Raw genomic sequence first — 72,089 nt, 5'->3', positions numbered from 1 at the left:
GTATATACGTAGGAATATTATCCTTTAATTCAATTTTCTGAGGGTAAAAGTTATTTGTAGTAATTGGATCATCCTCTACGCAAAATATATCGTTATATTCAGTTACGATTTTCTTCAAATTATAAATTTCCGTAGTGGGGATTTTATCTACTTTAATTTTTTGTAATAGTTTTTGCAATCTATCATTATTAATTTCTCCTACTTTGTTATTCACTTGTTTCACTTCATAATTTGCTAATGGTTCTGTAATGGGTTTAAATTCTGCATTTGTTATGTAAATATTTCTCTGCCTTGTATTGATGAATTTAATTAACTGATTATCCTTTGAAATAATAGTGCTGCCACAGAATACTCCTGGTTGAATTTCTTGTGCGAAGACTATAGTATCCTCTGTAATGTTTGGAAGATATACTTTACGTACCACTTCACTTCTGATTGGCAAAATAAATCCTTTTCCATCATCTTCTTCAATGTTATGCTGAATTTCTTCTCCCTGACACATGAATGTAAGCATTTCCAAATGATAATTAATTGAACATCTGTATAGTTTGTAAAAGTCTCGGCCTAATATACCATCTGCTCCTATGTTGAATTCATCTGGAACTAATACAAACTCGTGTTCCAATTCTAGATTGTTGAAATATATAGTGCATGTTGTACTTCCTTTTGAATAAATTGGTGTGTTAGATATCCCTGTTAATGATATTGAGTCTGAACGTATTGGGCCATGATTTTTCTTTAACTTGCTTGCTTTAAATAAAGAAATTGATGCTCCTGTATCAACTAGTAATATTGATGTTTCATTATTTGCAATGCTCAATCTAATCTTTATATAATCAACTCCAGTTAGCTCTAATGAGTAAATTGATCTAGGGTTTGAGTTGACTCCTGTTGGTCTAAAAAATTGTTTTCCTCTACTTCCTGTATCTGAGCTGTAGTATGGTATATGTTTCGTTGTTGTTGCCCTGTTTCTCCATTTGTTATTGCCCTTAGGTTTTTGTTTGGTCTGTTCTGATTACCATTGAAGTTGGAGTTGTATCTTTCATTATTGTATCCCTGAATAAATCTGTTGTTATAGCGAATATTATTTCGCTGATTGTTGTTGTAGTTGCTATTGTTATTATTTCGATTATTGAAGCTATTATTATTTCTGTTATTATAGTAGTTTCTGTAGGGTTGGTTTGGATTTGGACCATAGTTGTTTTGATTATTCCTATTCTGATATCCTCGATTATTATTTCTATTGTTAATTGAACCTTGATAAGCCAATATGTGTGCTTTATCCTGCCTAGATTCACATTCGTTCACTATTTTAGTCGCTTCGTTTATTGTAGCGAATTTTCCTATAATAAGAGCTGTTTTTGCTTCTCTATTTGATACCTTTTCGATTAATGAGTCTATACCCTCTTTTACTGCCAATTCACTTGCCACATCTGTTGGTATTTTCTTTTGTAAATAAAGTACTTTCAATTTCTCTGTGAGCTCTTCTATTTCGTTACATAAGGACTTGGTATCCTTTGTTTTTAATGCCTTCATGTTAGCAATGATCTTGCTTGGCTCTATTTTCTCCTCACATCGCGATTTGATATCTTCCGCCACTTCTTCTACCGTGGTTAAATTTGGTTTTATTCCTGTTTCGGCCTTTCCTGATAATCTTGTGTATATGAATTCAACTAATGTTTCCTCCTGATCTGCCGGGAACATTTTTTTTGCAAAATGTATTGCTCTAAGAAAGGATTTAACTTGATCCGCTGAACCATTAAATAATGGTACTATTGCCGAAGCATCCTTAAGATTGAACGGGGCCATTTTTGATTTTTTATGCAGCTTTAGTAAGACAAATATGATCTGAGCTAAGAGTTTAAATGATAATCTACTGGTTGTTAACAGTGTTACATTGATATTTTTATCCTCTGAGCTATTTGTAGAAAAATCAGATGACTTGTTACATGAATCGTCGTTAGTTTTTGATGTGCTCATAGCAATGATATTTTGTATTAATGCATTAGAAATTTTGCTAAATTCTAATAGTTTGTTAAAAGTATATTTGTATCTATTTTTTTCGATGTCATTTTGAATTTCTTTAAATGTTTCTTCAGCTTTAATTCTTAGTTGTGTTCTTGTACAAGTTCTTTGATTAGGATCCTGTATTTTTTTAAATATATATTTCAAAATTTCGATTTTATCGCTTATAGTAATCATTACTTTTTCATATTGTTTTCAATTACTTCCTATTTCCTATTTCCTAGCTTTAAAAACCCATTTGACCATATTTTAAAGTTACAGTACCTTAATGGAATATGCAACGTGCATTTTGTTGCTGCTGATTCTACGCTGTATTTAATCCGGTGCTGGCAGTTTAATCGGTGCTTGGTGTGAATTTCCACGATGTCATCAGTTGTCGCTCGATGTCTTGTCGTCTCAACCCCGACTCGTTCATTCTCGTCTGCCAATCCAGATTGGGCAGTGGGCTCGCCTTGTCTTTTCGTCTTCCACGTTGGGAACGGTTGTTCCATTCAATCACGCTGATCACAACTTGTTTTGCACTGCACTTTATTATTCCATATCACTTGCTCCAAGAATCGTATAGATTGCTATACTGTACTGTGCTGAACTTGGGTTGTTGTTAAAAGTTAGCATTTTTTTTCTATAGTTTCCCATTTCAAGGTTACTCTACTAGGTAAACCGATCGCATAAGCGTTAATACGTTTTTACACATTTAGGTAGGTTCTCACAACACTGTGTACGGTTAATGTTTGTTCATCAATTAAACATTCATTTCGCACTTACACTGCACTAAATGTTTTTATTTTTCATTCTGCACTGTACGGGACCTGCTTGTAGCTGTTCTTTCATCGTTATTGCTTTTGTTTACATATGGGTTACTTGCACCAGCTGCGTTGATGAATGTTCCGTAAAAAAAATTGCACATTTGACACTTTTTTTCATTTTCCGCCGAATGCCGGTTATGGTCACAATACTTTTGGTTCGTCACACGACACTTAAGCTTTACGTTACCATTGTACGTATCACATTTTACTTGAAATAATTTTGCTTACACTTCTGCCTGTCGATTGCAGATTAAGGTCACGGTCGCCATGTAATGTTCGGATGATAGGTATGGTCGCCATGTAATGGGTTTGGATAATGTTACGGTCGCCATGTAATGCGATGATCGTACAACTGTACTTCGAGTACCGTCGCGGTAGGTCAGTTTTTACTGACATGAGCCGAGGTGGATTAAAACTTCGTTCGAGCGGACTTTTCGACACTTGATCGTCCAGGCGATCATAGAAACCTTTAGGAGGTTTCCCTTACTGGAAACGTTGGAGTTTAGAGGCCTTACCTTGGGCAGGGGGACATATCTAAACTCTTTAAATGAGAACTCGATAGATGTAGGATGGGCATAGTCCTATCCTGACAGTCCGAACGAATCTGACTTGCCACGGTTGGAATTGGTTTTATTTATACTCAAAAGAAGTTAAGGGTTTCTCACATTTGGTTCCGGGTTGTATGTTGAAAAGTTATTGTTTTCACTCAGCTAGTTACGTTTGTCTTTTGTTGACAAGAACGATGGTTCTTGTCACTAAGTTCCTGTTTTGGGTTATAATGCATAAACTGTTCCTGCTTATGTTGTACGTTTCGGTTGGTTCTGTTAAGTGTGTCACAATTGTTTATGTTGTACGTTTCGGTTGGTTCTGTTAAGTGTGTCACAATTGTTTATGTTGTACGTTTCGGTTGGTTCTGTTAAGTGTGTCACAATTGTTTTTATATGAACGGTGTGGCCTGAGCTCTTCCGGGTGTGTATGGTATGATCTGATTTACTGAGTGTGTTATAATGAATGTGTTACAATGGTGTGATTTGGCTTTCCAATGTGTCTATAGCTGATAGTGTGTATTATAATTAGTTCTGTATAGCAGATATGCTACACCGATAATCGTATAATTTCTACAGATATTCAACCGTTAAGTAATTTTAGGTTCGTCTTCTGTATGGTTCGTTGTTCATTTACAGTCCGAACTCACTGGTTAAACTTCGATTCCCTGCATACTATAGACTATGTGTTTTTTAGTTGGCACGTTTTTTCACCCAAAAAACTTCTGAAATTTTCCTAGGCAAGAGTGAATGAGAGCCATGAGATGTTAGTGATTTTTTCAAAATCTGATTTTTCCATACAAACGCATGCGTTTTAATTGAAGTGTCTGTCAACTATGGAGCGTTCAACTATAAAGCATGCTTACTAAAAATTGTTCAACTGTTTTGATTGTATTCCGCGAAATTAAATTGTGGGAATTTTACGTGTTCCGATAGTTTTGGGATTTTTCAAACATTTTCTTAAATGGAAACGGAACTTTCTTTCTTGTTTTGGCGGACTCATTTAGAATCCAGTTGGAATTTGCAATGTGTATGTATTATTATTTATTATCTTTATGATCCTTACAGGGTTTTCCAGGAGTTCTCATAGCAGTGGGACACTTAATTGACTCCTTCTTCCGTGAAATGAACTTAATGTAATGGGAATGGGACTCTACAGCACCCTTGTTGGACAAATGTAATAGGAATTTCCAATAGGAGCTGTCCAAAAAGGGTGCCTTAGAGTCCAATTTCCATCAAATGAAGTTCACTTCCCATAAGAAAAATTCAAGCAAGTGTCCCACAACTATGAGAACCCCTGGAAAACCTGTATTCTTATCCTTATGAATATCACTATAACAAAATAAACATAGTACGCACTAGTGATGGGTAATCCTTTAGTGGAGTCATGGATCAACTCCGACTCCGGTGCGCAAAATATGACTCCGACTCCCGATGATAACCGAATTTGACTTCGGATCAGTCCGGATCAGTCCGGAACAGTCCGGATCAGTCCGGATCAGTTCGGAACAGTCCGTATCAATCCAACCAACAACGTCATCTCCCCTCCCCTCAGAGCGTTGGAGAGACGGGCGGAAGTCCCATCTCGTGAGGAGCGCTACCGCAGGCGTCGGCGAACACCCATATGCAGTGACGATGGTCGAGTAATCCCACATTTGTTCGAGGCGCCTCGAGTAGGCATGAACGGCGCATAAGTGATTGCAGTGATCGAGGCGGACGTGGCCTCCCGTTGACTAATGTTAGAGCTCAGAGGAAGATTCTAAGGGAGGCCGAAGTATGGCAGAAAATACGTTCCCCGCATCCTGAGCGGCAATAACGGTAGCATAATAGAAATACGGGAAATAATGATGTGCTAGATGCATTGTCGGCTGGTCTCGTAATACACTCGACAACTCGCACGACTTAACAACATGCACGTCATGGGTTAAAGCCCCAAATGGACCGTGCCGCCATACGTAGGACTGACTATCCTGCTATGTGGGGAAATCAATTAGTCACTGAAAGCCAAGCCCACAAGTTGTACAGGCAGGCCTTGACCGACAACGGTTATTGAGCCAAAGAAGAAGAAGTTGGAAGGATTTAAGGAAATAGCTACATTGTATAAGTTGGAGGGAACATGAGAAGGAAATGATAGAACTTTTATTGGTACATAAATCAAGATAATTTTCTGAGCACCAGCAGGACAGAGAGTTGAGGATAGATTGAAGGTTGGAGCCTTGAAAATCCTTGGCTTGGTGTTGTCCATAGGTTGCAAATTATTAACTTCTTGGCAACTAGGCAACTAGCTTTTTGAAGTACAACAGTAACTTGGCTAAGGAGTCCTGGACTGGTGGAGCCGGTGGTACGGAGTCGCTAAGGCGAAGCTGGGTAAGGAGCCGGTCAGAGCCTGCTCCGAAATTGTGTTGTTTTGCCCATCACTATTGGCAACAGCAACCAAGTATTCCTCATCTATCAGCTTCTGGTACACAAGCGTTTTGCAGTTGCTCGCCGTGTACAGCTCTACCTCTAGTGTCTTACCTTTCTCCATGTCAGAGCGATGGATATTTCGCACGTAAAACGACGCTCGATAAAGTTGCTGCTCCAGCCGTCGGTAAACCTCTGAAATGGGTAGTTGTGCATTCGGCCGAACGCCCGCCAGTCGCACACATACGTTGTGCAGAGGTCCTTCTTAAGGAAGGCAACGTAGACGACACGCACAGTATCATGTACTTCGTCCACCTCTTCCACGATTCCCCGGTAGTACAATCCGTCACCACTATACCGAGCAAGGCATGGTGTTCCTGGCTTGTATATGTCTGCCCGCTGCTCGCCTGCTACCTCTCTTGCTCCTACATTGCCTCTAGTTGCACTCCCTGGCTTATCTGATCGATCTGCTCCGCAAATTTCTCCACGCTGGGACAGACGTAGAATGTCTGTTCGTCGCCAAATCGAGTGAAGTCGGCAATGAACCCTTCCACAGATGACGTGATAGTTAGAAGGTAAGGATGATGTCGTGATATAACTTCACCCTGAACCGTAACCGTCGACTTGTGCTCGGAGGACTCGTACTGCATCAAGATCTCCAGGTCTCTCTCTATCGCTGCACTGGGATAATTGATTCTCATCATGCGCAACAGACTGGTTGAGTGCGCCAGTCCGCTCGTTATCAACTTTAGGTTGAAGTTCGTGTAATCCGTTTCTTTTGGTTCCAGCGCATATAACATCGTCTGGCCCCAAAGCACAACGCAGCGCCCTCGCAAATCGCTGTCAATTGCTTGGGGGTTGATTCTTATATAATTGAAACTGAATGAAAACGAGATGTAAACAAACTAAATTTGAAGATGGTTATTCTTTTCAGAACGATTTTTTTTTAATATGGCGCGAGAAAAACTTTATTATAAGAATTGATTTAAAAGTAGAGCTATGTTCCACACATGCACCACAGCAATTTAACTGCGTTATAAATAATTACAGGGTCTTAAAATTAAGCGGTCACACATTTTATGTCAAACTTGCAGATTTCAGCTGAAAGTAACGCAATGAACCATCCGATTTTTGTTTTACACGGCGCATTACAGAATTTTACAAGTCACTTTCGAATGTAAACATAAAAGTTAACCGCCTACTAGATATTTTTCAACAGCTGTCAAATGGTGTATTTGCTTGCTAATGAAATTTCATTTTTACATATGATTTTCAACAAATCGCAAAGAACTGTCATACTAAATTCAGCTTGAGAAGTGTTGAAAATCATGCTGAAGAAATTAAAATTTATTATGATGGAAATGAAACGTTAGATAGATGTGAAATAACATATTGACAATAACAACAAAAATATTGGAGCATTTAATATTAATTATGAAATTATTGTACAAACCTTGTTGACATGCGGCATCAAAACCCCAAGAAAAAACGATGGCTTTATCCCGTTTAAGTGTTGAAAATCCTGTTGACGGAATTGAGAATATTGTGAGAAAATATTTGACTGTTGAATTTGATGTAAAAGAAGAGAAAGCTTTAGAAATTTAAGGAGATGTTTCTGTTTCTGTGGATGGGCTGATAGTATTGAATCTATGTTAAAGTCAAGAGAGCAATTATTCCTTAGAAGTGAGTAACCGTGGCATTCAATCAAAAGGTGGAAGATTGTTATGTCGGTACCGCAGAATTGCCATAGAGGAGGGCTGGATCATCCATGAGATGAGTGTGGGTCAGTCTAGTATGGCCCATTCTTACTCGAGTAAGGATCTTCTGGTCTTGATTCTTTTCTACAGATGGCCATGATGTCGTTGTTGTTTTCACTAGACGAAAGAAGTTGTTCTAGGTTTTAAACCATTCCTTTTCCAATGATACTCTTATTACGCCATTAATGAATTTGATTGTATCTCTCTTAAGCAGTGAGGTGTTGAAGGAAGATGTTTTTCTTCATTGCAAATTATAGCTTACTAAACACCTAAATTTTGAGATTTTATTTTGCAAAAATAAACAAAATAGGAAAAGTGATTTTTTCGACAAATAACACAGCAAAAAAAAAATAAATAAATAAATATTTTAAAATATTTTTAAAATATCTTAAGATTTCGAGCAGATGGTACTATTTGCAACCCTCGCAATGTTTGAAGGGAATGTTTGACAGGCTTAGCAGGCTCTGTTACTCGACGACTTCTCTATGATCTGGAATTGAAAGAAGATATGAAATTATTTAATACGGTAAATTTTCATACTTCCAGTTGGTTTTGAACTGCAGTTCATCGAATCAGTATAGCTCTGCTTAACACTTACTCTATTTCAGGGTACGTAAAACGTCCCATTATTAACCAATATTAAGAAAATCCTATTCCATTGAAAGGATGGAGTTTAATCCAAGTGTAGGAATTGACGATGATATTGTAGAAAATTTTGTAGATAATTATGTAGTTGAACAAACGATTGTTCCTGCTGCATGTATGGAAGAAAATGGAAGTGAAAATGTTATATTTTAGCTACTAAAACAAATAATTGTAAATTAAAGGCATATTCTGCAACAATTTAAAATTCAGCCAGAAATTTATTTCTTCAATGGAAGCAGCTCAGTACAAGTTCCAAGAAGAAATGAGACATACATTAACAAAGCAGGAATTGAAAATGTTAGAAGTGCAAGTGATTTTCGAAGCAATATCATCCGTGACATGCAGTGTAAAAGTATTCTTCCCTCTATTGAGTTTAAACCTGTTTCGACGAAAAAGGAACTCGATGAGCTGGAAGAAAGATTGAATGGCACAGAATATTTCAACAACATTACCCAGTGGCTGAATGAAATCAACACACGATGTGATAGAAAAAATAAAATGCACGAAGCTCGAGATATTGTGTTTGATCCCGTATTTGCAACGTGTAGTTGGCAATGTGGTCCACCAAACAACTTTAAAATACCATTAATGAAGTGTAGAAATATTTGTAATCTTTTTAAAAATATTGGAAGTACTGAATATAATCAGCCAAATACAGATGATGTGGAAGCACTTTTTAAGCTGAAACTGCGATATGCTTGGGGTTGCATAAGTTTAAAGGGAATAAAGAAAACTAGTTGTCAAAATCCTGTAAAATAAAAAATAGATTGTAAATATGTAAATACGGCTGTGATCGCCTATGTATTATTGATGGTTGATGGTATTGATAATCTAGTATTAAAAATGTGCTTTCTACTACTGTATAGAATTACACTGGGTGTTACAAGTAACCGTGCCGACGAACCGCGTGTCCTTTATTATGGCATGCGGAATGTAAACAAGCTAAAATGGCAGGAGATAGGTTTAGTCGTTTAGATAGGGTGACAAAGATCGATCTTCGAATTTCGAACATCTGCGTAACGCGATGGCGCAACGGCCATCGCGGGAAAAAAAGGATAAATACACTGTGCGCAGAACAAACGGTCTCTTAAAAAGTTAGCGAACGATAGACCGCGTTATTTTCCGTTTTTAAATAAAGTAAAGATTTGTACGTTAGTGAAACGGTCTTTATATCTTGTTCGCCGCCGTCGAGGAACCGACGGAGTTGTATTTGCAACACTGGGTGTGAAATGAGAGGAAAATTGTGATGTTTTGGGAATATGATGAAATAACGTGTAGGCGGTTGTACTTTCCATTTGCTAATGTGTATTGAATTGTCCGTTTGAGTTCATTTGTACATGCTATAATTCATTATGTAGTTCATCTAACCCTCGTCTATTTCCCTGTTTATATTCTAGCCTTCAAGTATTGTCTGGTCCTAATCCCGTTAGCATAATTCCGTTTAAATAATAAAAAAACACTAAAAAATATAAAAAATAGATTAAATGTTTATTATATAATCCACCAGTACGGGGTTATTTATATGCAACTGGATTTATCAATGTATTGCAATATGATTCATTGTATCTATTTTTAATGATATTACTTACACATTGATGCCATTTTTATGATAGTTTATGTGTGAAATCAGACCTCAATATAATTAGCTCGCTCTCGTTTAGTTACCGGAAGTAGAACGATCGTATGATCAGTAAGATATCAAATTTAGCATACTTCAATAAATATGCAGGGGTTAACATTATACTTTGTTTGTTTTAGAATATATATCCTTATTTTATCTCCGAACCTTCTAATCGAACCTGCTTAACTGGCTATTAATACAATGCAAATTACCTTAATTTAAAGTATGCAACATAGGAGTGAAATGATATTGATAAGAAATGGATCGTGGAATTTTCATAGCCACCATTTTGCATTTGATATCTTGTATGGAAACTCGGCAGATAGTAGATGAAAAATAAGACTCACATCCAATGAAATTCAAAATGATATTTGATGATCATGGTGTAGTAAATGCTTCACATTGTTTACGAAGCAAGTGTTCATAAATGTGAAACGAATCAGCTATCATTTCAGCCTTCTTATATTTAAAAATGCTACACTTTTTGGTTAAAACCCAAACATTCTCTGGATTGTTCCGTAATAATAATCCTTCTCTTATAAAAAATGAGCAGGTCATAACATTCATCTTTAGCCTGGAAAATACTAGATCTTGATTTTTCGTGGCTACCTCAATCTCTCGAAGCAATAGAATTTTACCTATTGCCTGATGTAAACTTCTATACCCGTTTCGAACATAATACAGGGTTTTCGAGGATTATATAGACATGTTAAGTGAGTTGTAGATTCGTTCAGGCATATAATAGACTCTTTCAGCGAGATATAGAATTGTTCGGAAGTAGGCGTTGACATGTTCGGTTATACTGTAGAGCTGTCACTTTCGTACCCCTTGGACTGCAGCTTGGATCATTCTCATCAGGAGGTAAACAAACGGTTTTCGTAAAAATATGTTTGTTTTAACTAATTTATGTATTAAACAGCTTGGGAAATGATTATTAGCTACTTTTAGGACTTTTAAGAATGAAAAATTGAACCCTGCCTCACAGTGTGTAAACAAAACAAATGACAGCACTACAGAATCGCTGAACATGTCCACGCCTACTTCCGAACAATTCTATATCTCGCTGAAAGAGTCTATTATGTGCCTGAACGAATCTACAACTCGCTGAACATGTCTATATAATCCTCGAAAACCCTTTAATGATGACGTAAATTTTAATTTTAGGAAAAACGAAAAACTACAACATAGTCACAGTTTGAAAAAAGGGTGGAGCTGATAGAAAGGAACAAAGCTATCATACATGATAAGCAAAAAGGAACCTCAACTTTTTGGAATGATATTGCCAAAGATCTGAATCTCTTAGGACCCCCGACTAAAGACGGTTCTGGGTGGAAAAAGGAAAGTAGTCAACAAGTCTTCAACATTTTGGAACTATTGAGCATGTTTATTATGTATTTATATGCATTTTAATCGTTCACGATACAGGTATGGGCAGATTTTAGATCGGGGATGAAGAAAAAACTATCGCACAATAGCCGCGAGTATAGAGCAACTGGAGGAGGACCATGCACGATGCATAGTTTTTCTGCACTTGAAAGTCACGTTATTGACATCTTGCAGTTAAAAGATAGCGTTGTTGGGCTAAACACTAAAGGGTTAGGAGCACCATCTAATTCATCAGGTTCAGCACCTATCTCTGTTCGGAAAACACCGTTGGCAGAAAGGCCATCACAATCAACAACCCAACCAATTTCACTCTCATCACCATTGCCTGCGTCACCATCTCGTGCAGCACCAACTCCACAGGTTATGGAGTTAACGTCATCACCATCTCTACAGCATCTAAACCAAACGAATGACAATGAAAGAACACCACAGAGATCATCTCAGTCAGGGCAAAATAACACAAATCAACGTACAACACGACGCAAAAGAACAATAGCTGAATTGCAATTGCTAGAACTTAAGCATTATGGTCGAATTAAACAGCAGCAAAATATTATTCGCCAACAACAGCTAGATTTTGATAAGGAAAGACTAGATTTAGAAAAACAAAAATTTGAATTCGAAAAATAAATAGAATTAAAAAATATGGAATTAAAACAAGCAAAACTTGATCTAAAAAGAGAAGAATTGAATCTCACAAGGGAGTTAGCGTAGAAAGACCGCGAGTAAAAATTAACCATAGCCAAAATGGAGCTAGAGCTAGGGTATAAACAAATTAGTAAAGAATAAATGCGACCTAACCCAATTTGTGATAACTTGTTTAGTCTCTACAATGCTCACACTTCTAACGCCGAGAAGATAGCCAGGCATGAAAAAGCAGCTCATTTACATATTAATCAGACGCTACTACAGCTTCGCCAGGCTACGATGCAATCTTTGAGCTTGGTCATCGAGTGTCATGCACATAACATTCACAGTTCATCGTGGCCTAGTGAGTTTGATTCATTTCATGACGGGGAGATATGTTGACATACATGTCATATAGCTTTATACCTAGTATAGCTTATACCGGGTCCACCATCGTCGTTTGACGCGGTTCATAGTGCTTCGTAAATTTTGGAGTGGCCTCAAAGGTATGCGCAAAAGTGTTAAAAAGTAACGATATAGTCACAGCCGGTATGATTCTGCTCGTAGGTTGATTCTGCTCGGTATGGATGTAGAAAAACATTGCTGATACGGGAATGGATCTTTCTGTAGGATAACAAACACTCTCCTCTGTCCGTCCCATCTAAGAAGTTTAAAAAGCCTCAGTATTAGTGTATTTAATTTCGCAAATAATGCATTATAGTTGAGGTTGATTGTATAACAAAGCAGCAAATTAATCTGATGCTATCTAATGCACACTGAGCATAATGTCATTGCTGATTCCACTCCAAATAATGCTCAACACATATGTTGTGCAATGCACTGCAAACATTTATGATTTTTCCACATTTTTCTGGTGCATAATTAAGGCAACCGTCTATACCATTAAGACATCTAAATCTCGATTTTAATATTCCTATAGTCATCTCTACGAGTATCCGGCCAGAGGAATGAGATGAGTTGAATAATGCTTCTTCAGAACCAGGATCAGGATCTCTATGTGGTCTACCAAGCCAAGGTTCTCCTGGGTACCTGGCGTCACCTGTGTTAAAATAGTAGTACTATAATTACGCAAGTCGGTATAGGTGTATTGATTTAAATTACCAAGTAATTTATCAATTCTTCCGGTTCTGTGTAGTTCTTCGAAATGTTTTCGAGCAGCACTCACTCCCCATACAAAAGCATCGTGATAGCTGCCTGGAAATTTGGCATTGATTGATCGTATGCGACATTTATGATCACAAATCTAGAATTAAACAAACCAGTACTTCATACCATAAAACCATTATTTTACACATGATTCCACATCGGAAGTTAAAACCAACATAACGTTGAGGCTATAAAATCGTTTTCGATTGATGTACAATAGAGGTCGGTGGTGTGGTTTTTTTTTTTTAATTTTTATGTGTGTACAATTGATGCACATAGTAATGTTGGCAATGCCTGTTTTGCGGTGGAAATATTCCTTGGAATTATTTCTTTCGTCCTCATTCATCGTCAATGAAATCCAATCACCGAGAAAATGCGTCGCTTCTTTCCATCGAGGATAACCATATGCATAAATTCAACGCCTCCGACGGCTCCGACGGCTCCGACGGCTCCGACGGCTCCGACGGCTCCGACGGCTGCAACGGCTCCAACGGCTCCGAAGGCTCCGGACGGCTCCGGACGGCGCCGACGGCTCCGACAGCTCCGGACGGCTCCGAATGCTCCAGCTGTCGACTAGTGGCTCCGGACGGCTCCGACGGCTCTGGGCGGAATCGACCGTTTGAATTATTCGGAATCGGAGCCGGAGTAGCATTGCTCGGAAGCGATTCCGAGCCGTGGGTGCGATTCCGGTGACCCATCATGTGTATATCGTGAAATTTGCGTATGTTTTTCCACGATAGCTAGATGTCCGAACAAAGTCTCTACGCATGACATAAAAAAAGGATTTAACTGCGAATGTATCGTCCAGGGCGCGCGCGAGAGACGCATCACTGTCCTGTGCAGTACTACTCAGGAGGCTCGAGATGCTAAAATTATATTTGCGAATGTTGTCACAATAATGATAAGAATGAATACATGTATGTTTTCTTAAAAATGTAATGTTTTATATTTTATGCTTATTTTTTTAATATTTTATGATTTGCAAATGATGATCAAAACAGCATGTATGTACATATTCGTAGAAAACTTTTATTTTATTACAAAATGTGCAAAGTACGTTGAAAATTACAACGTTATTATTAAGATTAAATACGTCAATTAATGTATAAATACATATGTAAATCCATCACTTAATCCAAAACTCGAACTGCCTGAGAGCGAGAGAACAGTACGATGTGTAGTTCGTGTATAGTTCGCCAATAAAAAAGTAAAACGTTTTATGTTCTATTATTTAATCTGTTTTTTTTACAAAGTTATTATCTATTAAGTTACACATTACATTCAGTTCGGATTGTTGATCTCGTTGTTGTATTGTGGACTCGAATGACCTTCTAATTGTTTTCCTCTAAAGCCGGGATTCCTCTCCCTACCTACCGGTACCAAGACGGCGGGCACTCATGCTCGTCAGCCGATGAGAGATTGCTCTCTCGGAAAGCGCACCAAAGCGGAACAGCGGAATAACGCATCCAATACAACTGTAGCAGGTGGAAATCTTAAGGACGAATTTCGGATAAAAAAAAAAATTACCACGCAGTGTCTGCAGACATTTTTTTTTCAAATCACGTCACGTTCGAACCATCAATCGCACTTTTATTATCTAATAGTAATGTCACGGTCGTGGGGGTGAGGCAGATTCTGTTTCCGAGTTGCGCGATTGGGCGCCCATCGGCGTCAGCAGATTGGTCGGTGGAGGGCGGATCATTCGACGGGCATGGCGTTGGGTGACCGATCGTGTCGTTGACGGTGCCGTGCTGTTAGCTCAACGCGAGCCCCGGGTGTTGAACCTTACGCTATGCTGTAACTGTGCTGATCGTGCAATCGGGCTGTGGGTTCAGCTGTGGCAGCTTTGTTCTTCGGACAGCATACCACCGATGATTCGTACGACGCGTGCTGACATTTGTCGCAACAATAGAAATAGGTCGCTGGGGCCTGGTAGAAGAAATAATATGGCACGTTAATGGTTAAAATTACTAATCATGTGCTATGAAGGACTCACCATATTTACGATGTTACGATTCCGATACCGCAGCAGAGGAAGAAAACGTTGAGCAGCTTAGATGAAGTATCTGTAAGCAATATAAAAGAAAATGTGTCATATATTGTGACTACAAGAGCAATTGTTTTTCTTATTATTAGTATTAACCACGTACCGTTTGCCACTCACTCCGCACGCGGCATACATCATATAAAACCGTCCTTGGTGAGAGTGTCGACAGGACATGGTTCCGAGATGGATTGGTGGTTCGATGTCGCACATAAAAGTTACTGAAAAAAATAGTTACAATAATTAGTTTGTTATAAAATGGAACGTAAGTATTATTGCAACCTACCTTTGTTTTGCTGCAAGCAAAACTATAAATGTATCCGTTGATCGACAGCAAAACGGTGATCTGAAACGACAAACAAAAACACAACACCCCCGCCCCAGTTGGTATACAATTGTTGCACATTTTGTGCAACAGTTGTAGTCCAGCCAGCACCACGTGGAGGTTGGGGTCGGAGTTCTGGAAATGTGTGAGCATGATTATTTTAATCGTGCTAAAAACACTTCTCAGCATTTGCTAGCCACCTTGAATGATAAAATGTGATTAAAATAGTCTTAAAAAATAAATGGATCTTGGTCCCTATGCTGGTCCTAAGCTGGGCCTACTCAGCTTTTAAGGCGAGCAGAATGCTTTCAAAAACATTCGTACTACACCGTTTGAACTCGTACTCTCTGATGTACGAGATCAACGTCTTCTTGTTTGTTCCCTTGCTTCTCAAAAATGGTTTAATTTTACCCCATAAATTTTCTATAGTCTGTGTATGAATTTCCCTATCTTCTGGATTTAAAAAGCGAACTGAATGATTCACCTTTTTATGCACGTATCCATAATCCTCGAGAGTGTCGTATGATCTCCAACAATCGGTCATTATTGTGGTGCCCCAATCAAAACTCGAGGACTAGGTCGTGCAAATTTTCCCTAGTTCTCCTACCGACTATCTCTAAGAAAATTTCCTTATTTTCCCTACAAATACCCCCTACCAACCATAGCTCCCCAGTCCTTGGCAATCGGCCTCGGTTGTACTTACGTCTTACGATGAGGAACTCATCGATCTCCACCGTTAGTCCTGGGCCTCCTATCAGCCGGCTATTCTCCTCAACATACGCACTACATTTTTCCCTATGAAGCTTAAACCATTCGTTAACCGTTTTGCGGCTAACACCTGACTCGGCCCTAGTACGCTTCACGTGCGAGTTTTGCGACCACTCGAAGATAATGCGGAGAAGTTGTGCAAGCGACAATCTTGAGTTTTGGAACACACTACCCTTTCGGATAGAGCATTCCGAACCTTCACAATTGTCGTTTGCACAAATCCATTTGTACGCATTCCTTCTTTGCGTACCTCGCAAAACCATCGAGTGGTGGCACTTCTCACATTCCTGTTCTGTCCTTAACAATCCTGCATCCTGCATCAGTCGCACTACCTGTTGCCTATCCTGCGTTAAAAACGCTAACTGCCCTATCGACTTAACCTGGCTAAGCTCGCTCATTTCTTTATCGAAATTTCTTTCTTTCCTCTCTGCTCTACACTTTTATAAAATTAAATTTCCGATAAATGCCGAATAAATCACCGCTATGGTTTTCAAATTTCCTAAACAATTAAAAAAAATCGCACAAAACACCAAAAACACAGTTTAACACCAATCCAAAAAACACCTTTGCTCGCGATGCTTTGGCTGTGATTTATTGGTGAAGCACAACCGATTGTTTACATTGTGGTTTAACGGTTTAACTATCAAAACATGCAAATGACCCTATTGCCCCAACTTTAACCCCCGGGTAATTAACTGATAAAGCACATACCACCCACACGAACAAATAATTTATTATTAGCGTTAAAGTTAAAGTTCCACGTTTAAAGTTTTAAATGCATTGGAAAAAAATTGTTCAATTCAAATTACCGTATAAAATAAAATTACGATCGTAATTTTATCAGTTTATCAGTTAATTTATCAGTCAAATTTTCATGAACCCATACATGCCCTAGAACCTATCATGAACCCATATCGGTCTTGAAACCTATCACGAACCCATACTGGTCCTGGAACCTATTATGAATCTATACCGATCTTCGAACCTATCATAAACCCGTATAGGACCTGGAACCTATCATGAACCCATACATGCCCTGTAACCTATCATGAACTCATACCTTCCCTAGAACTTATCATGAATCCATACAAGTCCTGGAACCTATTATGAACCCATACCTATCCTTGAACCTATCATGAACCCATACATGTCCTAGAATCTATCATGTACCCATACAGGACCTGGAACCTATGATTAATCTATATTGGTCCTGGAACCTATCATCAACCCATACTGATCCTTGATTCGATTATGAACTCATACCTGCCCTGGAACCTATCATGAAATCATACCGGTCTTGGAACCTATCATGAACCCATACATACCCTGGAACCTATCATGAATACATACCTACCCTAGAACCTATCATGAGCCCATGCCGGTTTTGGGACTTATCATGAACCCATACTGGTCCTGGTTTCGATTATGAACGTAGACCTGCCCTGGAACCTATCATGAAATCATACCGGTCCTGGAACCTATCATGAACCCATACAGGTCCTGGAACCTATCATGCACTTATACTGGACCTGACACTGATATTGAAGCCATACCGGATTTGGAACTGACACTAGTCCCATACCAGTCCTAGAACTATAGATAAATTTATTTTAGTCCTGGAACTGAAGGTAAACTTATAAAAGACCTGGAACTGATTCTGAACCCATACCGGTCCTGGAATTGATCATGAACCCATACCAATCCAGAAATAGCTCTCGATTACATTTATTTTCAGGAACAATACCTGGAACTGTTCCGGATTCGGAACGACATTTGGACCGGTGCGGGTATGTCTGTGATACAATACCAGTCTCCTCGCATCGTCACTACCACAGGTGGGTATCTCTGTTGGCACCGTTCATACTTTGCGCCATTGTTCAGCGTGTTGTGCCCATGCTTTCGACAGGTGAGATAAAACACGTGGATCACCTGTAGAATTTCAAATAAACCGTTACACACCTTATCCAATTGCTTTTCATCACGATCCGAAGGTAAGGCATGCGTGTGGAGAATACTGTTTGCATGGAGATTTCACATTTTAATCTTTATTATGTTAGATGGATGGAGCAGCAACATGCTTACAGGAGATTTAGCTTTTGTTTGAGAAAATATAATTTAAGAAAAAATATCATTTTTAACTCTTCAGTATGCTTTGTGTCTATTACCGTTGAGGTTTAAGAAAAAACTGAAAAATGTCCAAATATTTAATATGATTGTTATTTCCCTAATGTTGGGTTCGAATGTGATCGGGGATGAAAATATTAATTAAAATTAATAAAAATCATCAAACAACAGTTGCTTTTCAGGTGCCTCACAAGAGACACACCTTTGTAGTTGAACTCATCTTTATTGGTAATTCACATCGTTCGTCATGGCACATCGGGTGTCTCAAAAACGGGCTCAATTCGCATCTTACAATTATCTTACGATTCGTCCGCTTGGCGCTGCTTGCGCGCAATGGATTCGTCGTCGCTAGCCGCCTGCTGGTCGGCAGCGGCGCGGCGTACCGGGTGCGGCGAGAACAAACCGCTACGCGCGTCTTCCCACTCCACCGCCGCCATGTCGTCCAGCTGGGGCATCACCGTCTCGCGCCCCGTGCGCCCGGATCGCCGCAGCTGCCCGCCTGCCGCCGTCGATGTGCCGATCGTACTATGCCGACGATGCCGGATCGCGCCCAAACCACTACCCGTCTGCCACGCCGGTGTCGGCGGGGACCCCATTGTCGCGCTACGGCCCGCGGCACCCATCGGCGGGGCGCCATTGTCGCGCTGCGGCCCGTGGCACCCATCGGCGGGGGGTCGACGATCACCCAAATCGTGTCGGGCCGCGAGTTGGCCTCACTGTAGTAACGCTGGATCAAGCGCGACCTCACGTTGTCCTGCTGCATCACTACCGGGCGCCTAAAGGATGCTGATGCGTGCACCGGCCCTGCCCCGTTCTGCCCGTTCTGCCCTACCGTTCTGCGCGTCTGTGGGCGCGCCGGTGTGCGCGCCGGTTGCCCGCCGCCCATCGACAAATTCATCGGCTGCTGCTCCGGGGACGCCGGCAGCGACGGAATGGGTGAGGCCGAAACCGCCGGCCCGTCCTCCGTTTCCATCGTCGAGATTGACATAGCCGGCCGGTCCAGCTCGTAAAAGCTCGGCGACGCCAAATCAAACTTATCGTTCGACGAATCCGAGCCGGTGGCGTCTGTGTGAATTTGTGTGGTTAGAAAATGGGCGGGAAAGTGGACCGGGCACCACCCGGGCAGGGAAATCATTGCGAGAAAACTCATCCAAATTGTCCGCTTTTTTGCCTACCTTTGTTGCTATGATCCATTGTTCGACCTCCGAGATGTGCGACGCTATCAAAGAATTTTCTCCAAAATCGCGACTAACACACACACGCACCAACACCAACTAGCTCTTGACAAAGCACGTCCGGGCTTGGTAAAACGCGTCCGCTCGACTCGAGAGGTTGTACAGAAAAGGAAGCTCATCTCGTTCGTCGTCGCCAACGGCTCCCAGGTGCTGGTGGTGGTGTCGATGGTGTTGGTAGTAGTGATGGGCGTTTCGGAGCGCACCAACGGTTCCGGAGCCGTTGGTGCGGAGCCGGCTCCGGAGCTGTTGGTGCGGAGCCGGCTTCGCAGCCATTGGTGCGGTCCGGGAAAAAGTTGGAGCCGGCTCCGGAGCCGTTAGTCCGGAGCCGGCTCCGGAGCCGTTGGTGCGCTTGTTCCGCACTGTAACCCATTCGTTTTCATACGAAATAGATTGCATACTAGAACTTGTTTGCAATGATGGTTAGGAATTCTTATTTGGCGTCCATGTATTAGAACAATCTTCACCCATATTATTTAATCCCACTTGCTTTTCTACTTGTATCATATTTACCTTACCACTACGCACTTGGCAGAGTTTAGCGTTAAGCGTCTCAACTAAATCGCATTTCAGTATCTCAATTTAAGAGCAAATTCTTTCATGAGGGTTTCAAAGCCTGCATCTAGTATCGCTTTACATTAACCCAAATCATTCATCCCTACATTCTTTTTGTCACACGCGTCACAACAGAAAACGATGTTAGTCGATTCATTGATCATACGCGCAGCCATTCTACTAACTTTCGTACAATCTGCGTGAAAGCCTTGGACGCAACCCACACACACCAACGGACAGTCACCGGCAAGTACGTGTCTTTTACGTGTCTTTTACTCCATGACACGTACCTTACCTTACACTTAACAGCACAAGAATATCACACACATAGGCAAATAAATATAAAAATATCAGAACGCATCCGTAAGTGACGCTTCTTCGTTTACTCAAAAGCTACACACAACAAATTAAAACGTAAACAAATATTTATCCTTTTACCATCAAACTATATATTAATTACCACACCCATTCAGTTAGCGTCATAATAACAACAACTGATTGGATGCTTCTCGTCAAATTCACACTTAAAAACCCGATTCAACACGGAGCTACAGATGCACAGACACACTCTACATTTGTCAACTGTCAACTGACTTCTTGAACTCAGAAGAAGAAAAGCGTTCAAACCTCTTGTTGAGTGAAACCACAAAACGAGTAGATTCAGGTAACTGCTTCGAAACAGACTTATTATGGAACACCGATTGCCCAAACTTTCCCGACAGTTATCCTATGGCTGTTAGACGAATGGAAGCGTAAGAAAGAAGATTCGTTCAAAATTCGGCATTAGAAGAAAAAGTCAGACTACTGTCATTAAACGAAATTCATTCGTGTCGCTACCGTCAGGGCTGATGCAATGACTTGAAATGTAAACAATGTAGTCTGAATGTCATTTGACATTTTTTGAACAACACAAATCGATACGATCGGAGGATTATGAAGTGTATCGTCGCTGAATATGGGGATTCTAGTGAAATAGCAAAAACTAGTGAAACGAGAGCCTTTGCACCGCATGCTCTGTTGTAGTTTGACATGAATGCGGCCGTTTGCAATACGACACAGTTCACGATTCATACAGGTTGGCGAATGTCAAATTAATGTATCTTGAAAATGTCTTCATGTCAAATGACATTTTTTTTTACGGGAATGTCAAATGACAGAGAGAGATGGGAATGGGAAGCTTCAAATCGAATGAATGTTTACAATTTTATGTCGATGAACGTCACCGTTCGTAACACTGCTTGAAACCTATCATGAACCCATACATACCCTGGAACCTATTTGATTTTGTACCTCTTCTTTGTGACAATATGGATAGCGATATGATTATGTGTAGACTGGTATGTCATCTTTTGTATTAATGTGATGCTTGATAGCATTGGTAAATGTTAATTTATCACCCTCCACAAAAAAATATCTTTGTAATCTGATAGCAGTTTTTCAAGCTTCTTTATCTCCTCTGAATTCAAATGATCATTTTTAATGTTGTCAAGAAAGTTATCGAGATTATTTTTGGACAAATTAGAAATAAATGTTGATTCAGATGGAATCTCGAAATTATTAATTTCAAAATCTATCAGTTTTGGGATCTCTATAGCCATTTTTGACGCATTGCAATTGAAAATAGCAACATTAGCGATATGATTTCTTGAACTGTATACTCCAGGCAAAATAAAAACATTAGAAAAAAGTTCAAGTTCCTTCTCCAAATAAAAATCACCAGTTTCGTACGGGGTCTGTACAGGAGAAATTTTATATTCATATTTTTCCAAATTCGTAATTTCGTTTTCACAATTTTTTTTATGTAAAGGAATAATAGTTTGGCCTATTTTTAAAGTGTTATTTGCCGTTATGATACTTGCATCTAGTTTTTTCAAAGATTCATAACCTAACAGACCATCGAAGAACGGATGAAAATCAAACACATAGAACCTGCATTTTTCCGAACAAGGGTTTCCAGGAAAATGATCGAAATCCACAAATCTATCCACTTTGAACAACCTATGTACACTGTGTACAGCCAATGGTTTTGTAAAGCGACAATTTTCAATTTTAACTAAACTTTTACGTATGTAATTTTTGTTTGCTCCGGTATCTATGAGAAAGTTTAATAGTTTCCCACTGCTGGTGCGAATTGTAACAAATGGTATACTGTTAGCTATGTTTGGTCTTTTTGCTGTTGAGCCATGTGAAAATTTAAATCATCATTAACTTCATCTGATTCATTCTGATGGACATTAGTTAATTCTTCGACATGAAAACGTGGTTGGCCTGTTGGCTTAAAATAACTTGTTTGCCTATTTCCTTGGATTTCATTTGATCGCCGATTCGATCGACTATTGTTTGACTGTCGCGTGGATGGGTCAACATCCATTGCTTCATTAGTATCACTTCGATTATAATGTGCAGAATGATTCGTTCTTACCGAAGGTTTATCTGTCGACTGATTCCTTTGTTTTTCTCTAACGTGTACTTCTGTTAATTCTCTTGCTGCCTTAAATGCATCTTCTAGTGACTCAGGTTTACTTGTTCTAATCAGTCTAGGCAAATCATAATTTAAACCATCGAAAAACGCGTTCGTTATAGTGATCGTCATCACACGCATAATTGCACACTCATGCCCCGCATTGATTTGGTCCTGATAAATATTTGTGTTAAGCTCATAATAAAGTTCGTCACACACACTGATATAATTTTTAAGCGATAGACTATTTTGCTTTAGAACCAAAATATCTGACACAATATTGGATAAAATCCTTTTTGAAGAGAAATGTTTATTTAGGATTTGTTTCATTGTAGTCCAATTAAGTGGACAGTTCTTCGTCAGTAATGCTTTGTTTGCCTTGCCAACTACTCTATTTCGCACGTGTCCCAACCACATTTGATACACCGCACTTCCTTCTGACTCTTGACAAAGGATCAATGTCCTCTCCACTGTGTCGATCCATGTGGTTAACGTATTTTTATCGCCCGTAAATTCCGGTAGATACTTTAATGTGTCGGGAAGCTGGGTGTATTTCACCGCCGCGTCAACCTGTTCTACTATTTGTCTTTCCGCTAACCTCCTAGCTAGATCGTTTATCTGCGCTTGCAAATTTTCGACGGTCTTCTCCATTATTCACTCGGTATCGCAAACCTATACTCACAATTGTATTGTTAATGCCAGGTCACGTCTATCGAGCAGCACAAATCCGCTGGTATTCCGCCAGAGATGGGTAAACCGGTTGCTCGGGTTCGCCTTTCGAAGTCCAATACTCTCCGAAAATAATCGTTAATTGTTCACCAGTTGAACCGCCTTGGATGTACTGGATAAGCAACGTTGATTAGGGTTTCGTTGTTTTTTTGTCGTTCGAAAGCTTCGGCTGCGCCAGTTATCGTTTGTTACTCCCCGTTCTTTATTAACGTCCTTCCTTGTCGACGGTTGTAATAAAAAGGGACCGGACTGATGTGCTCAACTGACAGCGGAAACTAGCTGCTGTCAGAGAATTCCCGGTGCAAATGCTTAAGCAATAGTTCAACACAACCTTATTTGAATAAAGTTATACTAGCTATAACTTATATATATATATATAACTTATATATATATATATAACACTATATATCGTTAATTTTCAGTCAACTGTGCCCGAGTTACGAAGTTTGTGCGTTCCCGAGGAATCCATGTAACTTGAATATCCGCGTAAGTCGAATTTCGCGATTTTCCAGCAAAATACAATTGGTTACTCGATATTTTTTATTCAATTAAGTACGATTCGTGCTGAATATACTAGTATATTTCGCTTGTAAGTGAATTAAATTTGTCAGGAAAAAAGCAATTTATACTGCATTGAATAATGCTTGAAGCAAATAGTACCCATATAACAATTTTCACCACAAATTCACCTCAAAACCTCCTGATTTCAGCAGAACAAGAGGTTTGCTGTCATTTTGAATGCATCAAGGTGAACATAAACCAAGGTACGTTTTTACCAAGGATAGTATAGTTTCACACATTCGAAATTGTTTTCGAATGTCATTTTCGATTCGAAGATTCCATAACAAAAGCCGCGCTTTTATGTACGCGCTTTGTCAATGTGGATATGTGTGTGTGTTACTGTGCGCACCCGGCTTGGCTGGCTTGCCATCTTTATTTACTTTTGTGAGTGCTGTGATTTGTAGGCGGATCTTCTCGCATCCCATCTGCCATGCTGTGATTTTGCTTGCTTGATTGCTGTGTTTGGAGAAAAGACAGAGAAGACTGTAAGTAGAAATTTGAAGTATTAACCTTACCGGTGTTGCGCTGTTCCCGTGGTCACTGTTGTCGGCTACTGGGTGGCGCACATTTTCCTACGCTATCAGTGAACAAAATAATGTTACATGTTTTTCGTTTCTTTTAGACATGGATTCTAAAACCATCGAACCACATCATGTGCCAGTTGCATCATCCAATGTCATTTCGCGAAGTGATAAAATAATGCCATCAAAATCGCATTCCTCCTCCTGTTCCAGATCTGGCACACTAACTACATCCCGACTTCCTGTGCTTGTAATCAGCGAAACCAGCCCTTTAGTACAAAATGCATGTGTACCCCGTCCGTTAGACAATTTTTTTAAGGCCCTTCCGGTCCTTCCCACAGTCTACCGACCAATTGTGGAACCTTTGAATTTGCCTCAATCTTCTGGATTGATTTCTAATACCAGTGATTTGTCGAAATCCCGTCTTCCCGTACTTCCATCTGTACAAATAGAAACACCTAAAACGAATATGCCTTCATCTACTACTCCCTTTTCCGTGGAAGCTTTGACGGAGATTATGATAGAAATGTCCATCATATTCATATTCATATTCATATTTATTTGTCTACCTTTTGGTTACACAAATGCTTCAATAATACTTATTACCTATGTTCCTAACCTTACAAAAATTAACACGAATTATCAAAAATTTGAGAAAAAAAATTTTTTTTTAGAAAATTAGAATCTAAAATTTAAAAATTAAAAATTAAAAATTAAAAATTAAGGCAGCACGGGATTATGGAGGGTTCTGATGCGGGATCGGAAAGAGGATAAGGGAAGGTTGAAATCAAACATAGAATATACACAGTTAAATCGACGAATTGCACGAAGAAGGGGGTCATTACGGCCCACTGCAGTTCGGCGGGAAGGGATCACTAGGGGAGGGCGGTTTCGAAGAACACGGTTAGGGGCGTAGAAAGGGATAGAAGAAAGAAGGGAAGGAGAATCAATATTACCAAGGAGTAATGCGGCAATAAAGGAGGATTGGGCATGGGAACGGCGGTTTTCCAATAGTTCCAGGCCAAGCTGCCGACACCTGTCCTCATAAGGAGGTATGGGGGAGGACAATCTACCCAGGATTTTACATATAGCAAACCTGGTGAACGATCGCTGCACCCGCTCGATACGTTCCACGTGGGTTCGAGCTGTAGGGGACCAGACTACTGAGCAGTACTCCAAAATCGATCTGACCAGAGAGCAGAACAGAGTCTTCAGGCACATTGGGTCGGAGAAATCGCACGCAATTTTCTTTAGGAGACCCAATATTTTCATATGATCATATGATCATATCAATCATATGATCATATGATAGAAATGTACTTCACTTATTGAGAGTTGTAGGAGGTAACGATTATCTTGAGGCTACGGATACATTAGTAAAAAAGTTTCTTATGAAGAAACTAGGGAATGCGTTGACTGCAAGCGAAGCAAAAAAACGAAAAACCGAAGAATTGCTGTGATTTTGTTTTATTGTTAAAGGATGACAAAGATGAATTTCTTAAAAGATGTGATGGTTTGTTAACTAGTTATGTAAGTAATAAGAGCTATATAATTGAATAACAAATGAACTTTTACAACAAACGTTTACTTCGTTCTAATGAAATCATGATCTTTCATACCAATTGGCGCATATTTTATTAAAGAAAATCACCCAACTGCCAGGTTCCATCTAGCTCCAATTATAGAAAACCCCTTTCTTTCAATTGTTAAAATCTAGTAGCAATAAGTTTAATGAAAAAACCGAACTGCTAGTATTTATATGGTTGACATGTTGTAATCATCGTTTATTAGTCCTTTATATTACCAGTTTTAAAAGCCCCCTTCCCTATTAGTTTATAAAAATTGCAGAATTAATGTAACAAATTCTGCAATAAATATAATCCAGCTAGCACCACGTGGAGGTTGGGATAGGAGTTCAAAGATGCATAAAAGCGTCAAAGCATTTGCTAGCCAGCTGAAAAAAAAAAAGGAAATTTGTCAAAGCATTGCTGCCTTGCATGGAACAATTAAAACGTCTTAATCTATCTTAATGAAACCCTATCTAACCTATTCAGCTAAAGTATGTAGTAATGGACTGAAATGATACCCTATTCCTTCATCTAATGAAATTGCTACAAGCTTACACATCACACTATCTATAGGAACCCTACCTAATTCTTTTGATAAATCTGCTATTTCACCTTCGTAATTAAATATGATATCTGAACTACACGGAGTACTAAAGCTGACTTTCTTCTTCTTTAACAAATGTCCTATTATGTAAACCTTTCCAGATTCTTCTAATGCTGCACTATACCTGATGATCTCCCTATCCTTCGTCAAAAACCATCCATTCCTATTACCTTTCCTTAGCATTAAACCTTCCTTAACGAATAAAATTACTTCCTCTCCTCTGAATTTGAAAATGGGATACTGTTTTTCCTCCTTTCTAACTGCTACTTGTGTTTCCCTAAGCTCAGCAAGCCTGCAAACTATTTGAATTAATATTCTCGGTCCTGGTCTTGCTAGCCTTTTCATAAACTGCAGCGTATTCTCACAATCATATGTTGAAATTTCTGGAAGGGGACCTAAATTTTGAACGTCTTTTGTGACGTGTAAAAGGTTATGGACATTACTAGTTAAATTATATTTGGTGTATATTGAGCTTTAGTCTAAAACAAATTTTTCTAATAATTGACCAGCGTATGTCCAATATTGTTTGAAGAAAGAATGCGAAAGGAAAGTATGAGCTACATAAATAAGTTTAAAATGATCATACGCTGAATCGTGGATTCTTCCTAAGAACAAAGGGATACTTATATGATGTAAAAAAGACCGGAATTCGGTCCCCTTCCAATAATCCACATATTTTAAAGACCTAACACCTCGATGTATCTCTGCTGGCAATTCTATTCTAGCTAAAATCTTGTTTATCTCTTCCTGCTCTGCTGCTGACCATGCTGAAAACCCTTTATAATCTCCTTTATAACCTTTAAACAATTTCTTCAATGCCCCTAGATGAAACAAGTGTAAATCGTCTGCAATTGACATCTGAACTACTATATTAAATTCTTTTAAGTCTAATAACGGAGTATGGTGCTTCTGGTGTCTTATTGGGTAGTTTCCATCGCGAAAATCATCGTCGATCCTCTCCTCAGCAACGCCTTCAAATATCATCTTCCGTGCGCTCTTGTCAAATTTTCCTACGATTTTGCACTTTATGCAACCGCAAGCGCCGTTGAAGTATGTTACACCTGGAAAAAAGATACATAAATATTGTTAACTTATTCAGCTCTGTATTATTCTCCATTGCTTACCTTTGATGAATGCTCGTGCTGGAGAATCTGCCAGGAAAGCTTTAAGGGTGATTTTTACAAGCTTCACCAATATGGGCCATAGCTGTTTTGGCCCGCTCTTAAATAACGGTAGCCCATCTACGAATATGTTTATTAATATTTCGTTGACCGAAGGAGTCAGCTTCCTAATATGAAACACAGTAGATGTTACCTATGCATTAGTTATACCATTACATGGTACATGTTATCAAGCTAAGCACAATCTGTCTTACCGAAAAAAACTTTGCATACATTTCGCAATGCCATGATACCACATTTCACCGCCTGCTACCGCGTGTATTTCCTTGCCCACAGCAACCGGTGTCTTAAGGAGCGTTCTAGAATCTAGAGGAAGAGGAATGTCCGTTGTTTCGCGAACCAAGCGAAGAAGATCATTCAATACTAAATGAGGTATCTTATGAGATAAAGCCCAAACTCTCAACCGCTTGGCCATCGGATGTTGAGCTGAACTATTATTTTCCTCATTCAGTAGATGATCTTCTTCATCTTTATCATCCTCTTCGCTCTCGTTCTCGATGTATTCGATTATTTCATCCTCATCTTCATCATCGGATAAAATGAATACATCCTCCTCCTCCGACAAGGGGAAATCCATCATGCACTCCTCAGCAACGCCATCAACCACAGCTTCCGGACCTGAAACTAAAAGACTTTATTACTAAATACGTCCATAAAAGCGTACATAAATTAGTGCATTTGTGATTTGTGCGTTCAGCAAAACACTTTTGAGCTTGCGGTCTGACGCAAAACTTAAAAACGGTCAGAAATGTTTTACAAAAACTCGTACGGTCACCGGCCCAGAGCGTGCACCAAAATGCACAAAAAGCAGCGGCGGGTCAAGCCTCTCCGAGGCCCTAGGCGTTATGGTAGACGGGGCCCCTTCACCAAATCCATCGACGGGGACGGGGGGGGGGGGGGGGGTTGGTTTGGTTCGATAGTCGATAAATGATGGATGGGCTTAGTCCTATCCTGATGATCGGAGTTGGTTTTATCTATACTCAAAAGAAGTTAAAGGTCGGAAAGTTATCGTTTTCGCTAAGTTAGTTTCATTTGTCTTTTATTGACAAGAACGATGGTTCTAAACGATATTTTCTTTCCTACTTTACAGTTTCCAGCTCGTGTTTCATAATACGGACGATTAAAAATTTAAAATCTTTTAAGATTTAAAATCGTCATCGTGAGCATAACATGAAAACAATATTTTGCTTTTACGTTGGTGTTTACCTTTACAATGAATACTGAATGTCTTGCTTCGAATTACGGCCACTTCATTTTCAATCGGTCAGAGCGATAACTTCTTGCACGCGGGAAAAACAATATTTTCATTCGAAAGTAACTGGAAATACCTTGTATTGCAGTATTTTTGTCTCAAGTAATCCACGGACCACAGGTTGGAGACCACTGCTTTAGATCAGCTGCTTTCTAAATGATCGAGTGGTGAGGGCTAGGCGAATGCATTTTTTTACACATATTTTACAGTTAATACCCAAATAACTGGTTTATGATATTAAACAATGCGATTGGTTATTGGTTTTCTTAAATTATTATATCATCCAAGCAAGTTTCAAATTCATTTTATTAAATAACTAAAATTGATTGTAAAGATTCTTCAATTAAGAGTCTGCAGCATACTGTGCAAAAGTCATAAAAAGTTCCCAAAAAATTAAGCAAAATTGCAATATCGCTTCTCAATGTACCCTTCCTTCCATGTTGCAAATTTGTTTCAGGATATATCTGAAGATGATACAAAAACCTTAACAGCTGAAAAATTATCGAGACAAACGTACAATCGTTCAGTACTATTATGAGGCCACGGACAAGTAAGGCCAGGTCAGACAAATTGATAGCGTATTTCCTTCAAAAATACTCCTAGAAAATCGTTGCATCCTTAAAAAGCAATAGTGTGTAACCATTGTTCTTGTAAAATCAACAGGCAGGTTTTTATGGAATTATTCGTTTCTATTTTCTAATTTCTCCTCAAATTTGACCATATTGATTGGTCCGACAATCCATGTTATGGTGATCAAATTTGGAATAGTTCAACGATATGAATTGTCATATTAAAATATGTTCAGTTAATTTTTAATGAATAGGATCTTCCTATCTTTCAAAATCGCGCAAATATTTTCTCGGGCCGGACTTTGCGCGATTTTCAAATTTTACGCGATCATTCATATCGATGTTTCCTTTCCGTCGACCCTTCCAATATTGACCCAAACCCTTCAACAGCTTGCCTTTCTACCATCACTTCGTCCAGTCCACAATTTTGATTGGGGCCCCAAAGGTTAGCCGGGGCACGAGTTCTTAGTTTTTGCGAGATAACATAGACACAAGCCAAATTAAAAAGCGCATACATCGACATCGGAATCGATTCTTGAATGAAACCTCAACAGATTAAAAGAGCGTGCTTGGTGTCAGCCAATTTTTCTTGCTAATTTCTACGGCTACGAACCGTTGTGTTGAGATCGGTTTCGGAGCCTTTTAATGTCGTATGTCCTTGTAGTTTGTGTGAGGCATCTCTTGTAACGGATTTTCGCTTTACCCAATTCGTGCGTAGCTCTTCAATGCATTAGATGCAACGCTTTGGGCCAACGATGATGAAATGATATTGTTTTGAGCTGTGGGCATGTATCGCAGCGTTCTGCGCATCCAACTAAGGTAAAAATATTGCACATGTTAAAAAGACAAATGTTTTCTGCTTCTGATAGTAAAATGCTTATGATAAATAAAATAAATATGCTTCTGATAGGTCTGGTAGTAATAGTAGATCTGATTGTAAACATAACCCCCGGAGGGAAAATGGGGGCATATTGGGTTGACAACACCAAATATAAGGGGCCTCTCAATCGACGGGATCATCAACGGGGCCCCCAAATGGCCGAGGCAATGGAGATTGTTCTTCGTATTATGGCTGTATATGGCTGTATGTAGATGCAGCTGTAACGGTTTTTGGTCTTGTTGTATTCGCGAAAATTGAAATAGTCGATAAAAACCATATATAAATGAACATGGTCCATAGGTTCCTTGAGTATTTTTTCCACCCTTCCCCCCTTCCTTCTAACTGAAACCTTTCCCATTTCCCCTTCTCTTCGGTCCACAAACTGGACGTGTTCGATTAGGGCCAAGAAAGAAAATTTTAGTTTTTGCATTAAAAGACACACACAATCCACTATCCCAGGCCAGGAATGTGAATACCATTTTTCGTGTGAAAACAGCTGTCTGTTTTCGGCACACATCTGCAAAACAAGTATAGGGGCCCCCAGACAAGCGCAGGCACGTTTCATCCCAGCCAAATTGAAAAGCGCACACATCGATATCGATGGAATCGTTTCTCGAACTAAACCTCTACCCACTGGAGCACCGTTGCTTGCTTGATGTTAGTCAATTTTTCCTGCTAATTTTACCGGCTACGAGCCGGTGTATTGATATTGTGTTTCGGGGTCTTTAAACTTTTGTTTGGGTGTGTTGTATGCTTGTGTTGTGTAACGGGTTTTCGGTGGTAGTTAAGCGCAGCATTCTGTGTATTCCATTTTAGCAGCAAGTTGCTCTGCGTGGTTGTGGGTTTGGGTGTCTCGTGCACAGGCCACCCACACCAGCAAAAATTGACGGTTTCTCGCTCTGTCCAATACTTTGCGCCAACGATGATGAGGTATTGATTTGAGCTGTGCGCGCGTGTCGCAGCGCAGCTTTGATGCAAGTATTGGCAGATTTCTTAGAACATTTAATGTGCTGCTTTGAGTAGTATGGGGCCCCGGTTTTCTGCAGTTCGGGGCCCTCGACAAAATACAGTGAGTAAAGCGATGGGAAAAATGAATTAATTAAAAATGTGTCTTTTTGAAATAGATGGTAAAAGTCCCATCCAGCGGGGGGGTGGGGGGGGGGGGGGAGAATCGGTACGAAGTCGAACATCCACAATGAAGGCGATACGAAGTCGAACATCCACAATGACGGGGCCCCCTAGATCGACGGGGCCCCTGGCGGCCGCCCAGTCCGCCCACCGTTTAACGCGCCACTGACAAAAAGTATACGCACTTCGTATACTCAGAGTTACACACAGCTAAATGTGGTTTCTTTTTAAAACAACTATTAAATATAAACTTGATACCGAGTTTAACGTGCGTAAAAGATGATGAAAATCGCTTACCTTGCACTTCCATACTCGTACTCGGACCGGGTTGATTTTCAGCCACCCATTTCTTCTTCATTTCACCCATCCTTGCCAGTGCTCGCTACCTTAACAGCCCACTCTTCTTCAACTGCTTTATCTGGTCCATTTTCTTCTCTGAAACACTTTAAATCACTTTAAAATAACAAAATATAAATTTCACAAACACCGGCTCGCGAAGCGTCCTCGTTTGTTTTGAATGTGTTTCGAACGGTTTGTTTTGACATTTCTCGCTCTCCGTACGTGAGGCTATTCGTTTCCCCCTTGGTTTCATTCCTCTCTCTCCAAAACTATCCTGCTTCTCCCTCGTCGCAACCTGTTTCTCTCTACCTCACACCCCGTTTGCCATAGAAATAAATCCCCATTATCATATGGGTACAGATGTGACCGTATCAGTAAACGATGCGCAATTTTTATTTTTATTTTATTTTTTTTTTTGAAGTGACTTGTTTTGTGAAGTTTAAAAAAGTTTTTTTTTTTTGGGTGTGGTGGTTTTGATACAAGGTCCTTTCAGTTAGTCCTTTTGGCATCTTATTTCTATCCTCTAGTGATGGAAAAGGATGTCTTTGGATTTCTCATGTTTGCAAGAACACACGGAGTTCCCAACCTTAGGAGGCCCCCCTGATGCGTGTAAAATCGGATTTATTATTGAATTTATTAAATTTTATTATTGTTATTGTTATTTTTTTGTGGTGTGGTGTTTGGATTTGGAATGTGCAGTTAGGTGATTTTATATATATATATATATATATATATATATATATATATATATATATATATATATATATATATATATATATATATATATATATATATATATATATATATATATATAAAAGTCATGCCAAAAAACAATATATAAATAAATAAATAAATAAATAAATAAATGGGGTGCTGAGAAATGATTGAATAAATAGTTTTAAATAATTGAATAACAAGGAAAAAAAACATGGAATAACGTTTCATTATACAAACAAAATTGATACTTTGAACACATAAATATGATAAATATGATAAATTTAATAAATATAATAAATGGAATAAATATAATAAATGTAATAGATGTAATAAATATAATAAATAGATAAATAAATAGTAAGTACTTATCCTATTGCTACATCATTTTTACTGGAGTGTTGAGTGCAGGTTCTATGTTGTGAGTTTTGAAGATATAGGAAATGTGTAAAAAAATTGTTGAATTTCTTTTTATTTGAAAATGTGTGTGATGAAGTACTATAATGTAATATTGTTTTCTTTTATGAATTCTATAATTTTTTTGCAGGTATTTCCACTGGTTTCCATCCATTTTTCGTGCAAAGTGTCTAGGGAGATGTCTTTATGTCTTTTATATTTTTGACACTCAAAAATTTTGTGTCGTCCTGTTTCTGGGACTAGACATTTCTCACAGGTTCCATTTTCTACTATTTTCATTTTATGAAGCCAAATTTCGGAAAGATTATGCCCTGCCAGTATTTTGTTAATTGTTTTTACTTCATTTCCGTTCAGGTTAACCTGTTTGTGCCATAGTTCTGTTTTGAAAACATTTTGGAATTGCATAAACTTTTTCCCTTTATTCCTGCCCAGGTCTTTGTACCATTTTTTTGTTTCCTCTTCCATTTCTTTTTTGAAATATTGGGTAGCATCTGTGTATCTGATTTTGTTCTTATAGAACCAATTTGTTAAAGTGCCTTTTTTGCCAGTTCATCTGCTCTATCATTTCCATCAATGCCTACATGTGATGGAAACCATACAATATCTGCTCTAATATTTGTTGCTGTTTTTATAATATTGTAACAAATTTCCTCTATTTTGTTTTCTGTCATTGCTTTTTGTAGAATGTTACATGATGTTAGACTGTCTGTGAAAATTACTGGGTTGTCTATATTGTTTTCTTGTGCTAAAAATAAGGCTTTTTCGATTACTATCAGTTCGGCGGTGGTTATGGAGGTGAGATTTTTTAATCTATGGCTATAGTAGTAATGTTGTGGTTTGTTTTTTATGTATATCCCTATGCCTACTTTATTTCCGGCAATGCTTCCATCAGTGTAGATGGTGGGTCTTTTATTTTCGTACTTGTTCATGTTTTCAATGGTAATTTGTTTCAAAATTTGAGTGTTTGTTTTTGTTTTTGTTTCTATCGTGTCTTTAATTTTTGTATTTATTTTGATGTGTGTGGTTATATCGTTGTTCTTTGCAATGTATATTTGTTTTAGAATTTTATTGTCTTTTTCGCACGATGTTTCATGTATTGTTTTTTTCTTTTTTTTGTATTTTGTTCTTTGATGTATTTGTAGTTGTTGTCTATTGATTGCTGAGTAGACTAAATCTTTGGCTAGTTCCTGACGTACTATAAATCTACTTCTGATATTGAAAGGTATTTCTGCTGCAATGGCATGCAGAGTATTTATGGGGGTAGTTTTGGTGCAACCTGTAGCTTTTCTTAGTGCCTGGTTGATAGTTGAATTCATTGTTTTGTATTTGTTTTTGTTGCTATTGAGAGTGTATGAAGCTCCCGTTTCCATAGTGTTTCTGATTGTTGCCCGGTATATTTTTAGGCTGTTTTTGGGACTTATGTTATTTTTTTGCGTGCTTATAATTTTCAAGAAATTTAGCCTGTTTGTAGCCTTGTTACGTAGTAGTTCGATGTGTTTGTGGAAATTGAGTTTTGGGTCTATTACTGTTCCTAGATATTTATATGTGTTTGTGTGTTCTATGCTATTATTGTGTATGTTGAGTTGTATGGTGTGATGTGATTTTCAGAAAACCATAAATTTTGTCTTGTTTGAGTTTATGTTAAATTTTATGTTAAATTGTTCTGTTTCTATTGCGAAAGCATTTAAAGCGTTTTGTAGGTTATTTTGTAGCTCTCTTTCGTTTACTCCACTGCTGAGAATAACGAAATCATCCGCGTACTGTATTTTAGTATTTTTGGTGTTTGTTTGGTTTATAGTTTTATGTATATCTTTGGTATATAAGTTAAAAAGTGTTGGTGACATAACATCTCCTTGTGGTAGTCCATCTGTCACTAGCATTTTGTATGTTTTTTTATTGCTTTCTATTATTAAAGTTCTATTTCTAAGAAAGGAGTAGGTCCATTTTATAATTTGAGGTGGGATGTCTGATTTTATCATTTGTTCCACGAGGATTTTTGTTGAAACATTATTATATGCTTTTTCCAAATCTATGAATATTGCTCCACTTATTCTATTTAGTCTTTGGTTGTGATTTATTTCGTTATTGAAATAGTTAATGCATTGGTTTATGGTTCTTTTGTTTCTGAATCCAAAGGATTTTTCCGGGAGTATATTTTTGGTTTCAATATATTTATTTAATTTTAATAATACCGCTGAGTTTAGGACTTTGGTTATTGTTGGTATAAGTGCTATAGGTCTATAGTTGTTGGGACCATTTATATTTTTCTTTGGTTTAGGAATTGCTATTATTTTAATTTGTTTTAGTTCTTTGTTTATTTTACCATTCTCCCACATTTTGTTTCCGTCTGTTATGATTTGTGTTAGTGATTCGTCGTTTATGTTTCTTAGCATTTGGTATGTAATTTTGTCTAAACCGGGTGTTGTATTTTTTTTTGTTTCAGTATGTTTTTCCATACATCAGAATTTATAAGTTCCGTATCTATCGGTAGATTTATACTGAAAAAAGTTCTAAATTTGGATTTTTTATTGTTTGTGAAATTTAAATTCATAAATTCCTTAGCATAGGTCTCTTCATTGTGAATTAGGTTTGACTCTTTATTGGTGGTATTGATGTTGCTAATATTTCCTAACAGATTCCATAGTTCTTTACTACTTGTGTCTTTGTTTATTTTTTCCATGTTCCTCTCCGTTTGTTTTTCTTTTGCTTGTTTTATTTTTAGTTTGAAGATTGCTGCCCTTTTGCGGAATTCTATGGCATGTTCAATAAGTTTTGTACTGTTGAATGTTTGTACAAATACTTGCTTTATTTTTGTCTTGCAGGGCCTTTTTTATTTCGTTATTCCACCATGATTTTAGTGTAAAATTGATTGTTTGTTTACTATTTTGTATGATTTTGTATAATTTCTTTGTGAAATATTTTATGTTTGCTATATCTTTTCCTTTCATATGTTTAATGTTTGTAATTACCTTATTCATGTTTATTATAGTATGTTGTATCGGTTCTGTGGAGTGTTTTTTAATTGTTATTTTTATAATTTTGTGGTTGCTTGCCCCTATGTGTTTTTCTAGAATAGTTTTGTTGATTACATTATGGATTTTTTTGGATATAATTGTTAAATCAATGGACGTCTGTCTCTTGTTGTGATCTGTTGGGACGTGAGTGTATGTGTTATTTTTGAGGATAATGAGGTTTGAATTGTCTATTTCTTCTATTATTGTGTTTCCTTTTTGATCGATTCTATCATCTCCCCAGTGCATTAAAATCGCCAGCTATTATTATGTTTGTGTAATTTTGTGTGTTATGTGTTATTTTTGCTAAAGTGTCTTTTATTGTCTGCTTGGTAGTATTTGGAGCTATATATATTGATACTATAATTAGATTTCCAGAATGTATCAGTATTGTTGTTATTTGAATTTCAACACTTTCGTCTATTAATTTGATTGGTTTGTATTTAATTCCTTTTTTAATTAGAATGCAGCTTCCTCCATATCAATCTTCCCTGTCTGTTCGTATTGTGTTAAAACCTTTAATTGTTATTTTGTTTTCATTTTTGAGCCATGTTTCCTGCAAGCAAGCTACATGGTATTTTTGTTCATGTAGTATGTGTGTTAGTTCGTCCCTATTTTTCCGTATGCTTTGTATGTTAGTTTGTAGTATTAGGTGTTCCATGTTTAATTATTTATAGAGAATAGGTTAAGTATTATTAAGATTGTTTGTGTAATTGGCTATATAAGTAGGGTTTTTATTTTATTTTTGGAATTTTTACTGTGATGTTTGTAGTGATACTGTGACGTGTTTGTGATGTGATTTGTAGTCTATTTCAATTGTTCCTTGAATGTCTATCTCATTGAGATACATTTCAGTATCACTATAGTAAGTGATATTGGTGGCACTTTCATCTGTTGCGTTTGGATTCGTTTGTGTTTCTGTGTTTTCGATTTCTGTGTGTTTTTCTTTTTCTGTGTGGTTTTCTAAATCATTGGTAATTGTTGTTAAATTCGTATTTTTTTTTGGGTTCTGTGTTATTATCTAGGTACTTGTTATTTGTTGTGCTGTTAATTTTTGTTGGTGTATTTTCAGTTGATTTTGGTGTGTTACTATCATCTTCGCTTGTTTCGTCTATTTTTCGTTTTTCGTTCATTATAGGCGTTTGATTGTCTCTCACTATTGATGAAATTTTTTCTCTTATATATATTCTAGGACACTGTTTCCCTTCGAATTTTTCTTGCTTCTCTTATTGTTATTCTTTTTTCTGTTTGAATTCTTTTTATTTCCACCTCGTCTTTCCATACTGGACAATCTTTGTCTAAAGATGAGTGGTTTTCACCGCATTGTGTGCATTTTAGAGGGTTTGTGCAATTCTCGTGAAAGTTTTCTCCACATTTGGCGCAAATTTTTTGTCGATTGCAATTATTTTGTGTATGCCCAAAAAGCATGCATTTCATGCACCGCATTGGATTTGGGATAAATAATTCTACTTTTTCGGTGAAGTAACCTATTTCTATGTTTCTGGGAAGCACTGTAGATTTAAAAGTTATGATGGCGGTTCTTGTGTTTCTGAGAACACCATCTTGGCTTTTTCTCTTCATTATGTATACCTCTGATACATTTTGAGGTTGAAGACCTTCTAGAAGCTCTTCTTCACTCAAAAACCTGCACGCATCACTTCTGATTATTCCCTTGCTTTGATTTAAAGTTTTGTGTTCGTAAACATCCACTTCGATGGCACAATCACCGTGTTTTAAATTAATATTTTTTAGTTTTTTTGCTTCGGTTTCATTTTTAACACGCATCAGTATTTTGCCGTCTCTAATTATGGACGTTTGTAATGGCCTACATCCAATCGCCATTTCAGTTGCCTTTGCGAACAAAAATGGGTTGTAGCATGCCACACTTTTGCCGGGAGTTTTACTCTCTAACACCATAAACACCTCTTATGTATACTTCACTGTTTCACTGAAATTTAAATTGATACGCTCACCTCTTATTTTTCTTCTTTTTTTGGTGTTTTTGTTTGATGTTTCCCCCAAGATGCTGAAATAAGACCCGAAAGTCTTATTTCCTCCCGGGTCTATGTCCCCCATCTTCCTCTCCCCTCTCTACCACTTTGCTTGATTTTTTTCCACTCTGTATGTATGTATCTATTTTTTGTAAGGATACTTTGAAAAGAGGAACAACACAACACTTTGTTTTTAAACTGTTTTTATTTTCGCCACTCCAAAATTGGGTATTTATCGGTTCTGTTTGAAAAAAAGATATTTTTTTATATCTCACATTGCGCATATATTTATCTGTCAAACAGATCGGTTTGATCCCGTCAAACATTGCCAGAGATGCGCATGGTATCATCTGCTCGAAATCTTATGGTATTTTAAATCATCTTTAATTTTTATTCTTTGGTCTTTTTTTTGCGGAGTATTTGTCAAAAAGATCACGATTTAAATTTTTGTGGATTTTTTAAAATAAAATGACAAAATTCAGTTGTTTAGTATGATACTGCTTATGGTATTTTAAACAATCTTTGATTTTTATTCATGAATTTTTTTTGCGGCAGTATTTGTCGAAAAGATCACAATTTAAATTTCTGTTGATTTTTTTAAAATAAAATGACAAAATTCAGATGTTTAGTATACTACAATTTGCACTGTTATACCTGCTTTTGGAGTGCTATAATTATAAATGCTAAAACTGGGCCGGTCTGGTGGTACAGTCGTCAACTCGAACGACTTATTAACATGCCCGTGATGGGTTCAATCCCCGAATAGACCGTGCCCCCATACGTAGGACTGACTATCCTGCTACGGTAACAAAAAGTCACTGAAAGCCAAGCCCACTTCACTAGGGGGTACAAGTAGGCCTTGACCGGCAGCGTTGTTCCGAAAGAAAAAAAAACTAAGGATGAAAAAACTACCAAGGCTCGCAAGCTCTTTAATGCGAGGGCTCTGGGGCGGTGAACTAGTATGGCGTGCGAGCCCTCGCGCGCCCTTGCAAATCGCTGTCAGTTGCATGGCGGGTATTTACAGGCGTTGCCGTCAAATTTTGGCCGTAAGGGCGGTGGCAACGCTGATCGGATGCGATTTTATCGGACGAGATTTATATGGGATTTAACAGATAACGTCGGACGTGCGATTTCGTCGTCCGACGTTATCTGTCAAATCCCATATAAAAATTTGATAGGCCGTCCGATAAAATCGCATGCGAAAAAGCGTTACCACCGCCCTAAGTCATGTATTTTTGTCTCGTAGCCAAGGTCTGTTGAAATACCAGGTCACATATTAACTAAGGATAATGTATTTAGAAGGTTGATTTTTATCGCTTTTGCTGGGCGACATTGTGGGGGACATCTGTCACTCTCTGCATACAAATTTCATTACCCCGCACCAGCCCTCCCCGATTTTTATACCGGAGCCCCCGGAAGAGAAATGTCAAGTCGAGAAATGTCATTTTGCTCTGAACAACTTAACCTTGTCATTTATAACACCTTGATATTAACCCCGTTTTCACAGCTGAGCTGAAGAAGAATCAGCTAAGAAAAGTGACGTCTGGATTACCGCGTGTATGTACAAGGGTTGTGATTGTATGTGTGCGACGCTAGTTTCCAATGTTTACGATCTGAATGATGCGAAACAACAAGAAGGAAATTAAGTTAACATTTTCCGTAAATTTAAGATAAAATCATTGTTCAGTGATTTGTGATCACATAAATTATTCATCGTGCAATATCTGTATTATTACAATCTAATGTTCGTGGCTCATTTTATCATCTGGAAAGTGGTAAAGATACGTGGTCATATGTGATATGATATTTGATAAACTCAGTTCCTTGTGATATGTTAGTCTATAATAATATAAACATCATCTCATACTATATTTTAGGTGCCTCCTAGACTAGACCGTATATATCAAACCCAATTCGATGAAATTGAATAAACGCGCCAACAGTGAGTTTGGTCACCCGTCCTAATTATATGTAGGCATTTTATTGTGGTTTCCGTGTCGGATGGTGGCATATGATTCTTGTACACATGGCGGAAGCAAAATCACTTGTTATGATTCTATTATTTGGCGCTTCCAGATTCCATCCATCCAGATCCAGAAAAACATTACAGAACCAACGTGATTTAGTTTTTGAGCTAGCGTTGTATACAATTCCGGAAGTGATGTTTTCGCCGTAGGGTATGATATTTGGTTTTACGAATGTATTCATTTTACTAAATTTATTTTGTCTTTTAGGGTCCGAACTACTCAATCCTGATATGGGTTGTATAAGCGAATTACACTACTCTTACAAGCTGAACCAAACATATTTTATAAACATTATTCGTGCGACTTAATGCAAAAATAGAACAGCTACAGTTAGTGAGTGAAACGATATCACTATCAACAGTTTAATCATCTCTTAAAACATTTAAAATGAAATTCTACATCACAGTTCATGTATTTTACGCTTAAGCACATGTACGCATTACTAAAGAACGTATATAGATTAATTAGATAATATTTAACATGTAGAAAAATTGGTCGCACAGCTTTGATATATTGAGAAATTTAAGGTTAATTGTTAATAGCAGCTTCATCGTTGCTCTCGTCTTTTTTTTTTTTTGTTATCGCGGAGTGAAACCTTCAAAAGGCACCCACGACTTCCATACCAACCGTCCATGTCGTGGGTAGTGTGGGATTCATTGATCGTAGCCCATCTGTATTACAGATTAGCTTACGATCAATGCGACCGCACTAAAACACTCCGCGTACCTTTTATCTTCCTTTAGGCGTTTGTGTGATGGCCCATCTTGATCCTTAGTATGTCCTCCACGCTGATATCGAAATAGTAAGAAAAGAAAAGAAAAAGAAAAAAAGAAGACAAAAAGAAGCTGGCTTCCATCCGGGATAAGTTGCTCCGTCACGGTTGAGGCTTCTGGTTATCCATCACTCATCATTAGGTTCATTTCAAATCGTTTTTCGTATGCTAGTTTCAGTGGGCTTTCCTCATTATTTTCGTTAGATGAGAAGGACATATATTTTCGGATACTTGTAGGATATTCTTTTCTATACACCTATTCGACAGATTTAGCGTCATTAGATTGGTCTGACGTTAAGACATTCCAGTTGCCTGGAATGCCTGCCCCCCTCTTGGTTGGCCATGTACCATCATTCGCCCAAGAGGTTGGGACTGGGCCCGTGTACCCAAGCTTGGATATACGATGATACATGTTACCACTGCACGAAACGGACGTCGCAGAATAGGAGTTGAGTAAGAGAGCCTATATTAACCTTCAAGGAGGTGTCGGATCTTACCCCATTTGCAGATAATTTGGTGGTATAGTGCGTTTAGTTTACTATCCTTCTCATCTTTTTTATTCCTTTTGGATCCTGCTGTTGCGATTTTCTTTTGCGGCTAGTTGTGCCATTAGCTTCAAAGCTGGCTTTCATGTTCAAATATCGCATGCGAACTATCACTCTCTGTTTTGCGAATGATTTAACTATCTCTGAGGGTAATTCAACTTGTTTCTGTATATTAACCGCTAATCTCCGTACGATTAATGTTTTCTTATTAAATTTACCATTCTTGTGTAATTTTTGGAATATTTTTTCCATTTTCTTTCCAATGTTCATAAACTCTTCACTGGGTTTGTGTAGTCCACCCAGCGACAAATGGTCCACAAATGTTGGTGGTTGGCAATAGCTATGCTCATTAAAGATTTTAAATGTTTGTATTCCTAGGTTTAAGCTGGGATACTTTTCTTTAAATTTTTTTGCGAGGTAACCCATAATGTTGCCGGTCTCGTAGTACAGTCGTCAACTCGTACGACCTAACAACATGCCCGTCATGGGTTCAATCCCCAAATAGACCGCGCCGCCATACGTAGGACTGACTATCCTGCTATGGGGGGGAATCAATCAGTCACTGAAAGCCAAGCCCACAAGTGGGTACAGGCAGGCCTTGACCGACATCGGTTGTTGAGCCAAAGAAGAAGAAGAAGAAGAACCCATAATGTATTGCAATCCGTCTTCTTCTTGTTCTGTCATTGTTTAAGGGTTACTGCTCGCCGTACTGATAATATCACTATCTTCTGAGCTTATTAATCCGTTAGCTTTTTCCGTGCGTTGCATGTCTGGGAAGTTCGGTACTATTTCGGCTCCTGAAAACACCGTTGCAGCTATATATTCCTCCGGCTCTTCATTTAAATTACTTTCTTCAACGTTAGGTTCCACTGTCGTCAAATATTCATCCGGTTCTTGGTTGTTTTGTTGTCCGGTATGAGTTTGATTCCGTAATATGGTTGGGGGTTTTCCAAGAATTATTATTCTAATACGGTAAAGACAGCTCAACGGCGATGGGAGATCATTCACACCTCCTTTTTGTCTTACTTGCGAGAAGAAGTTCTCTAGTACATCTTGGTTAAGCTGTTAAAGAAAATTATAATACGAAGATAGAATTGATTATTTTAAACATTTAAAATAACTATACAGCATTGCACGATGGACAATAAACTTGGTCCAACATTTGCTGCTTTATACAATGAATAACTACTTGCCTTATATGTTGATATGAATTTGACTGCGTTTTTATGCTTTTCCTTCATGTCGTCAAACAGCATTTGTAGAGCAGTTGTTTGCATAATCACAGATTTTTGAAATGTTTGTAACGAAGATTTTCCCAACGCAATGGAATTCTCCATTAACTCGCGCATATCGTTGAGGGCCTTTCGCTGCATTTCATTACCATTATATGATTTTTGTAGTCTTCTTTTGCAAATGGTGAATACGAGTTTGAGACACTGAACCACCAATCAATTTTTTCTATAAAATCTGCCAAATCACTTGCTTCTGTAGTGTCATCGTATCTCCGTAATGAAATTGCCACTGTACGCGATAGAAGTTGCGCTGCTTTCCGAACATTTTGTTTTTCTTGACTGGTCATTCTTATGTGTCCAGTATTTATTTTAAATATGGGTGTAATTTCTGCAGCCATTCTACCTTCAAGAATTTTTTTGAGTGGTTCAATTGTAATATTTTTTTCTTTATACTTAAATCCATGGTCCACTAGCCAGTTTCTCGTTAATTTCAGCAAATGCGGCACATCAGGAACAACGTACACATTATTTTTTGTGACGGGATGCGGAAAGAATGGGTTATTATAATCTGCTCCCAGTTCTTTCCAACAGCTCGTATTTGCTGGGCAATTATCACTTACTATTGCAACAACATTTATATTAATCTCGCTCAGTCTGTTTATGATACTTATAATTATGTCTTTTGTCATACTTTGATCAAATCCGATGTATATTGGCTGCTTCCAGTTGTTGAATAATCCTCTAGCGATTACCACTTGCATGTAATTGTGAGGTCCCAATATTTCATCTGCAGCCGGATCATATTCCATAACGCTTTCTACCTTCATCTCATCGAAGCTTAAAACACATTCCTTGTCTCTTTTGGTAAACGTTTTTGTTACGGTCGCGATTAAATCAATGATATCATCTAAAATGCCTTGTTTAAGATTGATTCTTTGGGAATATTTTTCCAACGTTGACGGCGCTGGCATTGGAATTTTCATATCATTTCCGAGATATCCATACGCTCGTTTGGAAAAGTATCTTACTGTGAAAGCCTTGCTTATTTCTTCCTTTGTCCATCTGACTCGCTTCTTTCTCTTAGTTATTAAATCGATTTGATTGCTAGTTAATGTATCTCCTAGCACCTTTTTCATTTCAGGAACAAAATCTTCTTTTTGTATGCTTGTACTTTTTACGAGTTTAAGATCGTTTTCCAGGCACGTGTTTTGTTTCTTGAGAGCTGTATTTTCTTTTACAGCGGAATCCAGATGCTCCTTCAGAATCAAGTTAGCATCTTTTAATTTTTTTGCTTCATCCAATCGAGCTGTAAGCATACATATTTGTAGCTCTAGCTGTTTGATGGTTTTGTCTTTCTGGTCACAGTTTTTACATTCGTTTTCATTATTATTGTACAGCACACGTCGACGTTCCTCAATCATAAGCTGTTCATTATTCTCATCATTATTATTTGCGTCGTTTGAAGTTTGAAGTAATATTGATGGAATAGCTTTTAAAAAGAGTCACAATGTACAAAACACATAATTAATAATCATCCAAATTTCAAATAGTAAGGCAGAACCTCACATTTCACATGACAGATAGCTATTCAGTCTGATAGATCATGCGATTAATTTAATGACACGACCCGGAGCAGGTACGTGCGTACCGGAATCGTTTCCCACTAAATCCAATCCGTGGGTGCAACGCGTTCTAGTGGACCAGAATCTCTCTTCTTTAGGCTCAACAACCGTTGTCGGTCAAGGCCTGCCTGTAACACTTGTGGACTTGGCTTTCAGTGACTAATTGATTTTTCCCCCAAGCAGGACAGTCAGTCCTACGTATGGCGGCACGATCCATTTGGGGCTTGAACCCATGACGGGCATCCAAACTCACTTGATTAACTTCATCATTTCATCAATCATTTATGCCAACGGGCTTATGTTTCCTTACACCTACCGCAATAGCTACACCTACTGAACCTACTTGTACCTTCCTGGTTGTCCCCAATGATTCCGAGTTGCTTACGGATGGCTCCGACTCAGCAGGTGTGGGTCGATCCGCATAAACTTAAGCGATAGTAATTATACTATGATAGAAAATGCCTCGTTCATGCCTCGAATGGACCGTGCCTCCATACGTAGGATTGACTATCCTGCTCTGTTAACAATAAGTCACTGAAAGCCAAGCTCACTTTACCGACAGCGGTTGTTGTGCCAAAAAAGAAGAAGGACCGTTTGAATGTGAATCAAATCACTTGCCGCCTTTGCAGGAAAAAAAATCTCAAAACCTCTCAACAAAATCTTGTGTATCCCATCTCTTTACTTAAGTAACGACACAAAATTAATTTAAAAATTTAAATTAAAAACTTCACGCGTTCTTTCTGAATAAAAAAAATACTTCCCGCGTTACTCTGCATGTAGAACTGTGATAAAAAGGATAAACTATGTGTATCTGTCGTTACGTGTCCTTAGTTACCGTTACGTGTGCTTGCTCGTTCGCTGAACACAACAGCATCAACACGTTTCATCCAGATGCATCTGCATGACGCACACAATGCATCCGGTCATAGAAACATGACTTCGGTGCTGCCAGTCAGCCAGCCAGTGAGCTGAGTAATTGGTGCTCTTAGGAATAGTTAAGAAAAAATATGCACTACGCGAACTAAACGGATCCTGGGAAACCAAGGGAATACACACTAACACTCGCTCTTTATCTTATCGCTTTAATCTAACGCTCTTTATCGCTCGCTTTATCCACAACTTCGCTCACTATTAAATTATCATTTTGATCTGTTTCCTGCTTAAATTTCCTTGAGAAACTTTACTGCACGACACTCAGTGGTGGATTAAGGGTATCAGGGGCCCTAGGCGGTAAGACGAGTTGAGGCACCGTGTAAATGCTAAATGATGGGGAAGGGGGGGGTTTGTACTGGCACTGAACTTGCTGTTGGGAAATTGAACAGTAAACTTGAAATGCCGTCGAGGGGGCCCTACGATCATCAGTCACAGGCTAAGACAAAGTCTGGCAGGGGGGGGGGGGAATCATTCGCCAACCTCGGAGGATTCGCCCCAAACGTCCATCCTTCCATGGGCCCTTTTCGCTAGTACTATGTCCATACAGCGTACTATAGACTAGCGATCTACAGGGCCCAGGCGACCGCCTAGTCTGCTTACCGTTAGATCCGCCACTGACGACACTTAAATATTTTCGGCAATCCTGATTTCGTATTACAAATGAACGGAAGTTTATGTTTAAATAGTACATGAGATGTAATTTATGTAATATTGCTTAACACTACTATAATAACAATATAAATATTCATTTACTTACCGCCACAGTTGAGCTTCCGCTATTGTCCATTTTTCATTAAGGGAGCATGATGCAGCTGGTAATCCTCTGCCTGAAAATGAGAAGAGCAAATAACAGAACAATTAGTAGGTTCCCAATCCTCACCACGATTGCAAAATTTCTTCCAGGCACTGCGCAACACAGTTTCTTTCGGAAATTTATGAAATGCCGTGTTTGTTCCCTGTTGTTTCACTTTGCAACGATTGTTGCTACAACAAAATACAGAACACGAGATCGGCATGATGAAAAAAAAGATTCCTGAATAGGATGAATGGATAAAAATCGCTTTTAGGCAGAGAAGTATCCCAAGATGCGGATTGTTTATGCAATGCATGAACAAAAGTGTGTGAAATGGCAATAAACCGCCAAAAGAGATTCCTGAGAATTTTTGAACAATCGAAACGTAAACAAGACACCAATACATGTACAAGAGGTATTCTTGCCGTCAAAATCGGTGCCCAAGATGGTACCTGTCAAATGGGCTAATATGTGACCTGCAAGGTGGATTAAAAATATCAGGTGGTGGATTAGGGCCTTTGGGGGGTCGCCATAGTTGAGGGACTTTACGTCATTTTAGAACCGTTGACCATTGGTTTCCGCACACAAAGCTTAGCAAATATAACAGATTTCTTTGTTATTATGTGCATTTTAGTGTGTCTATTGATTTTATCGAAAAAACGTAATATATTAACAAAAGATTTGATGATTTGTTTATGCACGAAATTTAAAATCATGCTAGCATGAGTTCTAATCTCGCGTAAATTGTCCATGCGGCTCGTAGATAATGAGGAATTAATGTAAAAATTGAACAAAAAAAAAATGATTTCTTAATTTTTATCATCAAAAATGTCGAAAACACAAAGAATTCTAGAATAAATTCACAGAATAACACAAAATAACACACTTTAATGTATGTTTCAATGTTAAATAAGAACTCACAAAGTCCAAAATATATTTTTAAAGAATATTTATTCGAAAAAATGGGGTAGATAAATTATATGAACAAATTTAATAAATGTAAACAAAGTTTGAATCCTGGGGACCTTACGTCAAGTGACGAATTGTCAAAATGCACCAGAGTCCACCACCTGATATTTTTAAATCCACCTTGGTGACCTGATATCTCAACAGACCTTGCTTGTAGCCGTCAATTTTTGACAGTGTGCATCAATTTTTGTCTCGAATGCGTCAATTTTTGTCAGTGTGCATCAATTTTTGTCTCAAAGGCACCAATTTTTGTCTCATGGTCTCACATTTTTGTCTCTTGGTATTTTTTCGTTATTTTAATATTTTCATAATTGCAGAATGCACAACAAAATTAGAGCGGTTATACAATGCAAAGGAATCAATTCAGGAATTCTGTATTTCACATAGTTTTACGTCTTATATTTAATAATATCAAAACAATTTAGAGAAGATTAATCCTCGATTATTTCTTCATTTTGGCATCGTGGCAAATCTTCTTCTTCTTTTGGTTCAACGACCGTTGTCGATCAAAGCCTGCCTGTACCACAACTTGTGGGCTTGGCTTTCAGTGACTTATTGATTCCCCCATACCAGGGAAGTCAGTCCTACGTATGGCGGCACGGTCCATTTGGGGCTTGAACCCATTACGAGCATGTTATTAAGTCGTACGAGTTGACGACTGTATTACGAGACCGGCAATCGTGGCAAATAGTTAAATAAATTCCTAAAATAGTTCTCGCAATCCGTACGGTTTATCATTCTTCTGCCATTTTCGATTAAGGAGTACAAAGTATATTCATTGTTCAAAAGCAATCAGCTCTGTTGATCTACGTACCTGAAATTTAGTCAAAAATTTTGAAGCATTTTCCTTAAAATCCCAATAAAATTTTCATAAACCACAGATTTTTATTGAATTTAAATGTTACTACAATTAAATAACTCTAACTACGCGTCAAATCAGGTAAACTCATGTTGATATATCAAGAGACAAAATTTCATGAACAAGCGACAAAAATTGGTAACCATGAGACAAAAATTGGTGCCTTCGAGACAAAAATTGATGCGCACTGACAAAAATTGACGCATTCGAGACAAAAATTAATGCACACTGTCAAAAATTAACGCCTTCGAGACAAAAATTGATGCACACTGTCAAAAATTGGTGACTTCGAGCCAAAATTTGACGGCAACGGCTGTAAAATACCATAAGATTTCGAGCAGATGATACCATTCGCAACCAGCTCTTTGATGCCATGCAGTATCCTTTGTTTCATCCCTATGGCGAGTTGGGTTGGACGTTTGGGCTTCCAAAGACATGTCGGCGCTCTACGTTGCATAGCGATGCACAAGAGCAGTCCCGGAAATGTCTCATCGACAAATCACACCACGAGAGTACGCGGCTTATCGGCTATGCTGGCGGCAGAACGACAACTCACTGTTCCACCGGGGTGGACTCCTTTTCCAATAGTACTGTGTCGATCAGTTTTGTAAGATGGAAGCGCAACGTTTGCTGTTTCAACGCAAACACCAAAAACAATTTCGTGCTGAACTGTACCAAGGAATCTGGGACGTTGCTACCATGAATCAGTTGACGTCAAATGCCAATCCACAACATCGCCGCTTGTGAATAATCCAACAATGTATCACTCTACTACCACTACCACTACCACCACCACCACGTCCAACAAAAACAACAACAACCATGGTCCTTCACTTCAAACCACGGGGACCAGATTTTATCTCCATATTTTGTTGGCAGTGACCGGTATATGCGAGCACAGTACCAGGACTCCATGGCAATCATTTGAGCCTGTGGAAAACCAGATCTGTTTATAACCATGGTCTGTAATCCAAAATGACCAGAAATTACCGAGAATCTGTTTGACGATCAAAACGCGTCCGATCGCCCGGATCTCACTGCTTGAGTGTTTCACTTAAAGCTGAACGCGATTTTTGCCGATTTGCAGAAAGGTGTACTTGGCGTGGAGGTTGGTAGAAAGTACGTTATTGAGTTTCAGAAGCGTGGGCTGTCTCATGCTCATCTATTACTCATTTTGGGAGACAATGACAAACCCCGTACGCCAGAAGATTGCGATAAGTTCGTTTCAGCAGAAATTCCAGATCCGGCCAACGAGCAGCTTTACCAAACTGTGATGGAATGCATGATGTCTGGACCGTGTGGAGAAAATAGTCCACAGTCACCGTGCATGACAAAAGGAGTCTGTTCAAAGAACTTGACAAAATCGATTTGTGATCGCACGCACGTCGCTGAAAATGGTTATCTAGCATACCGTCAAAAATCGATGGACGCACCGTGACGCTGGACAGAGTAACGCTTGATAATCGGCACGTCGTACCTGTAGTGTATGCGTGAGGTTTTAGTTAAAGAGTAATATGTATTAGTATATGTGAGTTTAAAGTGTAACTTGTATTTGTAATAAAGTAGGTCAGTCTAGTCCAGTCCGTCGATACGTATAGATGTCACAAATTGGCAACGAGGATAAAGTCAAGCCTGTTTTAAACAAGCCCGTAGTAAAAGTCGAAGTGTTAAAAATGAATACTATGGGAAACATTGAGCCCTACGTCTTGGGAGAATGTTTTAAGGAGTACACTAGTCGGCTTGAAATGTTTTTCTTGGTCAACGATGTGTCCGAAGAGAAGAAAGTGCCGATCATGGTGACAATGGCTGGAGCGTCATTGTATTCAGCCGCAGTAAAGATTTGTTCACCGGATGATCCACGAGAAAAGTCGTATAAGGATTTAGTGAATGCCTTAAGTGAATATTTCACACCAGTGGAGAATATCGTGTCGGAGCGCTACCAGTTTCGCAAGCTGAAACAGTCATCGGATCAATCGATAAACGACTACATTATCAGCCTTAAAGCGAAAGCGCAATCGTGCGATTATGGATCGTTTTTACCGGATGCGCTAAGGTATCAGTTTGTTGCAGGAATCCCAGACCATGAGCTACGGACGCGGTTGCTGAGAGAATCGAGAGTGAAATTTGCGGATGCGTGTGAAATAGCGCGTTCGTGGGAAGCGGCGCAGCAGCAGAACGCAGCGATGGTGGAGAAGGAGATGCATGCGGTAGCGAGCGTGCGTAAAACACCTGTACAGCAGCAGAGCAAGCAGTTGGAACGAGAGTATGTGTATCGTCGAAGCAGCCAGGAGCAAAAGACAAGTGCGGAGTGTCATCGTTGTGGTCGTGCGCACAATCCTGCAACTTGTCCAGCAAAAGCGTGGAAGTGTTACGTGTGTGGAAAAATGGGACACGTTTCGTCGAAGTGTCGGTTTGCAAAAAAACATATGAGTAACCCTAGTAGAGGTCAGCTACGGAAAGTAGATTGCGATAAAGGTCAAAATCCTCAGGTGGTCCGTCTTGCTTGTAATAGTAAGCAATTAGAGTTTGAGATAGATTGCGGTGCGTGTGTTAGTGTAATTTCGGAAGAAACATATACTAAAATGTTCAACGATGTACAAATACTACCAACCGAGGAATCCTTTTTCTCAGCGTCAGGGCAAGCGATAAAGCCAATGGGAAAAATGTGTTTAAAAGTGGAAATAGCGAGGCGCGCTAAATTATTTGAGTTAGAATTAATAATAATTCGATCGGAAAGAAGTGTTACGACACTGCTAGGAAGAAATTGGTTAGATGTTTTGTTCTCGGATTGGAGAAAAGCCTTCGAGTTAAAAAGTGTAGAATCAGATGTGCTGGCTGAGTTACAGAAAAAATTTCCGTGTACTATTAATGCGTCAAATGAGTCAATTAAGGGATTTGAGGCAAATTTAGTATTGAAAGAGGATTATTGTCCAATTTTTCATAAAGCCTGTTCCGTTCTCTTCACCTTACAAAGGAAAGTCGAAGAAGAGTTAAACAAAATGGTCGAAGAAGGTGGGTTAGCACCGACAAACCGACGTGACACTTCGAACAAAATGAGCTTCAAAAGTTATCTCCTTATTTCAAATGAAAATACGTTAAACACTAGCGCCATCTATATAATGATTCGCTTACTACACTGACACAGCGGAGAAACTAGCGCCATCTATATAATGATTCGCTTACTACACTGACACAGCGGAGGAACTGCTAAATCCCCTTTTTGTTTTTCTTTGAAAATTCCAATGCGTATTGTTTTATGTACTTCTCACATCTTTTGCATTGATTTGGAAACTTATAAAATGATTTTCCTGGGTGTTTTGTCCAATAATTCTAACAAAATCGTGCTTCACACTTCCTTCGCAATTTGTATTTAGAAAAGTTGTTTACATCAAAGCAGCAGTGAACAGAGCTTACTTTGACAGAAGTGATCGCCTCACTGGTAAATGACAGTACTTTTGTGTGGGACAAGGTGTATGGATATTAGGAGGTGAAGTGCTTCAGAGCAAATTGACATTTCACGACTTGACATAACAATACTGGGGGCTCCGGTATTAAAATCGGGAAGGGCTGGTGGGGGGGTATAGAAAATTGTATGCGATTTGACATAACAATACTCAATGATGGCGCCCGGAAAACGGGCTAACAATTCACCTCCTTAATAAACACACCTTGGTGTGGGACACTTTTGTAACGCCAGTGTCACGTCGGTTTGTCGGTGGTGTTGGTGCCAACAAAGTATTCCGAATGGGCGAGTCCTGTGGTAATAGTGGAAAATGAAAATGGTTCTGTTAGACTATGTCTAGATGGAAAAGCAACGCTGAATAAGTATTTGTCGATGGAACATTATCCACTTCCAAAAATTGAGGATATATTTGCTAAAATTTCTGATTGGAAATTATTTTGTAAAATCGATTTATCAGGCGCATGTTTACAAGTCAAATTGTTCGAGTCTGCGAAACAAATATGCACGATTAATACATCCAAAGGATTGATCAATTATACACGTATGCCATTTGGAATCCATACAGCCCCAGCAATCTTTCAAAGTATAATAGATCAAATATTAAGGAATACGAAAGGATTGGCATATATAGATGATATTATTGTCGGAGGGAAAAATGCGGAAGAATGCAAAACAAATTTATATGAAGTAATGGAAAAATTGAACAGTCATAACGTAAAGATAATGCGAATAAGTCAGTTTTTTATGTGTCACGTATAGAATATTTGGGTCACACTATAACGAGTAACGGAATACTCCCCATTGAATCCAAAGTAGAAGCTATTGTAAAAGCACCAGTACCGAGTAATATAAGTCAACTTCAAGCATACTTGGGATTACTGAATTATTACCTTAGATTCCTTCCAAATGTATCAACCACATTATACCCTTTATATCAATTGTTGCGAAAAGAGAAAAAGTTTGAATGGACTAAATCATGTCAAGAAGCGTTTGAAAAGTCGAAAATATTGCTATGTGAAAACAGAATGTTAGTTCCATATGACCCCGAAAAACCGTTAGTTTTGCAAGTCGATGCAAGTCCATATGGAATAGGTGCAATTTTGTCGCATGTTATTAATAACGAGGAAAAGCCAATTATGTTTGCGTCAGCGTCACTATCAGAAGCCCAAAAGAATTACGCTCAAGTCCATAGAGAAGCGCTAGCTGTTGTATTCGGAGTGAAGAAATTTCACAATTATCTTCACGGGAGAAAATTTAGATTAGTAACAGGCAACAGTGGAGTCAAAGAGATTTTCAATCCTACGAAAGGAACGTCGAAAATTGCTGTTGCAAGATTACAGAGATGGTCGTTAATACTAGCAAACTATGAGTACACAATAGAACATAGAGCTGGAAGGAAAATGAGCAATGTTGATGCACTGTCGCGTTTCCCTTTGTCAGAGGAAAATAAGATAGAGGATACAAAGTTGAGTCTAAAAGTGTTAGAAGAAGCAACAATCGATCTAGAAACACTAAGAGAAAGTCAAAAAAGTGATGAAGAGATACGGCAATTATATGAATACGTTAAGAAAGGGTGGCCAAAACAACTAAACCAAGAGTTTATACCATACTTTAAAATAAGGTATCATTTTGGGATTGAGCAAGAAGTCTTATATTTCGACGAAAGAGTGGTGGTACCAAAACGCTTGAAAACGAAAATACTACACCTATTTCATGGAAATCACGAAGGAATAGTTAGAATGAAAATGCACGTAAGGCAACATTTGTGGTGGAGAAAGTTGGATAAAGACATAATTGAATTTGTACAAGCGTGTGAGGTATGTCAAGCACGTCAACCGATAAAGAGAGAAATAGTTGACACCACTTGGAGGAAAGCAGAACAGCCCTTTGAAAGGATACACGTCGATCTATTCTATTTTGAGTCGCGTACGTTATTAATAATCGTAGACGCATATACAAAGTACATTGACGTGAGAGTACTTAATATGTCGAAAGCTACAGATATAATCGAACAGTTAGAGTCAGTCTTTGCTTACTTCGGAAGTCCAAAGGAGTTAGTGTCTGATAACGGTCCTCCGTTTAATTCCGAAGCATTTAAAGTATTTCTAGAAAAACATAAAGTCAAAGATACAAAATCACCACCACACCACCCAGAGTCGAATGGTTTAGCAGAGAGAGGTGTGAGAACTGTCAAGGAAGTGCTGAGTAAATTTTTATTGGATGAAAAAAGCAAACCATTGTCGTTAGTAAGGAAGATTAACAAATTCCTCATAAATTATAGAAATACGCCGCATACAGTAACGAAAGTAACACCGTCTAGTAAGATGTTATCATATAGACCAAAAACGCAATACGATGTAACGCATTCTTTTATATCAGATTCCGTCACTAAACCGAACGAACAAAACTACCTAAGTGGTAAACAAGATAGAAAGGATCGAAAGGGGAAGTACGAAAGAAACAAAATTGTAGTATATAAATATGGTGAAAAAATATGTTACAGGAATCACTTAAAAGATATATTGCGATGGATACCGGCTACGGTATTAAAGAAAGTTAGCCCTCTTATCTATTTAGTAAATTTAAATGGAACTTCAAGATTAGTCCACATTAATCAAATAAGCAAAAGAGGTATCGTAAGGTCATTTCATCCTCCAATAGAAATAGAGAAAGAAGTCAAATTCCATGAAATACGCAAACGGAAACGAAGTGTATCAAGATCGCCCCCGATCAGACGATCTGACCGATTAAAGGGTCAGCCTAGAAGAAAATATTGTAAATAGTGTAAATCCAAGTTACTCCGGGAGAATGTGGTGTATGCGTGAGGTTTTAGTTTAAGAGTAATATGTATTAGTATATGTGAGTTTAAAGTGTAACTTGTATTTGTAATAAAGTAGGTCAGTCTAGTCCAGTCCGTCGATACGTATAGATATCACAGTACCGAATAACCCGTGGCTAGTTCATAAGTATCATTGTCATATAAATGTTGAGGTATGCATCTCCATCACCGGAGTCAAGTTCCTATACAAGTACGTTTACCAGGGAAACGATAGGGGAACCATATTTCTTGGATCTATTGTGGATGAAATCAACTATTATTTAAATGCACGATTTGTCTCGGCATGTGAAGCCTGCTGCAGGATAATGCGCTTCGAAGTACAGGCAAAATCTCACACGGTGATTGCCCTACCGATCCATCTACTGCATCAGTAGAGTGTCGTTTTCCGGCAGGGCGAATCGATTGAAGAGATGTTGGATCGTGGCAGAAATACCATGCTTACAAGCTTTTTTGATCTAGCTGCCCATGATGATTTTGCACGGACACTGCTGTACCACGAAATTCCGATACAGTAAACCGATAGTCTCTCAACGAATATGGCACAGTGGTGCAGGTAAACAGTAGGTACGGCGCATTCGCAACGATAAGAAGGTCATCGGGAGGATGGTCTACAGTAGTATTACTGATATGGAGCGGTATTGTCTGCGGCTTCTGCTTTGCAATCGGCAAGGGCCTACCTCATTTCAGGATTTGTGCACACTCCGTGGAACAGTGTGTGCCACCTATCAACAGGCTGCGGCCAAGGAGGGTCTATTGCAAGATGACTTTGTGTGGGATCAGACCCTACGAGAAACGGCGTCGTTTGAAATGCCACGGTAGTTACCAAACATGTTTGGCATGATCTTAATGGCTGCACAACTGCAAATCCCACGGCTTTTGTGGCACAAGTATGCGGACGACTGCAGCAAAGACTTTCGTTGCTTACATCTGGACCGTCAATACACAGCAGACGACCGATTGCTTTTACGTGATGTCGAACATTTCCAAGCATTCTGTGCGATCGATCACTATTTGCGCGGTGCAACTTCAGCCAAAAGCGTATCGTACTATGCGGGAATGCCACAGCTTTCCGAGTAAGGTCACGTTCAGACCTGGTATCCTATCGGGGACAGTACGTAAAACCCATTGATTGACGCAGAACGTCAGTACCCAGTTGGCGATCTCAACGCTATACTTGTCACCGTGCACCTGCTGCACGCAGATCAGCGAAGAGTGTACGATCAATTGACGCTGGCTGTAGATAACAACAACACCTACAATAGTAATCGACTCTTTTTTCTTGACGGTCCTGGCGGAACTGGTAAATCGTATCTGCTTGAAAAAATACTTGCCTACACACGTCGTCAGGGAAAAATTGTGCTTGCGACTGCAACCATAAGATTTCGAGCAGATGATACCATTCGCAACCCTCGCAATGTTTGTCGGGCAGTGCGATTTTTAGCATACTGAACACCTGAATTTCTACATTATATTTTGCCAAAATTCACAAAAATTGATAAAGTGATCTTTTCGACGAATAACACCGCAAAATAAATTAATAGAGGCGAATGAGCTAGACCTCAAAATCTCTACGAAAATAAGAAAACGAACGAGAAATAAAATAAATGAAGAAAAAAATAAATATATTTTTTAAACTACCATACTATTTCGTTCAGATGTTACCACTCCCAACCCTCACAATGTTTGAGGGGGCTTTGTCGCGTATGGGTTCACATCGAAAATATAAAAAAAAACACCGTGATGAAAACCCTACTAGCAAAGAGAGTGAAAAAATGTGCGACTATCAGGCGATGGGTACGTTGAATCAGGGGGAGACGGTTGGAAATACGCGGAATTGCTCGGAGGCGAGAGCGTGTTTTACTTTCTACACAGTTTTTGCAATCACACAATGACACAAGTGTAGATGTGTGCGTTCACTTTCAGTTTGGTTTTCTCGCAGCGGCGTACTGGATCAGTCCCTCTGCGCAAAGCGATCGAAAACTTCTCAAACTCAAATTGCAAACATATTTCACAGCCCATAGCCGGCATCGCGAAAGAAATGGTTTAAAATTAACAGTCGTTAAAAATTAACCAGAGTCGTTTAAAATTGCTAGAATTTTTCATCGTCGATGAAATAGAAATCACATAGAAATACAATTCAGGAACGCGTTCTCGTAGAAATTCTCATACGATGCAGGAACAAAACGCCTCAACACAGCAACACAGCAAACTTGCGACAGGAACAGCTTCACAAAACTCAAACACGAACGGTTTCATACAAAAATCACACCAAAAACAGACAGCACACAGGAGTAACGCAGAAACACGTTCAAACGCTTCAGTGTTCCGTGAGTGAATTCATAGCGTTTGGGCCATCATAGTGTGCTTTTCACAGCGAAGGGTTCGTCCGGCTGTCCGAACCGTGTCTCACGTGACCGTATTAGGTTCACATCACTGAGTCCGATCAGCAGGTTGGGTCTTGCCGTCTCCAGCGACGTTGTCGGAAAGTGATGTAGATGAGTAAAAGTACTTATCAGTATGTCGTAATTAAAGTTATTAGACGGAAGACTAAGGGCGGTCCCGTGGTACAGTCGTTAACTCGAACGACTCAATAATATGCCCGTCATGGGTTCAAGCCTAGAATGGACCGTCTCCTCGTAGCAAGGATCGACTATCCGGCTACATGGTAATGAATTAAGTGTCGAAACCCTGTGTTGGCCGGCATGTCCGCGTAGGACGTTACGCCAAATAGAAGAAGAAGAAGACGGGAGACTTAGCTTGTTTATAGTGTAGGCGGCCGCTATGTTGTAGCGCCACCGCCCTACCCCCTTCGCTGATATCTGGAAGCTCACGCGATGAGACGTTTCTTCTTTCCGGGTCATGTTGGACGTCCAACAAAGCTCCAATGGATCTGCCTTTTCGTCGAGGCCCAATTGTAGAGCCTGGACCGCTTCCAATAGGGAAACCGATGATCTCTCGTCCAGGATAGCTACAGCATCTACGGCTCTTCCATTGTTGTAGACCGTCACGGGCCGGATGCGGAAAATCGCTGATTGTTTTTAGAGGTGGTGCGCTTGGTAGTGCAACTCTAGATATGTGTTTTGGCCACGGTGCAGCAAGGTATGAAGTTTGAATGCGAAATATTTCACAGCCATGAGGTCCGATTATTAAACACAAATTGTAAAGACAAGTAGTCAAAATCGGATGATTTGTATTATGACATCCGTTTGTGTTGTGTGTGGGAAAAATAAAATTTAACGAAACACAAACTCACAAGCACACTGCCAAGATATGTATTATGAAACACAAACGGAAATCCAAAACTGTCAAACAGCTTTCCGTCAGCTTTTTGTCACGGAAAGGCGCCAATCTCAGATTGTTTATTGTTGTGTTGTGTCGGTCAGAGTTGTTGCATTTGCTTTCACGACAAAATGTAAGTATTTTATTTCAGAAATAATCAAATTTGATCATTTTAAACAAAAACATGTGTACCGCCATATCCATACCAATGACGATATGCTGGAGATATTGGTAACGTGCTGCTGTTTCGGCTTAAGAAGCTGCTGGTATTTCCTTCCTCTGCTGTTGTTCGATGGTAGTCGAAAGATGAAGGGCTCACGCATCCGGTTTGCGTTCAACAGCATTGGATTCCAGCAACTTCTTCAGTGAGTGACTGCTTCAACAACCAACAGCATAAGCAAATGTTATTAACACATCTAATACTGCATACACTTTTAGGAATAACAAAGACGCCCGCACAACCAGAATGCAGTACCAAAAAATGGTCGACAAGTTGGAAGATGTCCCCGACATCGCTAGAGGGATGTTCAAGGGTGACCAGACCGCTTTTTGGGAAGCGATGGCCGAGCATCTTAACGCCCTTGGACCGCCAATTCGAACGGGTGCAACGTGGAAGCGGGTAAGATTAAAAGAGCAACAATACTTATATACATTTTGCTTTTAATTTTCGATGTCTGGTTTTACAGGTATGGTTCGATTAAAAATGTGCGGTCAAAAAAAAAATCTGCGATTTAATAAAGCTACTGGTGGCGGCCCGTTCCATCAACGGCCCTTAAACGACGTGGAGGAACGAGTTGCTGACTTGGCCAACTTAAAGGCCACAATAGAAGGCAACTCTAGCCATTCTTTCGGCGATCAGCTTTGCACGATGGACAGCTACAACAACAATTACAACCAATTGTTGGCGATTAACAATAACGAGCCAAACATAGAACACGAGCAGCCAAATAGTGAGATGGCAAATAACGAGCAGCAAAACCCGGTGGTAACCAAAGCTCGACAGAAACGAAGCCGGAAGCGCAGAAACACCGTAGCGGTGTTGCGCCAAAACGAAGAGCTGCTACAGCTCTTGAAGCGCAACATAGGGGCGCAAAAAGAATCTACCGCCGCTCTAACGAAGGTAGCTGGCGCAATAGAGAATGCAACAGCAGCGCTGAAAGAGGCAATGGAACGCCTGACAATTGGTTAAAAAAATTCATTATCTTTATGTTTTTAGTCGTTAGTTTATGTTTAATTTTATTGATCAGCTGAACTGTGATGCATTTTGTGAACTTTTGTGATGAATAAAAAATAAAAACTAGAACTCAATCGCTAACTTAGTTGCGTTGCCTTTTATTCATCTGAGCTTAGCTCTTCCAATCCATACGCAATACACATGTTGTGTAAGATGCAACATACGTTCGTTATTTGAGTTGCTTTTAACGGAGTGTAGTGCAACTCTCGAGCACCTAACAAACACCTAAATCTATTTTTAGCAACCCGATCGCACGCTCCACTATTTCTCTACCTAAAGAATGGTTTTTATTAAAGGCAGCTTCTGGTGTGTTTGGAGTAGGATTACGTTTTGGTGTTATTAACCATGGTTTTGACGGGTATCCAGAATCACCAGTGAGAATTTAAACGATTATTTTCATAAACAAATACCCATAGGATGGTTCAATGTATTACCTAGTAGCTTGAATGCAGTTTCTCCGCTTCGATGTTTTGTTTCGAAAAAGTTGTCCATTCCACTTACATTCCAAATATGTGAATCGTGATTGGCTCCTCCGAATTTGGCATTCACATACCGAAGTTTCATGAGATGGTCGCAAATCTACTGGTACGAAGAAAAATAATATTGAAGTTTACAACATAAGACAAAAAAACTGAAAGCTTTACTTACAATCATCGCGTTTAGGCTGTAATAGTCCTTCCGGTTATAATGCTGATGTTAATCGTCCACTGGTGCAATAATTTTTATGTGTGTTCCATCAACACACATCACCAGAAATTGAGAAGAAGTATCGTCGTGCATCTTGTTGCTCATTTGGTTCCATCGCTAAAGAGATCCATTTGTTCCCAAGAGTTTCTTCGATTACGTTCAAGCACTTTGCAAAGGCTACCGATAAAGTAGGTTGGGCAATAGTTATTTTGTAATCATTACCTGTTCCATTTTGGTAGCTGCCTTCAGCTAGAAATCGCAGAGCAGCAGCCAAAATTTCATTTGGCTTAAACCCCTTTCCCTTAACCGGTGGGAACTTGGGCTCGATCTCCGCCAGAATGTCAAGGAAAATTTCCTTCGGAAATTACGGAAATTACGTAGGCGTGTTGTACAGATAGGTGAACGCACGTTTGTAGTCGTCCCAGAATTCACCTATCTTGGGTCAAAGGTCAGCAACGACAATAGCATGGAAGCTGAGTTGCGCGCAAGGATGCTGGCAGCCAACCGGTCATTCTACAGCCTGAAAATGTAGTTCACCTTGTGGCGACCACGTTATAGCCTCACCTCAGTCCGGAGCTGACGTCAACCGTCAATTCAAAATATCGGGCACTCTAATTCGAACACCCTAATTCAAGCACCCTAATTCGAGCAACCTTATTCGAGCACCCTTTTTTCTTTTTTTTTTTTTTTTTTTTTTTTTTTTTTTTTTTTTTTTTTTTTTTTTGTTAACGAAGAGTGAGCATATTCCATCCCCCTCTCTGACTCACCCAACTCGGCCGGTACGCTTGTGGTGCGTATTACTTCATGCGGAGTCGTGTGTGCGGTTGCACCCTGGGTCACGACGCATCTTCTGCGGCGATCTGGTCCGATGATTCTGCTTATTACGCTGCTTTCCGTGGTGCGACGCGGTCCCTTTGGTCCTATCGCCCACACTTCGGGTGGGCAATGGGGGGTCTGCATCGTTGGTCACCACTCCACGCACGTAAGGCAGTTCTCCTGAAACGAAATTTTGATAGAGAAAACAAGAAAAGGGAGAAAGAGGTAGAAGAAAGCTGAAAATAGAGGTGTTGCAAACTATTGCAACAGCACTCTTTCTTTCGCCCGTAGTAGTATTAAGTATTAAATAACAAGCGTTTTCTTAAGCAGTCTTATATTTTTTTATTATTGCGACGCTAAAAATCAATCGCTTGACTCGGGCTACCGCGAAAGAGTGGCCTTAGGTCATTGCCTTAGCCACGCTGTTCGGGAGCCTTTGAGCGATCGGGAATATTCGGCTCGATCGGTATTGGATGCTTCCCACACTACGCGTTTGTACCGCGCTCTGTCGGGAATCACGGTAGATAACACCGACAGATCGAATCTAACGTTAATAATTATTAACAAGAGGAGAGAAGAGCACCCTAATTCGAGCAATAGTTACCAACTTAGCCAGACTAAACTATTTCCCCGTTAAAAGATTATAAAAGCCGTCGTTCCCACCACGCGTTCTCTTCTCTTTTCGTTCTCATCCGCTAGTGGACGTGCTCCCGTAACTGCGTAACCCGTGATAAAAAACATTGTAAAAAATTGTATTTTGTGACATCTTGGGAATCCAAATAAAAAAGTGGTCTACCCACGAGGTAGCCAAAACCTCAAAGAACCTGTCGCGACGGACGAAGCTGGGAATATATAGTACCTATATAGTACCAGTACTCACATACGCCTCTGAGACATGGACACTGTCCAAATCTGACGAAACCCTCTTAGCCCCGTTCGAGAGCAAGATGCTCAGAAGGATACTTGGCCCCGTATGTGTGTGTAGGGATTCAGATGGGATCGGAATCAAACTAATCGAAAGCGATCTAAATTGCAGCTTATCTAGAGCTAAACTTATCTAGAGCGAACATAGATGTAATTAGAGTTAAGTTAGGAAGTAAGAAAGAATAAGACTGTTTATCCTTTGATCGACAAACCACCGAGTAGTAAGGTTGACTGTGTGAAGCTCCCATAACTGGTGACCCCGAAGAAGTAAGCACGCGACAAGTTCGTGTTACATACGTGTAACAACGCATATTTTACACATCCGTGACAAACGCAAAACGGTAAAAAATCGTCGCTCCTGAAGAAACGCACACCAAGCGCGTCGAACAGCACTGCCGATACACTTGCTTAAACACGTGTATTTGTTCTTCGATACATACACCTGTAAGCCTTCGCTGTACTCTCTCACACAAGATCCATGTGGTTTTGACAATACACACTGCACGCGCCTACGACACTGGCGCAGTACGATAGGAAAGAGATTCGTCGGTGTTCCGCATTTCATTTCGTGCACCAACGATACAGCACGGCGGACAAAGCACATACACACAGAAGAAACCATCCACGCTTACAATACCTGCGCTCATCTGTGTAGTACATTCGACATCGCGCACCTACAACCCAGACAGAAGACACCAAAACGCATTCTAGCATCCGTATACGTTTGATACCGGCACAGCAGGGTGCCTAGGGAAGAACAGCGAATTGCAGCTCATCACGCATCTACACATCACGTATCTACACATCAAGCATCTACACGTCACGCAGCACATTACGCAGGCTGATCGACAAGAAGCGCTGCATTCGAGCTCACCCACCACCAGGCAACGATCGATAAGGGGGAGCAAGAATCGCGGATCATCTCACCACCGTGGGTAAGTCAAACCTATTGTTCGCAAGAATCTAATCCACGTGGTGACAATCGGTGAAAGTGTGCGTGTGTGTTACACATAAAAAAGAAGGAAGGCTAAGGCTAGAAGAAAGGAATTTTTAAATACGGGTTTTTATCGTGGTTGTTGAATCGTATTAAGTGCATTGTGATAGATTTTTAATTTTAAACAGTGAGAACAGTCCAGTTAAAATGTCAGTTAACGAAAACGATCCCACAGTAGAACAAGAGGTTAAATTAGGAGAAATATCAAGTTACACTGTAAAGCTTGCGCCATTTTGGAATACATCGCCAATCGGTTGGTTCATTCAGGCCGAGGCAGTTTTTGACACATGGAACGTAACGTCGGATAGAACAAAATACATGCATCTGCTCAGCACGATGCAACCAGACGTGTTTGAAAAAGTCATGGACATCATTCAATCTCCCCCGCTACTGTTAAATATAACTTTTTGAAACAAAAATTAATTGAAAGACTTTCGGCAAGTGAGGAACAAAGGATTTCAAAAATTACGGTTTCACGCGGAATTGGGAGGCGATTCGCCATCAAATTTTTACAGAAAAATGAAACAACTAGCAGGCACGTCAACTGATGTTTCAGAAAATTTCGTTAAGAGACTCTGGATTGGTCGATTACCCAAACCAATTGAAGTCGCGTTAATCTCAGTTGGAGAAAAATACATTTTAGAATTGCTTTAAATTGCGGATAAAATATGGGAGGCTTCAAGAGGAACTAACATCAGTGAGATAAAAACTAATACAAATAACGTGAACGACACAGATAATGAGAGTACCGCAATCAGTGGCAATGAACTTTTAATAGAGGAGATACGGCACCTCAGTCGGAGGCTGCAATATTTAGAAACAAATGTTAATCCAAACCATATGGCCCCTTACAAAAGATATGGCAGGTCTAATAGTAGGAATGATAAAAAAACGAATTTTAATAACAATTCATATAATAACAACCATAAGAAGTATGGCAAACAGGCACGAGGGTGCACACAACCATGCGCTTGGAGGCAGAATGTAAAAAACTAATAAGCTCAGCGTCATTGACAGGTAGTCGCAAAGAGCCTGCGAAATCCTGTAGACTTTTTATTTTTGATTCTATCTCGAATTTTACATTTTTTATCGATACCGGCGCAGATGTGTCAGTTTTGCCTCATGCTACTTTTGGCAATTTAAATAAGTCTCCTGTACATTCTCTATCAGCCGCAAATGGAACTCCCATTAATGCATATGGTTTGAAACTAATACAAGTTAGCCTCGGTCTACGCCGTACCTTTTGACATGAATTTATTTTAGCAGAGGTTAATAGGCCAATAGTTGGTGCTGATTTTTTGTCCAAGCATGGATTACTTATAGATATTCAAAACAAACTGTTGGACTTTGGGTTAATATTAATATTTCAAATATGAATTCAAATAGGAAAACACGCAGGAATTACAAGGAACTAAACCATAGGATATAGATAAAACTACTTGACTAATTAGGACTGCATGAAATGAACTGCTCGTAATGAATTATGTAATGAACTATAGGACAAACGAATATACAGTTGCAAACAGACCGACGATTAAGGTGCACTCTTTTCATTCTCATCAAATTTACACAAGTTAATATCACAGTCCAGTACTTTAGTGAATATATTTCACATTTTTGGTCCTTCGAACCGGATACGTGATTTAGTGAGTGTAAATTCGTTCATTCCGCATCAAGAGTGAACAACGGTTTTTACGGCTTCAAGAGTGCAAGTCATTACGTGACATTCCCGCCATCGCATTTCGCCCCGCATCAAGGGCAACGGTCGTTTTCGCGCCATCATTCGAATTTCGCGCCATCGTGTTTGTGTGTGATATCTGAGTTCCGGAAAATGGAAAAAATGGAAAAGAAAATCAAGCCAGTGCAGCTGAAGAAGAGGATCGCCGTGGAAAATATAAAGTCGCTGGAACGGTTCCAGGCAGAATACTCTACCGATGATGCCAAGCAGATTCCAGAGGCGTTAGAGGATTTGGAGAAGCATAAAGAAGGGTTCTTCGCCGCGGTTTCCAAACTGGAAGAGCTCGACGACAGTGACACAATGATCGAAGCTTGCATCATGGAAAGGATCGACATCGAGGAACGCTGCCGCAAGCTGAATTCTTTTCTTCGAGAGCATCAACCGAAGGAAGAAGGTTCCCTTAACGAGACGACAGGTTTGGCATCATCTACGCTTGCGTTTGGTCGACCTCACGCGCCAAACCTACGCCTGCCAAAAATTGAGCTGCCAACGTTCGATGGAGACCACACAAAATGGCTCTCGTTCCGTGATCGGTTTATAGCCATGATCGACGCTTCTGCCGAGCTACCGTCTATCGCCAAACTGCAATACCTGCTTTCTTCGCTCAAGGGGGATGCAGCATTACCCTTCGAACACACACCTCTAACGGCAGACAATTATTCAGTGACGTGGGCAGCACTTTTAAAACGGTACGATAATTCTCGTCTGCTAATACGTGAGTATTATCGTAAATTGCACTATCTTCCCGGAGTGCAATCGGTGTGCGTGGATAAGCTAACCCACTTGGTGGATGAATTCACCCGTTTCGTCAACGGACTGGTGAAGCTCAAGGAACCGGTTGATTCATGGGACACACCACTATCGAACATGCTGCTTATGAAACTGGATCGTGAAACGCTATTGGCTTGGGAAAAACACTCCGTACACTTCACCAAGGATGCATACAAAGATGTAATTGCGTTCGTGCAAGATCGAATCCAGATCCTCAAATCGACCAACAATTTTGTGAGTGAGCAGAGCGCTAGTGGAACTAAGGTGGCCGGCATTCATCGTCACGCAGTGCAACGGAGGTTCGTCGCAAATGCAGCTGCATCGTGCCCTACTCCTGCTGTTTCATCTGGTTCGATTCAGCAGCCCAAGTGTCCATTAGAGTGCGCAGAAGCTCACCCATTACGCAGCTGTCCAGTTTTTATCGGCAAGGAGGTTCAGCACCGCCGGGACGTCGTCTCATCGAAGCGGTTGTGCTGGAACTGTCTAAGCAGCACACATCAAGTCAGAGCGTGCAAATCTGACTATTCGTGTCGTACGTGGAATCTCGCGTTCCAACTACCTGTCATAAACGGGACGTTTTAAAACGAGCGACCAGTACACGAACAAGGCACGAAGCGTAACAGGAAAAAAGCGTTAAAAAGGGCCGCAAGATAGGAACGGGCCCTTTTCTAAACCAATCGCGGAAAAACGGACAAATTTTTTGGCGCGTAATAAGAAAATAAATCGTTATTGGCAAGAGATTTCATCCGCTTTGGTTTTAGTTCCCAACATTCCAAAAAATTTGGTTCGATAAATCCAAACACATTTTGGTTCGATAAATCCAAATTTATTTCTATTTGGAAATTCGTCAAACGATTTCGTGTACGGCATTCCTCGTTCGTCGTGTAGTTTCGCGAGTCGGAAAAATAAATCACGCGCGGTGTGTGTCGAAGTGCCTGTGACCAAAAAGTGCAATGGAGCAGCAGCAATTGCGTGGTATGCCAAGGGCAGAGCCGGCTACCGCAGGGACTGTCCAAGGGACAGAACGTGTCAACGTGTACACTAGCCCCCGCGGAGCATCGTCCACCCCAGGAGCATTGCGCGAGACTCTCTCCCCGTCGGAAGGTTCCACTGTGGAATATGTGTACGAGTGGGCAGCAAGTGAGGCGGAAAAATTGCAGCAGTACCAGCCAACCTCGTTCGAAGATGACGCCCGGAGGCGCGTTCCTCAAGAAGGAAGTAAGACCCCTCAACAAGGAGCGTCGAGTAAGACAGGTGAGGCAAGTGGTAACGGTCCGGCAAATCCAGATCGCGACGAGGAAGAGACGCTGTCAGCGTCTGAAAGTGCACGATGGGAAAGTGAGGAGCGGCACAGACGGCGTATTGTGCTTGAACGCGAGCTGCTAAAGCTCGATATTGCGGAAGCGCAAACTGGCGAGACCGCCATCGCGCATCCCCCGAACACTTTTGGACGAAAAGAGAAAGAGTTTCAAGAGTGGGTCCGCGACATGGAGAATTCCATGCGCCAGCCCGTTCGCGACAAGGATGGCCGTTCGCGGGATCAACATCCTGTGGTTCAACACCCCGACGCGAGAATCACACGCACACTAAATCCTCACACGATACAATATGGCCACGGCATGTACACAACACAACAGGATGCAGGGTACGCGACACACATGCACCATGCAGGATACGCGACGCATCCGCGAGACGTTGCATCGTTTGGGTACGAGACACAACCGAACGTGACACAGTACGGGTACACTACACATCAAGCGTACGCGAACCGCCCGGAAAATTCACAGCACTTTGGGAATACGGAGCACTTGGGACACACAACACTGCACAACACACGGCCGCAGATACACGGCACTTTCTTGAGCCAGAGCCAGATCGCAGCACGCCAACCTGTACCTCGAGATTTGCCAACCTTCTCTGGGAATGTGGATGATTGGGCGGTATTTATCACCGCGTATGAACGCACTACCGCTGCTTGTGGCTATACGGATGACGAGAACGTGACCCGGCTGCAACACGCGTTAAACGGGCCCGCGTTGGAGGCGGTTGGGCACCTCTTATCTTTCCCGGACGGGTTGAACGAAGCGATCGAGACCCTCAAGTCTCGCTATGGAAGGCCCGACTTGATAGTTGAGTCCGTTATACGGAAAATAAGGTGTATGGCCGCTCCTAAGATAAACGATTTGCCCAGCTTGGTGGAGTTTGGGTTCGCTGTGAAACGTTTGCTCGGAGCAGTTAAGGTGTCGGGGCTGCGTGCCTATATGTACGACGTCACGTTGCTGAAGGAACTTGTGAAGAAGCTGCCACCGGTCATCTGTATCGATTGGGCGAGGACCACAAGAAGGATGCGTGAGGTAACGTTGATGGAGTTTGGACGGTGGATTGGTGAGCTGGCGAGCGATTTGTGTCGTGTCATTGATATGACGCCCGTCCTTGGGGGACACGATGCGGCACCTCGACATCCTGACCCGCTCCCAAAACGACAGCAGTTCCAACCACAACCGTTCCAGAATCGTCGAACTCTGCCTGAGCGGTTCCAGTCCTCTCGACCGACCCAGATGGAATCGAACGGCACGGGGCGAGCACATCCGGCCTACTGCAACGCGACGGTCCTGCAAGAGAAGAAAGTTAGTGACCCGACGCCAGAGATCGACATACCTGTGTCGATGCCAGCCTGCGTCGTCTGCGGTGAGAGTTGCGGATCGCTGTCACAGTGCGAGAAATTCCTGGGAACTACCGTAGCTGCAAGGAGAGCATTTGTGAACGAGCGAAGGATGTGCAGGAAATGCCTCGGTTACCACGCTGGCAAATGCCGTGCTCCACCGTGTGGAATAGATGGATGCGGCGTTCAACACCATGAGCTGCTGCACGCTGAAGACACTACTTCACTCCACTCCAGCAGCTACGAGCGACAACGAAGTGGGCTGACAGGTAACGTCCAGGGGTCTAGTGCTAATATTCTAACCCACACAGGAATGGCTGACGGGGCGATCCTTAAGTACGTGCCAGTGTCCCTACATGGACCCGCTGGGCGCGTAGATACATACGCATTCCTGGACGATGGGTCTACGTCCACGTTCATGGATCATGGGCTGCTGGCAGAACTAGGCGTATCCGGAACACCGCATCCGTTATGCCTTCAATGGACCGGAAACGTACAAAGAGAAGAGAAACATTCGATGAGGTTATCTGTTCGTATATCCGCCTACAACGAACCACACAAGATACACGAATTGTCGGAGGTACATACCGTCAATAATCTAGCGCTGCCTACACAATCCGTGGATGTGACCCGTCTAGCTGCAAAATATACTCACTTCAGGGGCCTTCCATTGGGCTCCTACGTAAACGCTATGCCTCGCGTTCTAATAGGAGTAAATAACTGCAGTCTGAGCAAATCATTGAAGTGCGTGGAAGGCAAATGCGACGAGCCCGTCGCGAGCAAGACCCGTTTGGGATGGGTCGTTTACGGTCCGTGTTCGAGCGTAATACCCGCTCTCGACCGTGGTTTATTCCACATTTGCGCCTGTGATGGTACACCGGATGATCAACTTTCCACTGTCGTGAAGGAGTTCTTCAACCTGGAGTCGATCGGCATTTGTAAACCCACCAACACCATGCATTCGAAGGACAACGAGCGAGCTCTTGCTATACTGGAGCGAGAAACCAAGCTCAAGGGCGGCCGCTACGAAACTGGACTCTTATGGCGTTATGATGATCCCGACCTACCCTGTAACAAGGCTGCGGCGATGAAACGGTATGTATGCCTAAAACAAAAATTAAGTAAAGATCCCGTTCTAGCTGAAGCCGTGCAGGCCAAGATGGAGGAGTACTTAGCTAAAGGCTACATCAGAAAGCTCGCTGACACCGTTTCGATCGCGCGCCAGAAGAACGATTGGTACCTCCCCATATTTCCGGTAACCAACCCCAACAAGCCGGGGAAAATTCGCATGGTCTTCGATGCAGCGGCTAAGGTAGGCGGGGTAAGCCTGAACTCTCGTCTGCTTCCCGGTCCGGATATGCTTGCCGGACTGTTAGCGGTGCTGCTGAAATTCAGAGAGAATCGTGTAGCTATTGCTGGAGATATACGAGAGATGTTCCATCAAGTGGCCATCAAAGAAACGGATCAACGGAGTCAGATGATCCTTTGGGACAGTGGACGTCCCGGCACCGGACCGGCAACTTACGTCGTGACCGTAATGACTTTCGGCGCAGCGTGCTCCCCCAGTAGCGCTCAATATGTTAAGAACTTGAACGCGGACAGGTTTTCAGATGCATTTCCAAGAGCAGCAGAATGCATTAAGCATGAACATTATGTCGACGATATGCTCGCAAGTGTCGAGACCCAGGAGGAAGCCAAGGAATTGGCCGATGCAGTCCGGTATATTCACGCCTGTGGCGGGTTTGAAATCAGGAACTGGATTTCGAACTCTCGCGAGGTAGTCCGACACCTGGAGGGAGATTTAGAAGAAGAAGAAAACGTCAACATGAGTCATAAGCTGCCAAATGAGAAGGTATTGGGAATGTGGTGGAACACATCAGCCGACACGTTCACCTTTCGGCTAACACCGAAACATGACGAGGAGCTTCTGTCTGGGAGAAAGGCGGCGACCAAACGTGAAATGTTAAGAACGCTAATGAGCATCTACGACCCATTGGGATTGCTCGGTAACTTCCTAATGTATCTTAAGTCATTATTACAAGAAGTCTGGCGTGAGGGTATTGGTTGGGACCAAAAGCTGAGCGAGCGGACCACGGAAAAATGGGTGAGATGGTTGCGGGTGCTTCCAGAAGTCGAAAACGTGGCCGTTCCCCGTTGCTATCGACTTATAACTTCTGCAAGTGCCAATGTACAGCTTCACGTTTTCTGTGATGCAAGCGAGAACGGTATGGCCGCGCTCGGATACTTTCGGTTTGAAGAAGGAGAAAATATCGAGTGTACCCTGATAGCGTCGAAAACGCGCGTAGCGCCGCTTAAGTTTATATCTATTCCTAGGCTGGAGCTACAAGCCGCAGTCATTGGGGCAAGGCTGGCCAGTACTATCGCAAGAGATCATCGGCTGGAGATCAAACGAACTATCTTCTGGACTGACTCAAGGAATGTATTAAGCTGGCTCCAATCCGATCATAGACGATATAACCAATTTGTGGCATTTCGAGTAGGAGAACTCCTGGAGGCCACTAACGTAGAACAGTGGCGTTGGATACCGACCAAGCAGAACGTCGCCGATGAAGGCACAAAATGGTCGACGAGGCCAGACCTATCGGCGCAAGGACGGTGGTTTCGCGGTCCCTCCTTTCTTTGGGGGCCGGAAAGTGCCTGGCCAGATCATGACGCCACACAGAAAGACACTGCAGAGGAGCTTCGGAAAAGTATTCACCTCCATCAGGTTGTGGAGCCACTGGTACGGTTGGAACGGTTCTCTAGATGGAACCGAGTGCTCCGAGCCACGGCGTACGTGACGCGCTTTATATCAAATGCGCGTGGCTCGGTGAAAAAAGAACCGAAAGTGATTGGCCCGCTAACACAAGATGAACTCAGGAGAGCGGAATGCATTCTCATCCGCATAATCCAACAAAACGCATTTCATCGCGAGATCAACAGTCTGCAGAAAGGAAGCAAGGAGAAACATTCCTGGAAGAAAGGAATCGAGAAAAGTAGCATCATTTATAAGCTATCCCCTATTTTGGACCATGATGGGATCCTCAGAGTGGGGGGACGTTTGACGGAGTGTGTAGGGATCAATGTGCACTTACGCAACCCTATAATTTTGCCACGGAAGGAATACGGCACAGACCTCATCATGCAGGAGTACCATGCGAGGTACAAACACGTCCATCACGGTACAGCTCTGAGCGCGTTGAGAATGAGGTTTTACATTCCCAAGCTGCTAGGGGAATTTCGACGCATCAGGAGAAGTTGCCAAAAATGCAAGGTGGACAACGTGCTTCCGGAACCACCTCTGATGGGTAATGTACCGTTTCAACGTGTTGCTATTGGTCAGCGTGCTTTTTCGTTCGCAGGAATTGATTACTTCGGCCCCTTTCTAGTAGCCATCGGACGGAGGGTAGAGAAGCGGTGGGGTGTTATATTTACCTGCCTTACAAGCCGAGCAGTCCATTTGGAGGTAGCGGCATCGCTGAACACAGCGTCATGCATCCTGGCAGTCCGGCGTTTCATCGCTAGACGTGGGACGCCGCTCGAGATGACCAGCGATAGAGGCACTAACTTCGTTGGTGCTGCGAGGGAGCTGGACGAAGCTATACAGAGGATTGACCACGACGCTCTTATGACAGCCTTTTGCGGACCGCAAATGAAGTGGACGTTCAACCCCCCCGGCGCTCCACACTTCGGCGGTTGCTGGGAGCGTTTAGTCCGCTCGGTGAAGACGGTGCTGAACCAGTTCGTTTTCCCTAGACGACCGACGGATGAAATCCTGATGTCAACCTTCGCCGAGATCGAGTTTATCCTGAACTCGAGGCCTCTCACCTACGTACCCCTGGATGACGAGACGACGGAGCCGATAACGCCAAACCTCCTGCTGCTAGGGAGCCCGGATGGGAGTAAGCCCCCGGCCATACTTTGCGACAGTCCCGCGGCGGTGAAATCGACCTGGAAGATGGCACAATACGCAGCAGATTTATTCTGGAAAAAGTGGGTTACAGAATATTTACCAACACTCACCCGGCGAACCAAGTGGTTTCAACCTGTACAGCCGCTAGAAGTGGGAGACTTAGTGATCATCGCAGACAATAACTTACCTAGGAACTGCTGGCCAAAGGGCCGCGTTGTATCGACGGTTTTAGCTAAAGACGGACAGGTTAGGCAAGCTACGGTGCAAACAGTGAACAGCACATACATACGACCAGCGCATAAATTGGCCAAGCTAGATGTAGGCATGAAAAATAACAACCAGAGAGAGCAAGGAATATGCACGGAAACCAATTGAAATTATATACCCAAGCACGAGGCCGCACTAGAGAGGAAACGAAACGTAAACAAATGCACGCGTTTTATGACAGGTCGAGCAAGGAAGTGAAGCCACAGCTAAAATGACGCGAGGTGATTAAAGGCAGATAAGCTGTGGTACACTTGGGGGGACAATGTTGGAATCTCGCGTTCCAACTACCTGTCATAAACGGGACGTTTTAAAACGAGCGACCATACGTTTTAAAACGAGCGTACACGAACAAGGCACGAAGCGTAACAGGAAAAAAGCGTTAAAAAGGGCCGCAAGATAGGAACGGGCCCTTTTCTAAACCAATCGCGGAAAAACGGACAAATTTTTTGGCGCGTAATAAGAAAATAAATCGTTATTGGCAAGAGATTTCATCCGCTTTGGTTTTAGTTCCCAACAAACGCCATCACACTCTCCTGCATCACACGCCACCTAGAACGGTCACAATGGCAGCACATTCCGACGACGACAAAGTGTTTTTGGAAACAGCAAACGTCCAGGTCAAGGACGATTACGGCAATCTCTTCGAGGCAAGGGCCTTACTCGACTCCGGTTCCATGTCGAATTTCATATCCGATGAATTCGCTCGGAAATTGTTGACTAGTCGCAACAAGGTTAACGTCGCTGTATCGGGCATTGGAAATGCAGTACAGCAAGTGAAGGGTTCGATCGTCGCA

The 72,089-nt window shown here is 40.6% G+C and overlaps 1 protein-coding gene and 2 long non-coding RNA genes across 3 annotated transcripts; 2 read left to right on the top strand and 1 right to left on the bottom strand.

Annotated features, from left to right (window-relative positions):
• Window positions 1-14,552: 14,552 nt before the first annotated feature.
• LOC120951248 (uncharacterized) lies at window positions 14,553-15,520 on the bottom strand. The gene is made up of 3 exons (XR_005751180.2): window positions 15,133-15,520; window positions 14,979-15,048; window positions 14,553-14,911 (listed from the first exon to the last, which is right to left on the bottom strand). It is a non-coding gene; the product is annotated as an uncharacterized LOC120951248 (long non-coding RNA).
• A 24,082-nt stretch (window positions 15,521-39,602) lies between these two features.
• LOC125906509 (uncharacterized) lies at window positions 39,603-40,107 on the top strand. Its single transcript, XR_007451885.1, has 3 exons — window positions 39,603-39,731; window positions 39,834-39,898; window positions 40,033-40,107. It is a non-coding gene; the product is annotated as an uncharacterized LOC125906509 (long non-coding RNA).
• A 23,677-nt stretch (window positions 40,108-63,784) lies between these two features.
• LOC120956253 (uncharacterized) lies at window positions 63,785-65,035 on the top strand. Its single transcript, XM_049611085.1, has one exon. It carries the CDS (start codon window positions 63,785-63,787, stop codon window positions 65,033-65,035), a length of 1,251 nt encoding a protein of 416 aa, XP_049467042.1.
• The last annotated feature ends 7,054 nt before the right edge of the window (window positions 65,036-72,089 follow it).

The sequence above is a fragment of the Anopheles coluzzii genome, chromosome 2 (genome assembly GCF_943734685.1).
Source record: "Anopheles coluzzii chromosome 2, AcolN3, whole genome shotgun sequence".
Taxonomy (NCBI): domain Eukaryota; kingdom Metazoa; phylum Arthropoda; class Insecta; order Diptera; family Culicidae; genus Anopheles; species Anopheles coluzzii.
Note: the sequence above shows the minus strand (reverse complement) of the source record. Positions and strands in the feature narration are given on the sequence as shown.

What these genes read in the sequence shown, in the direction of transcription:
- LOC120956253 (XM_049611085.1), top strand. Translation starts at nt 63,785, where the DNA reads ATGGAAAAGAAAATCAAGCCAGTGCAGCTGAAGAAGAGGATCGCCGTG.